We start from the raw sequence: 72,089 nt of genomic DNA, 5'->3' as shown, positions 1-72,089 counted from the left end.
CCCCCAATTATACGGGGTTTGAATAAGATTCGATTTGAAGCTGATCCAGGCTAAAGAAGTCCAGATTAAATTTAAATTATATGGGAAATGAAATATATCAGAATTAAAATAACAGAAGATGACACCAGGAATACTTGATTAGAAGGATGCCACACTTGTTTTGAATCTACAAACTTATTTTTCTCCAAAGTGTCTTCTATATTTTTAAATTATGGATCTATAATTTATTATTCTTATTAGCTATTTCTTTATTTTGCTATATCTTTGTGGCATGCTGAATGAAAAATGAGGTTAAAAGGAGAACATTTCCTAAAATTCTACTTTTACCTTGTTTGATTTTCTCATTGGTATGGTATTATCTAGTCAGAAAGACTTCCTCCAGCAGCCTTTTGGGAAGTATTCTTTGTTAAAGGAAGTCTTTTATTTCATTCTGCCAAAGAAATGAACCAATTTGATATGATCCTTTTATCTCAGAGAAAGGGCACAACTTCTTTATTTTCAAGGTTGTGCATTTTTTTCAACTATAAAACATACTCCGCTATTGAAGCCATAATTATATGCACTTGTCAATCAATCTTAACCTACTACAGTATGGTTATGGCATTTTATTTAAAAAGAGAAGGATTAAAGGCTTTGAAAGAAATGAAAGGTACACATAGTAAGGAAAGTATAATGCATGTTATTAGATTTCTGGAGAGGTAGAGGAAGGGAGAGAAGAGGGAGATATTACCAATATTTGATTTTTTTCCAGACATTAAAGAATTTATTTAAGGATATCTGCAGGAACATTTAAGGGAGTGACAGTTTGCTTTCCTGGTTTTTCTCCTTGTATATACTTGAATGATACAGTTTATGCAGTAGGTACACAGAATATGCATTAAATCAGGTTTGGAAATAATTAGATGAAAAAATCATTAAGAAGAAATTAATGAAATAAGAGGGGGGAAATATACCAATACAGGATATATACTTGATCCATAATACAGAAAGCTTTTCAAACTCTGCACTGTTTTTGTGTTATCAATTTCTCTTGTTATTCCAGAATTTGAAAATTTAAACCAAAAATAGCCACTAGTTAGCATGTCCCTGTGACAGAATAAAATGTGAAGATATATTCAACAAGGACTAAAATCCTGTATTTCTTTTGTCTTCATTTCTTCTACCTTTTGTATGCTATTACTTAAGTTGGTCAAGTCCTGAAGTCCGTATTTAATTTTTCATGAATATTTACTTGGGTAAAAATTCTTATCATTAGAATTCCTTGGGCACATACACATGCTCTGGGGAGGGGGCTGAGGGGGTGCACTTTAATTGGAGGAGCTCTGAGATCTTCTCTACTCAAAGCGCCCAAAGCGTCATGTGTATCAGCATCCATGCACTGAAAAATATTAGTGTGGGCTCTTTAACTACAGCTTGTTCAATGAGCTTTAGTTAAAGTGCCCCACCACCATGTTTTCAGCCAGGGGTGCTGATGCACATGACACTGGAGTCTGCTGGAGCACGGTAACTACCGTGCTTCAGCAGACTCAATTAATTGAATCTGCTCTGACTTGCTGTAATTACAGAGTGTCAAAGCAGCCTCCCTGCATGTGTATAGGCATCCATTGTTACTGCCCATGAGTATATGTTATGAAGCTTTGAAGAATTCAGATCTGCAAGTATTATACAGTATTACACAGTTTTGTAACAATCCGAATAATTTTGCCTTTCTTTACAGCCTCCAACCATGCATCCACAGAACTTTAGGATTATAATGCATCTACTGGACTGCACAGACTCTTCTGCAGTTTCTCCCCTGAGCTGTGATGGTACAGGTACAGAGAGCTAGATATATTCTCACTGCTGCCTTAAGGGGTCAATGTGGTGGTAAGTGAGGAGAAAAAGTCAGTAGCTGCCAATCACTTTGCTACAGTGTGGGAGATTGTGGGTGGGGTCGGTAGGGCTAAAAGTAGAATAATGGACGTCATGGGTAGAATAATAGAGGTATTTCAAGGATCCATCACAGAGTTTCTAGATTCCCACTGCTCTCTAATAATCTTAGGTACTTATATGGCTCTCACTGCTGTAGTTAGTGGGCACCTCATAATTTTGGTGTGCTTACCATCATTTGCTTTGTGTCATCATTATGCTGCTATTATCTCCATATTATCCTAAGAACATAAGAAGTGCCAAACTGGGTCAGACCAACAGTCCATTTAGCTCCCTGTGGTAGAAGTGGGTGCTATACAGGGAAAGCATGAAACTAGAATTATTTACAGTAAGAAATCCCCTATTCAGTAACTTCTCTGGCATTAAATAACAATTTATTGAGTTAGAGATGCCAGAGGAACCATCTCCAAACATTCTGTTCAATAGCCATTAATAGATCTATCATCCATTAATTTGTGTAGTCCCTTTTTTGAACCTGGCTATGCTATCTGCCTCTACCACCTCCTGTAGCAAAGAATTCCAAAAAATAACTATGCATTGTGCAAAAAAAGTATTTTTTTGTTAGTTTTAAACCCGTCACCTACTAATTTCAGTGAGTGCCTGCTAGTTCTAGTATTCTGAGACTTGGTGAACAACAATTCCCTGTTCACTTGCTCCAAACCCTTCATGATTTTATAGACTTCTATCATATCCTGCTTCCGCCTTCTTTCTGAACTGAAGAGCCCTAGCCTTTTTAGTCTTTCCTGGTATGACAGCTGCTCCAGGCCCCTGATCATTTTGGTTGCCCTTCTCTGTACTTTTTCTAATTTTACTGCTTCCTTTTCGAGATGTGGGGACCAGAACTGCACATAGTTTTCAAGGTGTGGGCACACCATGGATTTGTATAATAGTATGTTGATGTTCTCTGTTTTGGTTTCAATTCCTTTTTTAATGATACTCAACATTTCATTGATTTTGTTGGTCGCTACTGCATACGTAGATTATGTTTAAAAGGTTTAATTCAGCCAAAAGTGGCATGCCCAATCTTAGTTGAGCTGAGGCGGCACTGACTTAGATGGAGAAATGGATAACCTGATCTAGGAAGAGGTTCACTTTATCTCACAAATGTCTTCAGGTATTTACAGCACAGCCCTAGGGTTGGGAAAGCCCAGCCTCTCACCCCAGGCCTGGGGCTGTGCTTTTTCCATACCCCTGACCTGCTCTTATGGGGCATCGCCCGCCCCCCATGGACCCACCATCCCTTTACCCAAGTTACTTACCTCAGGTCCATATGCTGCTTCTGGCAGTGGAAAACAACTGCATGCACTGTTCCTAGCAGCCGCAAAGGGCTGTATGCACTCCTCCCAGTTTAGGTTTAGGCAACTTAAAATAAGTTGCCTAAATCTAGACTGAGGTCAGTGAATGCTTGTTCACATCCTTTGAAGTCCAGTTTCCACCACAAAAACTTATGGGAGATGTAAACAAGGAGACACAATTTAAATATCTCCTTTATATAAAACACACCAAGCCGTCAAACGGGTGCTGCTAGAACCAGAAATAGAGTCTTTGAGTATATATTTTACATTTCTGTAAAGGGACAAGTTGAACAGTGTTTTATATTTTCTTTTAATTAATATGCATATAAAATGTGTCACTAATGGTAATGGTCTTCCTTTACTGTTTACAACTTTCTCACCCTCTAATGAAAAGGAATTTATTTTAATGTAGTATTACAAGAGGTTTTAGGAATCATGGCTAAATACCTTTCATGTCAAAGATCTGCCCACTTTTTAACTTGCTGAAAGCACAAAATAGGTATACATTATACATGTGAGAACATATACTTGGACATTTGACATTCTCAGAAAAGAATATGATCTAAAAAGCTAACACTGGAAAATAACAATACTTGGACATAGGTTTTTGAGTTCAAGTCATAGGTGGAGAGTTCAGGAGAGAAGAGATACACTTGTTACATTAACATTGTGAACATATCTCTTTATTCCTTTATTCTGGCCAGTCATTAAATACAGTATTAGAATTATTTGAGGCAAGCTGTCCTAAGCAGTGAGATAAAATGAGTCTTCTAATTAAACACTCTCTGAGGCTAGTTTTATAAAGGTCTGTGGCTTGTAGCTTAGCTGAAAAATATATTAATATTTTCTTCATTTTGCCCAAATTCCCTTGTTCTTAGAATAGCTTTATACACATATACACATACTTTCATGCAACTGATATTCTTGTAGTGAACGCTAAAACAATATTAAAATAAATTAACAAGCTTCTTAGAGTAGCTTGCTACCTATTTGAATAAAATGTACATATTCTTCCTAAAATGGGAAAACACTGAACTTTCCTAGGTAGGACTCAGTCTTGCTCCTATTGAAAAGAATAGCAAAGTGCCCATTAGCTTCAGTGGCCAAGGTATTGACTCCTAATTAAAAATAAATAAACAAAAATAAATACAATTATTTTAAAAAATGAGAGGACTAAATTTTATCCTGAATGCCTCCCTCCCTCCCCCCCGTAATGAAACTTGCTACCTTCTGCATTTGTGAAACATTCTTCACTCATATCCAGAATGCAACTCTTAGTGCCGTCACTGATGCAGTGGATTATATGTGGTTTGCAACGGCCAGTCCTTTCCTTTTCATGTTCTTGTGACAAGGTATGTAGTAGAATTAGCAGATTTGTTAGGGCAGCACCATGAGCACTTCTGCTATAGCCTTAAACTTGTTACTTCAGGGCTTTTAACCATGTGCCTTAGGGCATTTATATATGACATGTGGAATGAGAGTAGGGCATTTATACATGTGGAGTACAGACCGGGAGTGGAGGGGGATAGGAACTTTAATTAGAACGGCTCCAAGAGCCGTTCAAATTAAAGCACCCAGAGTGTCACTTGTCTTAGTGTCCTCACACTGAAAAATGGTGGTGGGCCTGTCAAACAAACTTTAGTTAAAATGCCCCCAACACTATTCTTCAGCAGGGGACCCTGATACATGTAATGCTGGAGCCTGTTGGAGTGCAGTAATTACTATGCTCCAGAAAACTTGATTAATCAGGTCTTGATTAATCAGACTTGATTAATCACGTCTCCTCTGGTGTGCTGTGATTATAGTACATAGGAGCAGCCTCCCTGCATATGAATAGGCACCCTTAGTGTCCATGCCATGCCACCTCAGCCTTCTACAATAGCTTGTGGTCATATGGTTCTAACACAGTGAAATTTTACAGATGCTGAAATTTTTCAGTTTCGATAGGTATCACGAAACACGAAGGTTTTTTTCCTTAGTGAGTGAAAAATGGTCTTTGATTCATGAAGAGATTTTGAAATCTCAAGAATGATTGTAGTAGGGTTCTAGCTGGGATGGTCCAGGCAATATGTTAGAAGTGATAGGTTTTTAAGCAGTGACTTTTTGAACCAACTACGTGATTGAGATGTTAGACAAGCTTTTGAGTACAAAGTGTTCTTCCACAGAATGAATGAACATGGATGTCCTAGGCTGTCAGAGACTAGGTTTAAATCCTGCTCTGCCTCACTGGCAAAACAGCTTTTCATTTCACATTATTATAGTTCAGGCAGAAAAGGAGCTTGAACCTGGATCACCCTTATCTTGGGCTCTGTATGCTAACTATCAGATATTTTGATATCTCTTTCTGAATAAAAAAGATCCCTACCTCAATCTTATGCACCTAATGGTATGAGAAGTAGATTGGAATAGAGTAGAAATAGAAAAAAAAAACCCTTAGGCCATTTCAAGACAGTTTCTTTCAAAATTGTATTAAAGGTTTTGTTTTGTTTGACTATAGAAAGAAAGCAAGCTTGAAAGTTATCACAAAAGAGAACTGTTAGCATCTGGTCAGCTCTTCATGCAGTGATGTCACTGAATGATATTCTGAAAGAACAAGAAAACATCAGGAATTGGAGTTGGAAAATAAACCAAATACAGTTAGTTAAAAATGAATTTTGTGCAGATATTCATCAATAACTTGGTTAGAGCTAGTCTTTGGTATGTGTACCTGCGCTTATGCTTACTTTAATTTTAGTTCAGCTATTTATCATTAATGATATTAACATTTAAGAAAACAAATCACGTGTGTCCAGAATTGCCAAACTAAGGGGAAAAAAAATTACTGATCATCTGCAAAATCTTCACTGACAACCAAATGTATGTTATATATCATATAAATATAAACCTTTTTTTTGTGGATATATGTTATATATCATATAAATATAAACCTTCTGCCAGGCCTTGGACAGCAGTAATGAGGGCCTTGTTCAAACTTAGGGGTTTAACACCAAGAGTCTGGTTGTCAGTAAAAAAGGTTGCAGATTGTCAATAAAAAAATAAAATTCTTGGGTTGGAAGCCCTACTGAACTGTGCCAGTAGTTTTATACTATGCTGCCTCTAATCCAGGGATCCCCTACTCATTCTCACATCCTGATACCCCTGACTGAACCCTGCACCGTGTTGCCCTTCCAGCTAGCTCCCCCTGCTCCTCCACATCTTAGCATGGCCCCTCACCTGTGACTTCTTCTCCCCTCCCAGCCCTGCAGCTCCAACTGAGCCACACCACCCCCTTCCTGTCTTGCTCAGGGCTGTTCAGCCCTACCTACCTTTGAGGTGAGTGAGCAGTGTTATAAGCAGGTGATGGGATGCAGCAGCAGCACCAAGATGGAAGTTAGGAGGGCATATGGAAGCACCCGTGAACCATAATGCCCAGAGGGAGATGTCCCTGAAGGGTGCTGAGCGGTGCTTCCTCTCAAACACCAGGTGGCATTACTCTGATCTGTCTGTCCTTCAACATCCAGCCTTTGTTCAGACAATGGATCTTCAATCAAGCTCTAGTTACTTAGTTTTTTTTTTTTTTTTTTTTACTGATGACTCATTTTTAAGGACTAAAGAGGTGCTTTTCGTCTTTTTTTCTTATGTACTGTCCAGTCCTGTATCGGATAACATTCTGTCATGCCTGGCAACTGAACTAGATTAAACTCAGTGATGATGTATAGATGTAACTGAGCAGAAACTGGCTTCTTTTTATCTTGAAACCTCTCTCTTAGTACACCATCTTTACCGTGTTTGTGTTCAGTAAAATGTTTATTTATCCTTTAAGTGTGTTTAAAGTGCCTTGCTAATGTTTATTCAGTTTAGCTGAACATGCAGTGAACAGTATAGTTTTTCAATCTCTGTTACATTAAAGAAAGCCTTGGTTGATCCTTGCATGCAGTGTGGTTTGTCTGTTTTGAGCTCCCAGGCAACAATAACCTCTCATCATGATTACAGAGCCTCCTGCAGAAAGATGGGCCTAATCCCAGTGCTCCGTCAACTCAGTAATCTATTCCAATCAGGACTTGATGGATTTGACAGACCATCTGTAGCCAACTGAGACCGACTCAAGGCAGGTCAAAAATTGAAAGGCTTTCAAAATATTTCAGAAAAGCTGTATACTGTTACAACTTTTACATGGACAATTATGAAGGCAGGAGAAAAAAGGACCCACCAAAACAAACAAATAACTACCTCCTCACACACATTTCACACATGACAGCCTAAATGAAGACATAGTTAAAAACAATCCTAAATTGTCTTGTTAGAGAAGCAGACAGGAAAAGCTTTCCGATGCATAATTAATTCACTGACCAATGAGATTTCAGGTTGACTCAAGCTAAATTGTTTTAGCCAAAAATAAGGGGGAAAAAGTGATGTTTGGTTATGGCACTATTTAAATTAATTTTCATTTCTAACTTGTGCTCTCTAATATTTTTAAAAGGAAATGAGAAACTCCCCTACCAAAACGAAACATTTCATTTTTGCTTAAACATATTATTTTGCTTCACTTTAATATTTATTCTTTTCTGTTTGACAACTGAATTAAAACAAAGAAACTAACAATTATTCAGCTACCTCTTTTCATGACAATCACACTGAATGCCTCAGTTCTAATCTATATTCCTTTTTGAGGGATGTCTTTTCATCTATGGTCCCATTTGGGTATATTCTTGCCTCTCATGGAGCTCTACAGATTTTGCTTGGGTGTATGCATCTGTTTCTAGGGCAGGAAGGGTTGAATGTGTCTCACGCTTACATAAAACAATACTACAGAGTTACTTTAAACAAGGACAATAAAAAATAAAAATACTTTTTTAGCTCACCTATTGATGGAGAAAGGAAATTTTTAAAAAATCATAAGCACTAATTATTATCTAATTGAATACTAGCAAATATAGCAACCTCCCTCCCCCTTTCTAATTCTCAGTTGGGAGATAAATTAAAGCTATACATCAAAGTATGTTTTTCACATGATAGAGAAGTAATCTTTTACAATATTTAAACATTTTCAATTTTCAAATATTTTTGTAATAGAACCCCTAGTGGCTTACTTTGTATATGTCTGATTTAATTTCTGTTGGGAAGGTTTAGATGTTCACTAAATAAGTTAAGTAAAACAAGTCACTAGCTGATTTTAATGAATGGCTGAAGTGGTGTTAGTACAAAAAATGAAGTGGTATAATTTTGAAATGATTACTTCTACACATCTTTAGATGTTTCCTGACTTTCAACAGCTCAGCTGCTTACTCACTGAAGAGTAAGATTTCTTTTTAAAAATCCTTAATCTTTCTAGTCTACTTAGCCTTAGGGATATATTGTACACTGTTGCTGTTAATCTAAAAGTGTTCTTTAGGATTTCAAAAAACAGATTCACAAATTATTTTGGAATAATGTTAAACACTGGGCACAGAAAGTACATGCTTCCTATTCTCTTTCATAGAATGTAAATCTAGAGAATACTCTTACTTTAGAAAAGAGACAGTTGGCATGATCTTTAAATGAATAATGTTTTTCAATTTGTGTGTGCATCCGCGTGTACATGTGCATATTTTTGGCATAATCAAGGAAGTGAGCCTATGTTCCCATTCAACTCCCAGGCGCCTAATGAATGTAATCTGGAGAGCTTTCAGTAAGCATTTAAAACAAACAATGGTAACAATATTGAAATGCAACTCATATTAGTACCTCACTTCTAAGCATTTCCTCTCAAATCCCTTGCAACATGACCACATCAAACTACAATCCCGTCTTCCTTGGGTTGCTTCTTAGCCTGAAGCTTTTTGAGCATGTTCTTTGGTTCAATTCAGGTTTTGCAATCTAATCACTACTCTGTATGGTTGAATTCCCCATTGAGCACTAATAGCATGTTAGAACAGTGTGCGAAAAAAGTCAAAGGAAATGACTGTCTTTAATAAATATAAAAGACATTTTCTCTTTCTCTAATTTTAAATTCAAGGATACCTTCACATTAATAGATTCAAAGCCGCAGAAACACACAATAACAGGTCTGGTTATACGGTTTGTTAAACACAAAATAGAGCTGTACAGCACAACCTCTGTTTCTGTCATGACTGGAAAAGTAATAACATGTTTAGAAAAGAACACATTTTAATGAAGATGCATCTGATACAAGAAAGAAAAAGAGGAAAGAAATTCTTCTATCTAACCTGTCATAAGTGCCTACATGAACATATTCTTGCTTATATTATGCAGACAGCATAGAGAAATAGTCAAGATCTAATTAATTTTACAAGTCTACAGTGACTGGAAATTTCTCCTCTATTAGACCCTGGCCATTGTATTCAATGCCCTTCATTCCACTAATTCTCACAAAGCCCCACTATCTCCTTCCCCCCTCCTTCCTACTCCCCGCCCCAATGCTACAGTCTGTGGAAATTGTAATTGGTATTTTGTTGGGTAAGATGACACTCTAGATAACTTATTCTTATCTTGGGTCTAACTTAGTGGACAAAGGGTGAAGCATTTTTGAGAGAGAGAGACAATCCTTTAGAAAGGAAATTTAGTTTAAAAACTCAGACTTATGCATTAACACAGTCATCCTCAGTTGCAGGTCAGCCAGCAGAAACTATTAAATGTTGTAGGAGGATTAAGGCTAGGTCCCACAACCTGCTCACTTTTCCATGATTTTTTTTGTAGATTATGTATAAGAAGAAAAGGTATTTAAAAATCTATTCTGTTAAGTTGCATATACTTTCTTATATAATATTAATATATATTTAATACATTCTCAGTGACCTTATTAAAAAAATCATATTCAAGCAATTTCACTGAGGACATAAAAATAAGCTTCCTCTAGTGCTAAATATTGTATTAGTGTTGTCTACTTTTCTATTAATATTTGAAATTAGAAATTATAACAGGAGAAAAAGAGTGGATTGAGAGAGGACTGCTAGTAACAAACATATCTTGATAACATTAAATGCTTATACCAGAGAGAAGATATGCCTACTGTCTTTTTCTTTGTTGTGTTCACTCCTTCCTCACTCCCAGGCACAAAAACTGATGTGAATTCAAATCTTTTGGGAAGTTCCACAAATACTTTAAAAAATTGGCTTGAAAACATTTTTTTTCTTTCTGAACATTGTGAAAGAGTAACATAAGGAGGGAAATATTTCACTTCTGAAAAAGTAACTGAGAACAAGGAAAAAACAGGGCAATTGTATAGTTGTCAAGTGTGTGCAATGTTTTTCTTTGGTGCTATCTGAGCAGTTTCACAATTGTTTGAATTATGATAGTTAATACAGTTTTTAAAAATAAACCACATGAAGATCATTATTTCCTATTTTTACCATATAAAGCAGTTTGAATTACATTTACTTTTTTATTTGTATTTTTACTTTTTTTTGCAATTGTAGATTTTTTTTTCAAATGGGCCTTGAGTAAAGTTTTTACTTTTACTTCTAACATGAAATTTAACTTTTACAGTTAAAATGTTATGTCCTGTCTAGTAAGAGCTCTGTGGCCTTTTAGTATCATCTTTCTTATTCCCCTTGGTGCACCACTTATGGCACTGAATAGAGAGAAGTTTCCTATTTTTAGCCTTGTAGCACTGAATTGATTCGAAGACTTGTCTGTGATTTATGTCAGGAAGGAAAGAAAGAAGTGAATGTTATAGGAGGCCACCATGTGTGGTTGAAAGAAAAGGGAAGACAAGGAGGAAATGAGCTAAGAAAGAGGAGAGCAAAAGTCCAGAAAGAATGTTTTTGGTTCTCTTTGGTGTATGTGTTAATTTGCTGATTGTCACAAAAGATCAAAAAAAGGAAGAAAAATCTGTAATGGATTCTGATACTTAATGACTGGTTGTCAAATCATTATACTTTAGGCTGTATTAGTTTCAGTGGAGATGGTGGCGCAATCCATCTGCCCTACCTTTCAGCTGGCTGGGCAAACCATGGACCAACCTCCCTCCCTCCCTTCCCTTCCCTTCCCTTCCTCTCTTGTATTCTGAAGACAGCCCTGGAGCTGGGAAGAGGGAGTGCGGGAGGGGCAGGGCTAGGAAAAAGTGGCTGCAGACATGCAGCTTCTCTAAACTGGAGCTGGATCCCCCAACCCCCTAGACCAAATAGTGAACATGTTGGGTCCAGGGTAATACTGCAACTCATAGACTTTCTGCAAAGCACCATGAGTTACAGCAGGGAGCTGCACGTTTGTCAGCGCCCTGAGTGTCTAAACAAAAGTGATGGAAAGGGGCACATAAACAGCATTCATTCAAATGAGACAGATGTACAAAGCCTTAATTATGGATAGGAATTGTTCCTGAAGCAATAGTAGGCTTCTGGCACACATTTATATAAAGGTACCATAGTATCTGATCCATGATTCCAACAATTGTGCCTCTTGCCGTGCCACATGTACATGGCACAGTTTTGGGATCATGATCCTAGGCTTCTCCTGCATTGGCAAGTTGAAAACTGGGTGGTTGTAGCACAGAGTGACCCAGAGTTGTCCTGCGGCCAGTGCTGACAATCAAATGATTGTTGCCTCCAACCCCAGAACCATACTAAATCCAGGTCAAGACCCCAGGACTGCACCAGGGCTGGGTTAACAATCAGCTGATTGTGAGCATTGGCTATGGGGCACCCCTGAACCTGCCAGACATTCATTTTAAGGTGCCATAAAAAAAATAGCCATAAATACGTTGTACATTAAATGTGGAACTTTTTTATGGATGGTTTGCCATTTTCTGGCACCTTAACTTGGATGCAAATCTAGCATCCTTGCCATTTATGCCACAATTAACTCATTAATTGTGGCATAAATGTGCCACCTGGAGGAGTCCATAAAGATTTCAATTTCCAAAACATGATCAACAAGATTGCAATACAGAAGATGAAACTTTTTTATGTTTAGCAAAGATTTCTGAGTACTTGGACATTAATCATTTTCTGATTACTACTTTTCAACTATCAGATGTTGAAGGAAAAAGTAAAAAAGAACCCCTGAATACCTAAAGTTTCATGCATGAAAAATTGCATTGGTAAATTCTAATTAGAAACTTAGATGTGGGTGGTCACTTCTTGTCTGGAAAGCACCCTAAAACAAATTCTGCTATAAAACAGTATAGTGCTATAAAGGAATAAAGAAGAAATAAGTAGAGGATTTAAGAAACAGTTTTGTTTTGAAAACCTAGTCATCTGGCAGTAGGTTTGAATTATCTCTTGGATGAAGCTTTGAAGTCTAGGGACCTGATGATCCCCAAGGGACTCAGAAATGGGTGTTGAAGACCACTTTGCACTTCCTACATTGCTAAATTGGTGAGGTCTTATAGATCTCACCTCAATGGAAAAGGAATACCATGGTATCCCTGTCTGGAAAAAAATGGAAAGCCATTGTCTTAAGCAATTGTTTAATCATAGTCTGTGGAAGACAATGAAAAATATACTTAGATAAAATTCAGAACATGTAATTAAATGGAGTAATGGGGCATGTACATTATGTAGTTTCCAAATAATCAATTATTTATACTTAAAACTTGTGATAAAATAGCTGTGCAATGTGAAATGAGAAATAAAAGGAGGCTAAGCCATGTTCCTACTTGAGTTAACTCCTTAGAAATAGTCATACTGCAAAATGATTGCTGATATATTATTACTTCAGTTTCCTTGATCATTGTGAAAACCATGAACCAAAATGTGGTTCTAAAGACTGTACTTTAGGAGAAGGGCATATATATCTGAAGGGGCACTTTTGTGTTGTGTTTAAAATGCTCTTGCTCTATACTTCATAAAATCTAGTGAATATATTATTTGAGAAGAGAAGTTCAAAGACAGAGAATCCCTGTTTTCACATAGCAAGGAACCTAGCCAGCTAAAAAATATTTAAACCATGGCTTCTGAAATGGTATTTATGGTTTGTACTAGCAGTTTTAATAATAGTATGGTGGAAACCTTAATGAGGTTCACACGTATTTTATTTTTCTTTTATAAGAACTTCTAAAACCCACTAGTAAGGCAGTTACATTTTCTCTAAATCTGTTTCTTTTCAAAATAAAAAGCTAATTTTCTGTACAAAGTTTAATGTAGGATTCATAAATGTAGTAATGCCAGAATGATTTCTTAGATGTGGTTGACCTATGAAATGTTCCTGGCAAGCAGGAGTATTCATTAACTATAGTCATTAAATCTATACTAAATAATCTTTTTCTTATATTTTTTAACAAATATTTTAAACATGCCAATAAAATCTGGGAAGGACTTGCTCTGTATTTATCTGGCATCAGAATGAGATACACAATTAAAATCAGCAATAACGTTTTCATGGACATGGCTTTGTAAGTAAATTAGGCTAAAATACTTACTTGAACAGCATTCCATTTGTTGACGTGACATCTTTTAGAAACACTTTGCTTGTAAAAACAGGAAACAATGTGAGGGACAGATTCTGCCTTTTTGAAAATACATGTATAGCTGCGAATACTGCGTCAGGTTATGTAAATTGTATTGTGTGTCCTCACTTTTTCTTGCAGTGGGTAGGTCAGGTTTAGAGTCTCTCCATACTTCTACGTAGACCAGTCGTGGTTAAAAATCATACTTCAAAATTTTGTAAAAGTCCTAATTTTCCAATTTCCTTTTATTTCCAATACCTTGACTTGGAGCCTTAACCCAGAAGATGTTTAGTTGCAATTATGTTTGCCTGTTTTTGCAACAAAGACCACATTTTTGCGAAATGAGTTTGTATATAAAAATATGTTCTCTAAGTATACTGAGCTAATTACAATAGTTCTATCCAGCAAAGTATACTAGTATAAAAATGCTTATAATGGGGCACATTATCACGAATTGTTTACTATGGAGTGGCCTAATTAACTCCACAGTAAATGTCTTGTCTACGCGTGTGGCCCTGTTAGGTTTCAGGAAAATAATAAACTCCACAGCAGGTTAGTACTTGTAAATGCAAGTACTGTCCTGCTGCAGAATGGTTTAATGCACAGCAACACACATGTAGACACTGGTCTGGCTGGTTGGGGCATGAGGGTGATTCAGTACAGGGGCTGTTTGCTGGCTAGCCCTGCACTGGAGCATACTTGTGCCCCAACCAGCCCCTTCACAACACATTGAGCTGGGTAGGAGCAGCCCCAGGCTGGCAGGCTGACCCCATGAACTCCCTACCACATGGGGCTGTTCTGACCAGATTTAACATGCTGCAGTCCTGGGCACATGTATAGATGGGAATCCCAGGAGCAATAAACTCTGGCTCGATATATGCCAGATTTTATTGCTTCACATTAATATGCACTTGTAAACATGCCCATGGAGCGGTTATCTCCATATGGGAAGGAAAATTGGATAGACTGGTAGAGGGAATGTTTATACTAGTAGAAGACACCCTTATTCTGGTAAAACTGCCTATGCACTATGGGCTGTACTGGTGTAATTATGCTGTTTAAAAAAAACTACCCCAAAACCCTAGTTATACTAGTCCAAAAATCTGTGTGCCCCAGATTCTGATTGTATGTAGGTTTGTGTAGGAATACCTCTGTTTTGGCATGAATCTCTGTTGAAAGGGAATTTAAGATTTATGTGGTTTGTAAGATGGATCTTATGTGTATGTACCTTAATGTTAACTTCTACTCACTTATGCCTATCCCTTTCTCTCTCATCTGTTGACTTGTGACCCTAATCTTCAGCATCTCCTATATAAAACTGGGAACTTCCCTTGCTGGGAAAGTGAAATAGTGATGATGATCACTGTTGTCTTAAGATCTCAGTGGGCATGTCTACACAAGATGTTTACTATGCAGTTGACTAATTAACTGTGCAGTAAATGTCTTGGTGTCTATGCATGTGCCTCTATTAGGGCTCACAAAACTAATAAACTCTGCAACAGGGTAATACTTGTAAAATACAAGCACTATCCTGCTGTGGATTTTTTTGTGTGTGTGCAGCAGCACACACACAGAGGCTGCCCCAGCTGGCTGGGGTACAGTGCACTTCAGCTCAGCCTAGCTGGCAGGCAGCCCCCACGCTGAAGAGACCTGTGCTCCAACCAGCCCCTCTGTAGCATGTGGAGCCCTGTTGGAGTAGCCCTGGGCTGTTAGCCTGACATCCCAGGTCTTTTGCCAGCCTAAGTTGCTCCTGTTAGGCTCCACATGCTGTGCACAAATAAACTTTGGAGCAATATGCTCCAGAGTTTTTTGTTCCTGGGTCAGTGCTGGATGTAGCCTTAAGCTACTTAAGGTACAGCATAAGACTTCACAATATGAAGGGCCTCTAAATAAGTAAAAAAAAAACCCTGACTCAATATTAAGTTTTATAATAATCAGTTGGTAAATGAAGGAGATATGGGAAAATGACTCTCTAAATATGGACATTTTCATTCTAATGACAAAAATATACATCCATTGCATTCTTTTGTTCATATGGGGCCTCTTAAGCTGGACATAGTTTAGGGTAGTGGTCTCCAATCTTTTTAAGTAGGAGATCACCTTTGGTATTTAAGAGCAACCCAAAATCTACCATGCACCACTGCTACCCTGCAGGTAAATCTGTGGGGAGGGAAGGCTGGGGGAGCAGATTAAGAAAAAATTATTTGCGAGCATACCTCCCCAGCATGTAAGTCCCACCCGGCTGAGGCCCCACTCAATTTAGCCCTGCTCCTGCCTCTGCGGCACTGTCCCTCACCACGGGGGCCTCGATCTAGCCCCTGCCCCTTCCCTCCCCCACAGACTAACCTGCTGGGCTGGGGCGCACACATGCATGTATGCGGGCACTCAGCCCCCCACCCAAACCTCGGATGGACTCCAAGAGGCTCTGAGACCTACTGCAAAAGTTTTTCTGAAATCTAATGGTGGATAGAGATCCACTGGTTTAGTGCATGTCATAATCCGGCACTGTCCTGGGTGCCTGTTCAAATGGTGCACCCGAGAGCAGAAAACTCTGGAGCAATAAGCTCATGTGTAGATGTGCCCATTAAGATTCAACTTAGAACTCTTGAATTTGGCCTGAATTATATTTGTGTATTAATGTGCTCACAAATGTGTCGGCTGAGCTGCCTTGTCAGTTTAAATTGTATTTTAAAAGAAAATAAACATACATTATTATACATATTACCTATCTAAAGATATAAGTTGTAATACATTGTTCCTCTTGCTCTTCATACTTCCAATCTGAGACAAACCAGGAGCCCATTAAAACTGATCTCTTTGTGGGAGGGGAAAAAGATTTACAGGTGAGTAATTCCCTTTGCTTGTTTTGTAGTTTAGTTTTTGCATAAGGTTCTCATCATTCATGACCATTAACAACAAGCAAGTGCTCTTTAATCACATTTAACATCTGCTGTGCATTTACTTCCATATAGAATTTATCAGCTGTAGAGGAACAGAGGATGTTAGGTTGTTTTTTTTCCTCCCCTCATACGCTCATTATTGACATTTGGTTTGAGCTACATTATGAAATCAGTGCTGAGTATGAGTCTGTTGGTCTTAGCTCAATCTCTAATGAACTGTAGGCATGACTGGAATAATAAGAGGAACTACAGTATGTTTTCCATTTTGTATTTGTAACCGAATTACATAATATCTATCTAATACAGCGACAGTCTCACACAGGCAAGCACAAGAGAAACAGCAGTGTGCATCTTAGACCTCTATACTTATTGTTATTATGAAATGCTTGTAATTAACTGAGAGGAATTTTGACCCTACTAGATGAGTCAGCATAATAAGACAGTGGCTGCTGCACATGAATGAACTCATGTGCACAATATATTGCAGCATAATGTTCCTTTTGTCAGATTGTAAAATCAAGGGAAATGACATTAATTATGAAAACTTTATAGTAGAAAGCACTGCTGAATAACCTTGTCTAGGCTAAAAGAAGAAAGAAAACACTTCCCCACATACTTAAGGCTCCATAATAGCATATTCAGGATAATAGTTCTATGGAAAAATTACAAAAAAAATTGACAGAGTTTTCTTTGTTAGCTCACTTTTCTCCTTACATACCTACACCTTATATATTTCATTGAGATATTGGCAGCCACTGTGTAGTTAAGCTGGGTTGAGGTTTGCATCTAAATAGGAATAAAAGTCAGGTTTCATAGTTTAATGATTGATTTTTAGTCTTTAGATTTGGCACAGCAACTCTTCCAAGGATATCGCGCGTGTGTTTATATGTGTAGAAAGGTTGGCATGCACACCATTTTGAATCGCAGGCAAAGGCAGGGAGGAAGAAAGCAAGCAAGAAAGCAGACAATTATTATTTGTGGTTGTCTGTGCCTGGAATTTAAATTGAACAAAGAGGTGGAATCATGTTTTAACAATTTCATTAGGGCCATTTAAAAAAAAAATCAATAGGCTATTTTTTCAGGTATGAAAATGCTAGAAAAAATATTTTAACCCAAGTCTATCACTACACTATGCAAAGCTGAATGAGTAAGTATATGTATTAAAGGTGACAGAGATAGATGAGATTAGTTTAGCTTTTTTGCTTGACAGCATTTTCCCACAACATATGTTCAGTGCTATCAGGGCTATTACAGAGAGCACTGACTAATCAGGTAGACAGATTCACAAACAGTGACTGGAACACATGGTGGCCTCTCAGTGTTAAAAGGACCATCACAGTCATTTGTAAACATGGTCAGATAATGCGAGTATTTATCATTTTGATTGTTTCAGGCGCAGACGTAAAAACCAGCAATCTTGTTTCAGTGAGTTCATGAGAAAGGAAGAAACTTAGTTTTGCTTTCCGGTACATACAAGAACTGAAGAAAAAGTCAGAGCTCTTTTTAACGGGTCATATTGATCAAATGTATTAAGAGCCTTACCTTTGAAAATAATTAGTGACCATGGTTTTAAAGGCAGGCCAACATTAATTATGAGTGGAGGCAGTAACAGTATCTCTGCTATTCTAAAATATATTAATACCAAACATTTTATTTATCAAATACTGGATATGTGTGAAAAGGTTAAGTAAATCTGATTGCAGGGAGAAGCAGTTCAAGTTCTACATGACTAATTTAGCTAGTGGTAAGTGGTTTGCTGACCTAATTTTATAGCTCCTCACAGGATATATTTGTAAACGAATCTGTAGCTACAGCAGTCACATGCAGCAACCAGTATGATACATGTTATTGCAAAAGACTTTTGTGGTATTTGCACAAGCTGTTAGAGAGCATCCTTAACACCATGTAGTGGATGAGCTGAAGACTTGTATCTGTTGGGGTAGAAAGAATATTTTGAAAATCATACACCTTGCCTGTATTTACTAGCAGTGGAGTGAAATCTTTGCTAGAGATTCAGATGGAAGATAGCGTTGTCCTTCAGGTTTGTAAGGGGCAAACTTCAGTGCCCCATTACACTGGTGATAAAGACTGATTCTTCCTAAAACTTTCAACCAGAAATTCCACTTTGTAAACTCTCATAATATAGATGTTAGATTTAAGAAGGAACTCTTACTTCCTCTAGTACAAGTCCTTGCTAGAGCAAAATCAGACCCTATAGTACATTTACTAGGGTTCTGTGTATTCCAGTTCTAAATATCCCAAATGATGGGATCTATATCATTTCTTTTGCAGGGAGGAGAAGCCCTGCTTTGTTCCCAGCTTCTTTTGTTGAAGGGGGAATTAAGAAAAATGAGTGTTTGCACAATTTTTAAGCCTGAATCCATGTTTTCCCATTTTCTTGGCAATACAGAAACGCATAAAATAATCATTCTGGTTTCAGCCCATAGCAGATTTTTTCAAAATGCTTAGTAAATAGAAAAGTTGAGAAAATAATTCAGTGAAATTAAACACTTAAGTTTTGAACATTTTAAATAATGTTTAAGGCTTAAAAAATAAAGGTAATAAAGAGACAAAATATTTGTTTGCATTCCCCCCATGGATCTTTGGGGAGTCTCATGGGCTGGATGACATGGCACCAGGGGCCAGATCTGGCTCACAGGCCAGAGAGTGAGCAGCCATGCTCCAATTTTTAAGAAAATTTCACTTCATTAACCATTTTAGGGGTAGAAGACATGTAAATAGTTTTTTAGTATATGTTGTGACCAGTGTTACAGCCCAACCCATAAGACTTTTAAACAACAAACCTGAGTAAATCAAATGTGTTCTTCTAGTGCTAACTATGAAATAAGAAGTATCTGCCATGATTGCATTGAACTTAGAGAACATCTAAGAGTATCTCATGGAAATACATTATGCATGAGATAATTATATCCATTATAGGTAGATCTGCCTGATCCAATTAGCAAAAGAGTGCTTGGAATATAACCTGCAACACTTGGTGAAACCTGGTCTGTAGCTTCGGCTTCAGGTCATGTTGAAGAAGTATGCATAGGATGCTTCAGAATGCATTGCTTTTGATACCGTGTATTCAACGCAGCATTAGAATTCATGTGAGATAAGTTGCCGACAACCAGAAGTACTTGTATAACTAAACTGAAGAATTACTTTTTCTTATGTTTTCATAAAATGGGAGAGAAGCCAAAATCTGACCATTTCTCTTGACAGTGAAGTTTTTAACACAGCTCTAATTGAAACCAGAGCTGCCTTTTTAATGTACTCTAGAAAAGTATTTTTGCAGTGAAGTTAGATAGGCATTTTTAAAAAGCCAGACCTGGTGATGAAAAGAGGGTGCTTCCCCCTCCCCCTCCTCCCCCCAGTGTACTGGAGAAGAAGCAGTTCCTGGTGGATTGGCCTATTAGGCTAGTCATGGTATATTGTGAGGTGCAGAGGAATGCTCTTTCTAATACAAAATCGTTTTTACTCCCCTGGCCTGTAGAAATTGAGCATGTACTCATGATCTTTGTTTTATCTAGCAAATGACCTTGAAAGAGTGTGTTCAGACACTGCCTGAGCTGTTTCTATAATAAATGAACTGTAACTCCATATGCCCAGTTCTGGAGTCTTTCTGCACACTTCAGTGGAAGTCCGTGGAGCGACTGCAGGTATGTTAATATTTGAAGGGTTCTATGTTTTGTCATCTTGAGATGGACCTTTATTATTTCATTCATGCAATTTTTTGTGCAAGTGTGTGATAAGATGCTAGATTTTTAATTAGTTATAATGCTTACACCCATGTTTGTCAAATCCAGGTTTATTTGTTTTGCCCTTATTTGGTGTATATGCTGAAAAGTTGTACTGCATAACTGGTTTAAACAACAGAACCTTTGTTCTAATTTTGGCTGCAGGCAGATCTTAATACTAATGTAAATTATGTTGGACCAAAAGTACTTTTGATGCAGATTCAGAGTTGAATGTTGATTTGCCTTGATTCTGAGAAACTGCATACCTGTCAGCAGTTGAAGAGTAAAATAGGGATAATGAGAAAAAACAACTTCTCTTGAAGAAATTGGGCTATGCATGCTTGTGAAGGGTAAAGTAGAGAAAGTATAAGTGTTTTGCTAAAGAGAAGGGATTCTTCCTTCTGAATAAGGAGAATATTTGGCGGTGTGGACCAATACACTTTTTAATCCTAAAACAACTTTTCCTCATGTTGGGGCCCACTGATCCGAGGTTTATGAAAGGGGGGTGTGGTACAGGGTTGAGGCATGGATGGACCCCCTGGGCTGACAGAAGGCACTAGGGAGTGGGGCAGGAAGTTGGTGTACATAAGGGGAGGAGGGGGTGTTGCCTGTTGCCACCCCCTGTGTTACTCTCCCTGAGCTGATCTGAGGGCAGTGGGGTGCTGCACTTGGCCAGGAATAGCAGCAGTGGTCCACAGATTCCTCCTTCCACCACCTGCTTCCTGCCCACCCTTACCCTGAAGGTCTCCCCCACTGGCCAGGAGAGTAGGTACGGTAAGGAGGAATCTGCACAACGCCACTGTTGTCGCCATCCAAGACCAGTTCTCTATGCAGCTGCTCCCTGCCTTTTGTAGCTGCAGCAAGGCAGAAGTATCTCTGGGACTCCACTCACGCCTGTCTCCACTGGGGACAGCAACAGCAGCAGCAATGGGACGAGCAGGGGTGCAGAACGGGGTCCCCCAACCTCCCCAGTACATACTATAGCAGTTATCCCTTATCTGTCAGTTCTGGAGTTGCTCAGACCATTCACATAGCTGTTATAAAGGAAAACCTTTTATGGTTTCCCTGGGAGTTCTACCTATGTAGTAACTGCAGAAGCACCTTGTCATTAGAGATACTGATATACCAAAGCAGCTAACTACAGGGGCCTATGTTAATTTCAAACACCATTTGAAACTATCTGGAAAAAATCTGATCAAATCTTGTTTGATGTAATGAAATGATGCAAAGCAAGTGGCAACTAGTCCCTTATTTGCTCAGTGAGGGAAGTCAGTCATTGGGGAGAGTTTTCATTTCCAGACTTCCAGTTTGTTTGTTGTAAACAGTTTGTACATATTTGTGTATAGATGTCACTAGATGCATTGAAAAACTTCTGCTGTTAACAATACAAGTTTCTGAATATATGTACGCGTAGGAAACAATGAGCTCTTTCATCTGACACAAAATTACATAGTTTTGAATAGGGCACTCCCATAAATTTGTATCATTTTGCACACATGGAGGTCTGCTTCATATAATCAGATTCTTGGCATTCATGAATTTTTTTTTTTTTTTTTTTTTTTAAATAAGGGCGTCCCTGAATCATTTTTACCTTGTCTAATCTCCTCAGGGGATCTACTCCATTGTGAGCCCTTAAGTTTATGCCAGTGAGAGAGTTGTGGAGTAATTTTGTACATTTTCCCACAGTCACCTTAAGGTGGTTGGCCATTTAAGTTACCTTCCTTCATCTTATGCCACATCAATGGAGAATCTTTATAACCAAGAGAACTGAGCTGCCCATGAGATATTGTATGTGATTTGGCACATTGCCTATCAGTCCTTCCGTAGGTTCTTGTGAGGACATCTTTCCTGTTTTATAACTGCATCTCCACAGCCCTAAAGACACCCAAATCAGTGTGTTCCTGCTGCAGTTCCATGGGTAGTTGAAGAGGGATGTCTCTGTAGCATATGGCTAATTCCCTCTCAGATACGTTTAAAAATTCTTAATGTATTGTCTCTCATTTAACTGGATACAATAGAAATAATTTGAATACAATAGTCTATCCTTATTTACTTAGAATTAGAATAAAAGAATGTATATATAATTTCTTAAGAGCTTCAGCATATCACACTTTTTGTTCTGATGTGGGCAGCACCAACTAATGAAATCTCTAATGCTTCTATATTTTCTTTACAGTTATTGTGTATGTGCTAAAAAGGGTCAACCCTGAAAGCTATTCATGTTAAGATTTTAACTAAAATTAAATTGCCCAATGTATTTGTTGTATTTGTCTTTTGGTTTTGAATGATAAAAGGTTGCAAAAACAGCATAACAAACAAACCTAAGAAAAGTGGCGGGAGGGGGGCAGTCTCTGTTTTATTTTGTATTTTTAAAACTAACTATATACTCTTGTCGTTGTTTATTCATTACATAACAGCAAAATGGGTCACATGAAACTTGCTGCAAGATATCCATCAAATTAAATGGGCTATTATATCCTAAAGTGATATTAATTTTAACCTCATTTATTAATGTAAAGCAAATCATCAAGGCAGAAATAAAAATGGGAGAAACATTTGTTAGTAAATTCAACCTAATGCTCTGGCAGTGTTATAGACGTACCATTAATTACACTGCACTAGTCACAGCACTAAATTATGCAGGGTAAATTTGCTTCTTAATGTTGACCTTAATTTGGCTACTATCAAAAGAATGCTTCATCTTAAAGACCTATCAAAATATTGATTTGAAACCCCATGTATAATTGGGTATTCCACAATTTTAGTGTCTAGCAGAAAAGAATGTTTTGCACCATACTTTGTCATTTTTTGACAATTATTCTTTCAAGAATAAAGAGGATAAAACTGCAGATCAGTTACCTGTTGGCTATGACCAGACCACTACTGAGTGATTACCTGTTTTATCAATGATTTATTTCCCCCTCAGTAATGGTGTAAAGCAAATTCTTATGCCATATGCATTTGATTGCAATTGATAAGGGATTTATGATGTTGAGCATAAATCCATTTTTTGTACTTGCCCTAGTCAGCAGATACTGTGCAACATAAAGCATTATTTGTAATATATTTCATGTATGTGAAGTCTAGGTATGGTGCAGTGTTTTATTGTTCCATTTGGTATGTTAAAAATTATGTGCTGATTTTCTGCCTAGTATTGACTATGGTTTTTCTTTCATCTAGCACTCAGTGTGGGGGATGGGAGCATTTTATGTTCATACATTTTGCTATTATAAGCAAAGTTAAAATTCAAAGAAGAAGACTTTTGTGGGATAATTAAAGTATCTTTTTAATGCATACACACATAAGTGTACATGGACTTGCCCGTGATATTCATAACAAAGGTAAAATTAAATACCACAAAACATTGCACATTTATATGGTATACTGACTGCAAACAGTTATACCGATAAAAGAAACAGAGTAGATATACTAAAATGAAAATAAGATGAAATAATGAACAGGCAATATTGTAGAGAGGTCAGGACACCAGATGGAGAGCCAGAAACTCCCTTTGCAGTTCTGCCCCTGTATAGCAGTATGAATTTGGAAAAGTAATCTGATCAGTCTTTTCTTCTGTGTTCACTTGCATCTTTTTTCTCTCATGTCTGTAAGCTCTTCCAATCAAAGATAGTTCTCCCTATTATATTTGTATAGTGCAGATCACGATGGAGCCACAGTCTTGACCAGGGCTAAATACAACCATAATAAAAAAAATATACATATTAAATGCAAAAAGCTTGTACAAACTCATGTTAGTCTCATTAAAGGTGTGATTGAATCATTAAATACAGAATTAACTAAAATCAATAAATACAAAAACTAAAGTGTTTTTGCTGTATCAAACTGGCTAAGAGTCTCACCTTGTGTATATTTTCTAATAGGTGAAATAGGGACAATATTCTGCTTTTGCCTTATGTGAGTGATCACACTAACTGCATTACTACTCAGCTAAGTAAGGTGAACAGGAATTGGCTCTAAATCAGAAATATATTCAATGCCAATTCATAGAGTCATAGGGTTTAAGGACAGAAGGGGTCATTACATCATTTAGTTTTTCTTCTAGGACATCACAGACCATGACATCTCAGCAAGTTACCTTCATATTGGGCCCAGTAATTTTGGTTAGACTAAAACAGGACTGAAGATATGGCTAAAGCATATCTTACGGATACGTGCTGCTGCAAGAATCTTGGCTTGCAGATTTCACTTTCTCTGAGCCAAATTCAACATTGCATCAACACAGATAACTCTTTAAGTTTTGTTGGTGATTTCCTGTGTTTAACTGGGCAAGTGTTACCTTGGCTTCATTTGGCTTTTGTCTTGTTCCAGACCCTGGCTGAAGTGGCTGTCAGAATAGGGCACGCTTTAGGAGTTCTTTCTGAGTTAATGGTACTGTGCCTGAGAATGGTTAGAACCAAGGTGGGAGGAGGAGATGTAGTCATTTCTGACATCCATCTTGGGGAGAAGTAGACTGTGAGACGCTGGGAACCAGGAGGTAGGCGTACTCTCAATAGGATAATGAACTTCTTGTCTTATAGGACCAGTGGTGTCCCCCAATGCTCCATCCTTGGACCTATACTCTTTAGCATCTTTATTAACAATGTGGACATTGATGACTTTCAATATGGAAAAATGAAAGGTACTCCACCCTGGGAGAAAAAACCCACATCATGCTTATAGGCTCGGCAATGCTACACTTGCTAGCACCACGGCTGAAAGTGACTTTGGGGGTCATGATTGACCACAAGGTGAACATGAGCCACCAATGCAAGGTAGCAGCTGGTAAAGCGAGCAAAACTCTGGCTTCCATCCATGGATGGTTCTCAAGCAGATCTCAGGATGTACTCAGCCTTGGTGAGGCTGCAGCTGGAGTACTGCATCCAATTCTGGGCTCCACAATTTAAAAAGGATGTGGAAAAGCTTGAGAGAGTCCAGAGGAGAGCCACGCACATGATCAGATGGCATGAGAACAGGCCTTATGATGGGATGCTGAGAGCCACAGGACTCTTCAGCCTGGAAAAGTGCAGGCCCAGAGGTGACTTAGTGGCTGCCTATAAGTATATAAGGGGTGTACATCGGGATCTGGGGGAATGCCTGTTCACCAGGGCACCCCAAGGGATAACAAGGTCACAAATTCCTCCAAGACTATTTTAGGCTGGACATAAGGAAAAACTTCTTTACTGTCCGAGCTCCCAAGGCCTAGAATAGACTGCTTCCAGAGGTGTTGCAAGCACCTACTCCAGGCTCTTTTAAGAAACATTTGGATGTCTATCCTGCTGGAATCCTTTGACCCGAGCTGACTTCTTGCCCTAGGACAGGGGGGCTGAACTCGATGATCTTCTGAGGTCCCTTCCAGCCCTAGTATCTGTGAAAAGTCTGTGAAATGTAATGGAAAAAGTTTCCTTTTTATGTATTGTTTTAAAGTTTTGTCTCATTTAAAGGTTCTGCCACTTCTCCCTCAGTCACCAGTGAGTGTATCCATTATTGGGTTTTTCTATTGGCTTTCTGATTCTGAGAACAATGAGTCTATACAGCACCTCTTTCAGCCTTTAGGAGAGAACTGTCTGAGTGGGGGTGATCAGGTCCATTCATCTCTATTCTGTATGCAGCTGAACACTTTCTTATTCCCTGAAAGGTGTCCTCAAACTCTTCCTCACTTGTTTTGGTCTCCTGCCCCTGAATAAATTGCTGCTGAATTCTGACATTGATTTCTACATTCTTGGTCACAGAGAGCAGACATGATTTAGTGTTGTTATTTAGCCAGGAGGCTTTTCCTATGCCTCTCCTGCCTCTCAGCACTCATTTATCTGCTTTCTGAACTCTGTTGTATTTCTGTATTTAATTCTCTGATGGTGGCAAATAGTTTAAAACTGTTAAGTGCAACTGTGACTTTGAGGCCATTGTGTTTAGTTATTTACACTTTGCTGTGGGCACTGGCAATATGTTGCCTTCTTTTCATCCTGCTGCTGCATCAGATTATTGTGTTAAGTTGTGTTTATGTGCATTTTGGGGTATATTTTCATATTAGTGTATAGCTATGGCAAATATCTTGTTAATGTAAAATCAATGTGTAGACTTTAACCTCATTAAATTCCATTTTTTTATGTGTTAATGCAAGAATATTATATGTAAATCATGCAGAGAGTTTACTGCATTAATGGAACTGATGACAGTAATGCATGTGAAATGTGCCTTCAAGACCCACTTAAATAGTTAATCTGATTTAGGTTATTTTAACCAATTGTATGTTTATTAAACAACTGAAAATGAAGTGCAATCTAGAAAAAACAAATTTAAATTTGTAAGTATATTACATATGAAATACTTCATAATTATTATAATAAAGTATCATTTGTAGAATTAATTGAATGAGTACTAAGAACTGGAGGGGATTAGGAAGTAAATATTAACAGGAAAAAAATTGAAATTCATGTTTGACCTCCTACAGCACTCAATACTTCATCACAATTTGGCACTGGCCCTTTTCATCAGCTTTCAGTGAGAAATTTGAGCTGTAGTCCCCATCAGAGGTTAACCTAGGGACTGTTTGTTCCAGGATTTCCTATGTGTTTTTTACTATTTGCCTAGACAGTTTTTAAAAACATTACTTTATCTGCACCCTCCAGTAGCTCCTTGAACTTTTGCATGGATTTCTTACCTTGTTAAAACTAGGTTTATTTTTCGTATAACATATACTCAGCCGGCTTGTCTACACATGCATTTGATCCAAGATCAGTTTACTTGCAGGTAAACTACATGCAAATAACTGCTTCTGGAAAGGCATCTACATGTGCACAGATGTGGCAGCACATTTGCTGCTCTTAGCACCAAACTGCTGCCACTTCCTCCAGCCCTGCAATGAGCCTCTGCAGCCACCAGGGGGCACTTGAAGCTCTGACTACAGCTGCCAGCAGCAGACAGCTATCTTGAAAAGCCATCCTTGCTCTCTGCCCTGTGGTCAACCACTTCACTGGCCAGGAGTAGCATGCACAGTGCAGGGGCAGTATGTGGCAGCTCTCTCCTCACTGCCACTGGCTCATAGCTGTCTGGGCTCTACCAGCTCCTTGACATGCAGTAACTGCCTGCTTGGCTGCAGCACATCATCCCAGGGCTGCTGCTGCCTTGCGCCTGCAGCCTGGACCTCAGCCAGCTGGATGGACTCTGGCAGGAGGCCAACAACAGGCTGCTGGATGCCACCACTGGGGCTGCCCTCGCCCTCCTAGGCCTGCAGCCCCACTGCCTCTGGGCCCACTAGGCCAGCCAGGATGGGTGGCTGCACAGCATTCAGCAGATCTGGGATGACAAGCAGTGACTGGAGGTGTTCTGGATGACCCAGGCCACCTTCTGGGATCTCCTGGGGCTACTCTGGCCACACCTGGAGTGGCAGGACACCAACATACAGCAGGCCTTGTCCATGGACATCCAGCTGGCCCTTGCGCTGCTCCAGTTGGCCATGCCCACCAGCCTCTGCTATGTGGGCCATCTCTTTGGGGTGGGCAAGGCCACAGCTGGGGATGTCATCCTTGAGATGTGCAGCACCCTCCAGGATGTGTTGGGGCACATGGTGCTCCAGATGCATGACTCCCTAGTGGTGCTGATAGGGTTCCATGCCTGGGGCTTCTCCCAGTGCATTGGGGCCCTGGACAAGACCCACATCCCTATTACTTTCCTGCCCCATTATGACCACCCCTACTACAGCCAGAGACACTTTCACTCAGTTGGGCTCCAAGCCATCATTGACCACTGCAGCACCTTCATGAATGTGCTGACTGTGTGGACAATGTTCACAATGTACACATGTTCTGCAACTCTGGCCTGCAAGCCCTGGTGGAGAGCAGCTGCTTTGTGCTAGGGGTGCTGGGCACCATGGTGGTCCCACCCTTTCTCACTGGGGACCCTCCTACCTGCTTCTGCCCTGGCTCATGTGGCCCTACACCAGCCATCTGGACTTCCAGAAGGCTCATTTCAACTGGTACCTGGGCTAGACTTGTGCCCTGGTGGAGTGTGCCTTTGTCTGCCTCAAGGGAAGCTGGTGCACCCTCACCTCCTGCCTCAGGTTTGCTGAGAACATCCTCCCCTGGATCATCATTGTAATCTGTGTGCTGTATAACATTTGTAAGGCCCAGGGAGAACTCTTCCATGAAGCCTGGGTGGAGGAGGTATGGCGGGTGGAGGACGCCTCACAGCAGGAGCACCATTTGTGGCAGTGACAGCTGTGGGCTCCCCCACTCCCACCCGTGCCAAGGCTCCAGGCAAGCAGCATACCTGCCACCAGGGGCCAGGGCACTGGGTGTGTGAGGCACTGGTCAACCTACTTTTACCTGCACTCTCTGCTGTTGCCCACCTAGACAGCTTCCCATGGACCCCCACTCCTCCTGCCAACCCCCTTCCTTCCTTGAGTTACTCTCAATATGAGGATGATGTCTGCTGGGAGCGGGGCAGGAGGGAGGGTCAACCACTTCACTGGCCAGGAGTAGCCCTCCCAGGGAGTACTTCAAGGCAGACATTGGGGTGCAGGCAGGTTTCCAGGACAACAGAGAAAACAAGACAGTTAGCAGACACCTGCAAGTGATCAGCTGACTGGACGTAGGCAGGATCCTGGGAGCATTTAAGTCTAAGGCTGCAGCTGGCAGGGGAGTCTGTCTCTGGCAGTTGCTGGGGAGGGAGCTCCTGCCTAGAAAGGACACCCAGGCATGCTTGACTGTCTGTTTCACTGCCTACAGATGTAGTGAGGCTCTGGGAGCTCACAAAGTACCCTGGCAGGGAGGCATGCTATACTAGTTGTATATAGTTGCCCTCTTAAAGGGGCAGAGGGTATACTATACCCTGCATGGAGGAATGCTATACTAGAGGGCAAATATTTGCCCTCTTAAAGGGGCAGAGGGATGTTTCTATTGTCATTATTATGCTGTAGCCCAGGGGCTTGTGTTTATGTTGCTTTTTGAGCCGGTAGCTTGGGCTGGGACTATAACGGGCAGTTTTGGAGGTCTCATTAGTAACTGTGAAGCATGTGATTGCCTTGATCTCTTACCAGGGGTGGGCTCAAAGCCTAAAGATAAAGATACAGCCCAGTGAGGGGCAGTAAAAGGCTACAGAGCTTATAGGAGCCAGGGACCCGGTGCATGAGAGGGGCACAATGAGACGGTGTTTAGAGACCTGATGCCTGAGACGGGCACACAGAGATGGAGGCCAAAAGTATGCTTCCTGGGAGGGGCCCAGTGATATAGGGGCTAAGGCCGGTACCAGAAGAGTGTGGTCCTCATGGTCCGACAGAGGTCAGGGACCCTGAGGGTGAAGGCAATAGATTGAAGTTAGTGCCCCCAAAGCCAGGTCTGGCATGGTGGGCCTAGGCAAACTGACCTAGTGAGATTGAAAGGGGTGGAGGCTGGGGAAACCAAGGCCCCAACAGAGGGAACAACATTGGTGTAACACGCTTGGGGCAAGGTATAAGGGAGGACAAGGAGCCATACAATTTTCCCCTAAGGCTACAGGTGCCCTACAGGGGCCTAGTCATGCTGGGAGTGATCTTTTAAGATGGAGGATGGGAATGAGACCTTGGTGGGGAGAACTAATAGGACTGAGACTCACTCTGAGGCCTATTGGTAGCCTCCCTTAAACACTCTTTAATAGTAAGATCAAGACATAGTGGATGACTGAACTAGAGAAAAGAGGCCATAGAATATGAGTCAGACAGGAGTCTCAGTTTCACTGAAAGATGTCATGGCTGCCCCAGTGGTTGTGACTTGTTACAATGGGTTTTAATATGGCTGAAGAGTCCAATCCATGCTTTGCAAGTTTTTCCACAGGTATGACAGGTGGTGCCTTGTGGGGGGAGGGGGAAGAGTACAACTGTAGGCCAGGATGTTCTGCACTTTGCTTCCTCCTCTGTCATTTCTCAGCTTCCTGAGTAAGATGGTTCTCTTCAAAGTGGGCTGTAGCTTGATGTATGGTACAGTGCCATTAAGACCTGTTACCAGCTAGTATTTCCCAGTTGATGCCATCCTTCTTAAGGTATGCTTTCAGGGTGTTCTTATAGCAGTTCTGTCCTCTGTGGGTCCTCTTACCATGATTCAGTTGAGACGACTTGCTTTGGGAGACAAGTATCGGCCATCTGAACACAGTGGCCAGCCCAGTGGAGTTGATGTTTCACAATTTTTGCCTCATTGCTGGTTATGTTAGCTGCAGAAAGGATGCTGGCATTGGTGTGGTGGTCTTCCATCTAATGTGAGGGATCTTCCTGAGGCAGCACTGGTGGAACCATTCCAGGCACTAAGATGGCTTTGATATGTCAGCCATATCTCACATCCATGGAAGAGTGTGGGGATAACCCGTGCATTGTAGACAAGGATCTTAATTTCCACCTGCAGATCTTGGATGGCAAAGACACAGTGAAGCAGCTTTCCAAAGGATATGCTGGCACAGCATATGGGGTAGGAGAGTGTGGGGTAGACCATGCAGTGTTGGGGGGGTCCATGAAGGAGACCTATGGTGTGCAGCTTGTAAGGAACACAGGGCAGGCCACACGTTTTGCCTCCCCTGCCTGCCCACGCCCAGCCACTGCCCTCACCCCACCCTACTTAACTTTAGCTTTAGCTTTAGCTCTTGCTCCAGCCCCTGTGGCCCTGACCTAGCTGTGCCTGAGGCTGCTGCCTCTGCTTCTGCCTGGCCAGGTTAGGACTGGGGCTGAGGTGGGGCTGCCACTGCTGCTGACTATCCTGGAGTTGGAACCATAGCCACCCAGAAGTTAAGCAGAGAGGGGGTCAGGCACTGGGGGAAGGTGACAGAGGTCAAGAGGTCAGGCACAGGGGGTAGCAAAGGATGGGGAAGCAGGCAGGATCAGGGCACTCACCAAGGACAGGTAGAAGCAGGGCAGGCACACACACACACAGGGAACAAGGGCCTTGGAGAAGGAGGCACATGTTTTGGGGGTGGCACTGTGGGGGGAAAGTGGCAGGAGGGACAGGCACTTGGCAGAGAAAAATGGGCGGGTGGACAGGAGGCAGGGGGCACAATGGGGTCAAAGGGTAGGGGCAGCCAGGAAAAGCAAAGGGTGGGGATACATGGGACAGGGGACATGCCCCCCACTGCTGCTTTGTGGGGATGAATTTAAGATGCACCCATCCCATAATTTGATTCTATACAAGAAAAATTATAATAAATTTAGAATTTTTCACATATAGAATCTAATTATTGAGGGGTCATCTTAAATTCGAGGTTGTCTTGGATATGATTAAAATACATCTTTTGTATAATTGGTATCCTGTCAATAATTTTTTTAAAAATCTATTTTTTAATCTGGAGAAACAGGGTTTGTTTGGGTTTTTTTTAAATTACTTCAGAGGAATTACATTTATCAGGTGAAATTAAATAAGCCAGCTGAGTAGCTAAGTTGAAAACTGTTGGTTTGATTTATCTACAGTTGATGGATAGGATTCATATGAGTTTGTCACTCACCACAGAAAATTCTCAATTAGCATCATGAATGTGTTGATGAACTAATCAATCAGCCTTTCACATATCCTTAAGAACTACAGCAACAATATCAAGAATTTAATTGTTAAAAATGATTAAACCATATCAGTTCCTCAAACTACACGCTTAAAGAAAAGAAGTCATCTCAGAAACCTATTAAATCATGTTTGTCATCTTTAAATACATTCAATTTAAATCATGAAAATATTAGCATTTTTGTTTCAAAATCAAGATGTTCAGCATGCTATATACCACAGCTCAGGGATAGCTATTTAGGCCAGTCATAGGTATTCCTCACTTATAATTTAAGATAAATGTTACTGATGAGGAAAAGTACTGGAGCAAGCAAAAATAAAGTTAGGCCATAATAAGGAGCATAAGTAAAGGCCGAAAAACAAAGGGACCTTGAGATAAACTTAGCAGGAGACAGCTGGAGAAAACACGTTTAGTTTAGCAAGACTCCAGGGTGATTTATTGTCAGACTGCCAAGAATGTATTCAGGGGGAGGCTTCTGTGTGTCTTTTTCTCACAAGCATATAACAGAGCCTGTGCTCTGCAGCTACAGAGAATTAGCCGCCCTTGCTGCTTCTCCTGTGGCCATGAAAAATAAAGCACTCTGTTAGCCAAGCAGTGATCCTGTCGTGATTTCCACATCATCTTGGGGGCTCATCTGGGATGTGTCCTTACACAGACCGCCTCGAGTAGGACCCTCGTCTCGGCGCTTCGACTCCATTGCTCTGAGAAGGCTCTCCTCGACCCAGTTCTTTGGCTCTGCGGCTTTGACACCCTGGACCCTGGTCTGTCATCTGCCTGCTTGGCTCTGAAGGAAAAGTCCCTGGCCAGGGTGAGTACCTGTCTGTTTTGGTGTCTGTAAGTCCTAGGCGTGACAATGGGTAGTGGGACCTCTAAGGTCCCACAGCAGGATCCTGCCTGGTTCATGCATCTAAAATATGGGCCCCGGTAAACTCAATACTTAGCAAAATGGAATCAGTATACCAATGATGACCCTAAGTTACACTGGCCCTTAGATGGGTCCTGGGATCAGCAAATTCTCAAATACCTCTGGGGAAATTTGGAAAGCAAGCACCCCGTTCAAATGGAAGCCTGGTACCTATGGGAAGACGAATCCAAAAAGCTACATAAGTAGCTTATGGCTTCCTACAAGGAGAGTGAGGAAAAATTTAAGAAACAGATTGATCACCTTCAGAACCAAGTTAAGGATTTCCAATGCCAGGGGCCAACCCCACCTGCCCCTTGTTCACCACATCTGGCTAGGCTATACCCTGTCGTGCCTCCACCACCAGATGATCCACCTCAAGATGACCTGTTGGATCATTGGTTTCTGCCCCCACTGCTGCCTCTGGCCCCTGTCCCGCCACAGCTCACTCCGGCCTTTGCTACGCTGCCGGTTGCTGGTCCTGCGGCCTCAGGCGCTGCTGCATCCTCACTGATTTTTCCGATAACTCTGCCGACGCTTGCTTCTGGCTCATTGCCTCCTGTTACTACTCTCACCTTTAATTCTCCCAAGGGGGACCAATTTGAGTTTACTGTCCCCCTAGACCCTGTAGATGGGTGGACCATAGATTCGGCTGCCCTAGACCAACATGACTCCCCGATTAGATTGACTCTGTGGAATTGCCGCAATGCTACCACTGACATAGACACAAAGGGAGCCACTGTAAAAAAGATTACTACTCATCGGGGTGGAAACCTTGCTGTGGCACAGTATCCTCTCCAAGAATCCTCTCCAAGAATACCCTGTGCTGGGGAGGGGGGGAGCAATCCGTGGTAATCCATGTCCCCTTCTCACCCTCAGAAATCATCTTCTGGTCAATTACTTTCCCTAAGCTTTGTGAAGACCCTACAGGGTTTGCTCAAAAGCTTAAAACCCTTTTTAAGGTCTATAAGCCAACTTATGGTGACATTCAGATGCTCCTCAGTGGTCTTCTCTCTGGAGACAAAAGGGATACACTCCTAAAAGAGGCCCATTGGCCTGCTCAGGACCCTGGCAATGCCAGTCTGCAGGACCTCTATAAACAGGTCCTAGACGCTGTCCCTGAGGTTCCCCCTCAAAAGACAGACTGGTCCAAAATTTCTATGTGTAAACAGAAGCTAGAAGAACACCCTGCTGATTACTATTCTTGCCTGATCCAAGCCTTTAAGGCACATTCCGGCAATGAAGACCCAGAAGCTAACCTTTCTGCTGTGATCATCCAGACCTTTGTTTTAGGGTTGTTACCAAAGATTTCTGAGCCCCTGCAGACAGCTGTAATCGGATGGGGAGCTAAACCCATCACCAAAATTCTGGCTGCTGCCACTCATTTCTATACTAAAGCTCAGCAGGAAAAATCAAAGGCTCAGGAAAAATTGATGGCTCTGCAAATCAGAGACCTTCAAGGTGATACCGGACTGTTTTGCTTAACCTAGCCACCTGGTCCCTTTGACATTCCTAATGATGTGTGTTGCTACTGCAAGCAGAAAGGCCACTGGAAGAATGAGTGCCCAAATAAACCCCAGGAGCCCCCGCTCTCAGCTAGTGCCCCTCCGTTTCAGCCAGGTGCCCACCGAGCTCCACCGCCCAGACCAGCTCCTTCCCAGTCCTTTGAAGGTGAAGATCAGTGTTAGGACAGCTGAGAAAACCCAGAGATTCTAGCCCCTTTGCTTTCTACTCTTTCTGATGTTACAATACCTGTTACTGTGCTCTCTCCACCCTGATTGCTTGTAGCAACACCCCTCTGGTTGCCTTTTAGCCCTTCAGGCCCTGTTGTCCCTCTTAGCCCAAATGGCCCACTCAGTGGCTCACTTGGCCAAAGGGGGGATGATGGCCGAGGTAGATAGTCATTGGTATGCTCCGGGTTTTTCTGCTGTGGTAGCAGTTTTTTGTTGCCAGTGCCTGCAGTGTCAATGACACAACCCTGGCCAACCACCCCGCCAGCCACACACATTACACAGGACTTTGGGCCATTATTCCTTCTCCCACCTCCAGATGGACTTTATTGAGCTGCCCAGGTCAGGACCCTGGAAATATGTGCTGGTCATTGTCTACCTTTTCAGTGGCTGGCCTGAGACTTACCCTTGCCGACGAGCTGATGCTCTCACTGTGGTCAAGAAACTTCTTTTTGACCCGGTGCCCTGCTTTGGTCTACCCCTTTCCCTGGACTCAGATCGAGGCCCTCATTTCATTGGCCAGGTGGTCCAACATGTTTTCAAGGCCCTTTCCATCTGATTCCAACTCCACAACCCAAATCATCCTCATGTTATGATTTCCACATCATTACACTCTTATAATATACATTTTTCTGCATTACAGATTTACATATAGATTTATGTATATATATTCGTTATATATATTACATAATATATGCTGTGGACATATACCATTTTTATATATGCAATTCAACCCAGACTTCCAAAATTGCATAGAAACCAGTTCAAATGGTAAACATTTAAATAAGTTGCTATATTTCAAGTTAACATCTAGCACCATCCATGGAGTGATGTTCAGAGAAGAACAGTATGGCTAAGGACAGACGGTCAAAAATCCTGAGGCTGAATCAATTCAATCTTTGCTACCCTATGCTGCTCATTCATGTGGACACTGATGATACTGCCAGGGGAGACCCTGAGGAGATCAAAAATGACTAGAGGGTTCTGGGTGCAAGGGTGAAGGGGATGGAGGCTCACATGGTGTTCTCCTTAATCCTTCCAGTTAAGGGAAAGGGCATGGGCAGGAGCGGGCACATCCTGCAGATCAATGCATGGCTTCTTGTGACTAGTAGGGCTTTGGCTTTTTTGACCACAGGATGATGTTCCAAAATGAATTGCTAGGAAGAGATGAAATTCACTTGATAAAGAGAGGGAAGAGCATCTTTGCACACAGACTCACTAATCTAGTGAGCAGAACTTTAAACTAGTTTCACCGGGAGATGGAGACCAAAGCCCTCAGGTAAGTGGGGAAGTGGGTAATCTAGAGAAAGTGCAAGTGAGAGTGGTCAACAAGGGAGGTGCTCTCATCCTTCCTGAGAAATCAGGGCAATCGACTTACCTTAAGTGCCTGTACACAACTGAATTACCTTAGGTGCCTGTACACAAATGTACAGAGCCTGGGAAACGAGCATGAAGAATTTGGAAATCCTCTCATAGTCACAGAACTATAGTTTCATAGTTAGTAGGGTTGGAAGGGACCTGAGCAGGTCATCAAGTCCAGTCCCCTGCCATGACAGGTGTCAGGGAACAGGGCCCCAAGGTCACAGTGGGCCGAGCAGTTCGGAACGAAACAGGCGGGATTAGCGGCGAGGAGCATGAGCGGTATGGGACTTGTGCGGTTTCAAATAAAGTTGATTTATTTACTTACGCTTTTGAAGCGTAGGCAGAGGAACTTGCTTGTTCAGTTACAGTAAAATAATAACGTACGAACAAGGGAGTCTGTTGGTCCATGGGGTTCCCGAGCCGAGCCCTTGCTTTCTACCCCGAAGGATAGGTGTGGCTGCCTGACTCAATAGTCCCAGGACTGGTCAACAGCTTATTGACTGGGATAACAAACAACAGAACTGTAACACGAAGAATGATGTGACGCCAGTCCAATGTGGACGAACGAGTAGTTGATGGTGATGCCGATGCCGAGGTCTATGCTGAAGGATGTAGTGATGTCGTAGCCATTGATCGAGCGGGTTAATCAGGATCATGGTCTGTCAGATGCCAGAAGTCAGTAGCCGGAGGATCAATACACGAAATCAGATCGAAAAATCGATGAAGAACAAATTGCAGGAAACAGCACGGTGAGGGGACCGGTGGGCCTAAAGCCCTCCCGAGGAGCAGTCCCTGCAGCCGCAGCCTCTGCTCTCAGGATCGGGTCAATCTCTCCCTGCGAGACAGTCCCTGCCAAGACAGCCTCTGTTCTCAGGTTGAGTCTCTTCCCTGTCATCTGGTCTCTCTTTTCCTGGGCGGGGGCTCACAAATCTTTTATAGCAACCAGTTAGCCAATCAGGTTGCATTTTTCATAGAATTTTCTGGTCTAATTACATCATCTGCTGAGCAGAGCTGAGCATGCTCGCAATAGTAAAGTAGGTCAGGTTTGACAGACAAGCCCTGGGGTCCTACAGGCGACACATGCTGGGCATGCTGTGGAATTTTCCGCTACTAGGCTTGTCTGCGCATGCTCAGAGCTAACTCTCTGTGTTATCAGCATTTATCCAAAATTTGGCTCTGACAACAGGAAAGAGTACTGGGGTCAAACGACCCCAGCAAGGTGATTGTCTAGCCTTGTCTTAAAGACCCCCAGGGTAGGAGCCAGCACCTCTTCGCTTGGAAGTTGGTTCCAGATCCTAGCTGCCCTGACAGTGAAGTAGTGCCTCCTGATGTTTAATCTGAATTTACCCTCTGCCAGTTTGTGACCGTTATTTCTAGTCACTTCTGGTAGTGCTCAGGGAAAGAGGGACTTCCCCCAATGCCTGCTGGTCCCCTCTGACTAGTTTGTAACAGGCCACTAGATCCCCCCTCAGCCTTCTCTTGTGGAGGCTGAACAGGTTCAGGTCCCGTAGCCTCTCCACATAGGGCCTGCCCTGCTGCCTCCTGATCATGCGAGTGGCTTTCCTCTGGACCCTCTCCATGTTGTCCACATCCCTCTTGAAGTGCGGCGCCCAGAACTGGACACAGTACTCTAGCTGCAGCCTGATCAGTGCCACATAGAGGGCGAGGATCACCTCCTTAGATCTGCTTAATGGATCTGTGGATGCATGACAAGGTGTAGTTGGCCTTCCTGACTGCATCCCCACACTGCCGGCAGATGTTCATCTTGGCATCAATGATGACTCCAGGATCCTTTTCTGCCTCTGTACTGACGAGAAGGGAGTTCCCCAGCCTGTAGGAATGGTGCTTGTTCTTCCTCCCCAGGTGCAGCACCTTGCACATGTCAGTGTTGAATCCTATCCTATTCTCATCCTCCCACCCCTGTAACCTGTCTAGGTCCGATTGTAGCCTATTCCTCCCTTCTAGGTTTCCCACATCCCCCCACATCTTAGTGTCATCAGAAAATTTGAACACGGTGCTTTTTACGCCCTTGTCCAAGTCACTGATGAAGATGTTGAACAGTGCAGGCCCAAGGACTGAGCCCTGTGGAACCCACTGCCCACATCGCTCCATGCTGAAAATGACCCATCCGCTACCACTCTCTGGGTGTGGCCCTCCAGCCAGTTGGTGACCCGTTTGACTGTGCAGGTGTCGACACCACAGTCCCCCAGTTTCTTAATGAGAAAGGAGTGAGAGAGAGTGTTGAAGGCCTTCCAAAAGTCCAGGAAGACTATGTCCACAGCTACCCCTGCATCTAAGGATTTGGTGACCTAGTTATAGAAAGCAACCAGGCTGGTTTGACAGGACCCGCCTCTAATGAACCCTTGGTGGTTGCCCCTAAGCATAATCTCCCCTGTTGGCCCCTCATGGACATGTGCCAGAATAATTCTCTCAAAAAGCTTGCCCAGGATTGAGGTAAGACTAACTGGCCTATAGTTTCCTGGGTCCTCCTCCTCCCCTTTTTGAAGATGAGAACCACATTGGCTCTCTTCCAGTCCTCTGGCACCACACCAGAGCACCACAAGTGCTCATACAGCTGTGCCAGGGGTCCCGCAATGACCGCAGCTAATTCCCTCAGCACTCTGGGGTGGAGATAATCCAGACCAGCTGATTTAAATACGTCCAGTTCCTTCGGAAATTTCCTGACTAGATCCTCCCTGACCCTTGGCCTAGGTGTGCCTCCCCTGGGGCCTGAGAGGGGCACAGTGGGGGGGATGATCTGGTCCCTGCTCAGGAAAATGGAGGCAAAGAAGTTGTTAAATAGGTTAGTTTTGTCATCTGGTGTGACAACCAAATTTCCTAGCATGTCCTGCAGAGGGACCCACGTTACCTGGAACCTTCTTTTTGCCCCCTATGTATTTAAAAAAAGACTTCTTGTTGTCCTTTATCCAGGAAGCTAGTCCCTGTTCCATCTCCACCTTGGCCTTCCTGACCACCCCCTTGCATTGCCAAGCAACTGCAGTATAATTCTCCCTGGTGATGGCCCCTCCCTTCCACTGGGTGTGTGCCTCCCTTTTAGCTAGGAGACATTCCTGGATGCTTTTGGTGAGCCATGGGGGCTTTTGCACCCTCTTGCTCCCTTTGATCCATGTTGGGATTACCTCCTTTTGGGCTTGGAGGATCGTCTCCTTAAGGAGCGAGCACTCTTCTTGGACACATGGCTCCCCCCCCGTCCAGGACCTCAGTGCTTGCCTGACTATTCTCCTTAGCTCATTGAAGTCCACCCTCCTGAAATCTAGGGCTGCTGCCTTGCTGTAGGCCTTTGCCACCTTGTGCTAGATAGTGAATTCCAGGAGGCGATGATTGCTGTCGCCCAGATGGTCAAGCACCTGTAGCCCCTCACCAGGTTGTTGCCAGTGGCCAGTATCAGGTCCAACAAGACTTCTCCCCTGGTGGGATTGTGCACCTCCTGGGTTAGATGGAGGTTCTGCATTCTGGCTAGAAACCAACGTGAGCGGTCAGACCTGGCTGACTGCTTTTCCCAGCAGATGTCTGAAAGGTTCAGGTCACCCATGATGACCTTTGTCCTTTGACCTAACTACCTCTGTGATCTGACTTAAGAATTCCTGGTCTAGCTCTTCCCCTTTGGCTAGGTGGTCTGTAGTAGACCCCGACTGTTAAATCTCTTTCCCCTCAACTGCCCTGTATTCTAACCCAGAGCATTTCAGAGTGTGCCTCCTCTGATTCTTTGCTAATTGATGAGGATGTTTGTTCCTCCTTAATGTAGACCCCCACCTTTCCTCCCTGTCCTATCCCTCCTGTACAGCCTTTAGCCCTTGATATTCACTGCCCAGTCATGCATTGGGTCCCACCACATTTCGGTGAGCCCTATGATGTGATTGGAATAACAGACTTGGTGGGATAGCTCATATAACTGAATCATTGTCATGGATGGGTATAAACTGTTCAGAAAGGACTGGCAGGGGAGAAGAGGAGGAGTTATTGCACTTTATATAAAAAGAGTCATGTGATTGCTCAGAGCTCCAGTATGAAACTGGAGATAGGCCTGTTGAAAGTCTCTGGTTTAGGGCCAGAGGGGAGAGCAACAAGGGTGATGTTGTGGCAGGGGTCTGAGATAGACCAGGAGGATGTGGTGGATGAGGCTTTCTTCAAACAGCTAGTGGAAGTTTCTCAATCACACACCCTGGTTCTCAGGGGGGACTTCAATCACCCTGACATCTGCTAGGAGGACAATACCATAGGTGGCAGAAGGGGAGGGGGCTAGAGAGGCTTAACCCACACAAATGCAGGGCAGTGGTAGGACTGCAAGGCAGTCCAGCTGCAGACTTCTGGCAGCTGCAGCAGGAGTGGGGAGAGGTGTGCATGCAGCGGTGGAGGGAGGGACTGGGGCTGAGGCTGGGGTAGGTGTTGCACAGCAGTGAGTGGTTCATCCAGGGGGCATGGCTCCTGCTGCTATGTACACCCCAGGAGGGCATGGGGGGCATGTGCTTCCAGATCTGCATGGGGTGAGGGCAGGCTGCCACTGCAGGCTGGGACTGGGGCTATGCTGGGATCTTCCTGGTGGGAAGGGGTTGGGCTGCGCTGCACTCAGGGTAGCTGGCAGTGACACTGGGTAGGGACTGGGTAGGGCCTGCCTTGGTAGGGGCTGCCTCAAGCACAGTGCAGTGGAAATCCTCCCCTACCGGGAAGAGCCAGTGTGCAGTAGCAGCTGCCTCTCTCCCTCACACAGAATGGTGGGCATTTCCCGCCCCCCCCCGGCCTATTTGTCCCACCACCCAGTCTGGTCAGGGCCCCACTCAACTCAGTTCCTGCTTCTGCCTGTGCTCCACTTCTTCCCTCACTGCTGAAGCCTCAATCTTCTCCCCCACCATGGCTCTTTCCCCTCCCCTGCCCCTTCCCCGACATAGTTGCGTGCACATGCACACACACGCTCAGCCCCTCCAAATAATCTTTTCTCCCTCTGCCTATAGACAATACAGCAGTATGCAGGAAGTTTTTGGAGAGTGTTGGGCACAACTTCCTGGTGCAAGTGCTGGAGTGGCCAACTAGGGGCTGTGCTCTTCTTGACCTACTGCCCACAAACAGGGAAGAATTGTTGGGAATGTAATAGTGGATGACAACTTGGGGCAGCAGTGGCCATGAGATGATTTAGTTTGGGATCCTGAGGAAAGCAAGGATGGAGAGCAGCACAGTAAAGACCCTGGACTTCAGAAAAACAGATTTTCACTCCTGCATCCCCCAACAAATTCCCATTTGGAAATTACCATCTGGAAAACCTGGAGCATTTCCCATACCTTGTCAGGCTCTCCCAGTCAGTCACTCCTGAAGTAGAAATTGAACATAGGATTTGCTGTGCCAGCATATCTTTTGGAAAGCTACTTCAGCTTTCCCTACCACATAAACCACCCTGGCCTGAGCAGCAGCTCAGTCTTGGCTTTGGCCCCAAGCTTGGGGCCAAAGCCAGAGCTCAGCCTCTGCCTGTTCTGGCTGGTACTTGAATCAAATACAGGGGCTAGGGACACAAATTACACATCAATCTGTGTAAGTGATTAGAAACTAGTTCAAATCTGCAAGACAAGAGAAGTTCAGTGCACATAAACCACTTTCAAAATGGCTGAAACTGGTTTACGATAAACCTGGATGGATGTAATATCAGACTTAACTGATTTAGGTTAAATTGGTTTATTGAACTTCTGTTCCAGATCCCCCCTAGATTCAAGTTAACTCAGTCACCGAGCATTCCAGGATGCTTTGCACCTCCTCTGCAAACCTCCCCTCTCAGGTAGGTGGGCTAGTCTTGGCCCAAGCTGTCTGCTCCAGCCAAGCAGGGAGGCATGCTTTAGTGCCCCTCAGCTTCTGGCCTGGGCCACTTCAGGCATGTGGCTGCATTTCCAGAACCAAACGTGAATGTCTGTTCACTTGCTCATTGCATGTACCTTCTAACAAAAACTGTAATCTATTCAGTTTAGTCTAAGCTGCAAAGACTGAATCAATTCAGCCTCAGACTTCTTGACTGTCTGTACTTAGCCAAGGCTTTTTTCCCTTCCATGTTGATTGGGCGGGGGGGGAAGCCTCCCCTTGGCTTTGAGTAAATATCATATATCATAATGATCATTTAATATCTTCATAAACTACATAAACCTGATCTCAGTAATAATATAAACAATGAATTCTTGCATCTAAACTCAACTGGCCCAGGCAAATGCTCCTTCTGTTTTCCCTCTGGTAAGTGTAGGAAGAAGGCATGCATGAGAAGTATTTCAGTCTTAAACCAAATTGTAATGAACCACAAACAGCCTCACTGGAATTTCAGTTGTTTTTGTCTCCAATGTACATTCAGCGATCCACAGCAGCATGTACTTTCTAACTACTTTATACTTCAGAGATTGCCACTGCATGTGTCTGGCTTAGGGCCCTAAGGGGGCCTATGTATGCTTGGTTGCATTCAAGCTTGTCAGTTTGTTTAGTGACAGATATGTTTGGTGTTCCCCTTTTAGTCTTACAGATGAATCCTTGATTTCAGAAATTAACCCAGTTCTTGAAGATACCAAGCAGGCCACATTTAGGAATGTCACTATCATCTTTTTCAGAAAGAAAAAGACTTAAGGGACATATCCAAAGGCCTTTGAGAGGGGGCAAGAGGTACATGAGGGAATGAAAAAATGTTCCCTGTGCTGCAAACTTGCAGCACGGGGAGAAAATTAGAACCCTGGGTATCCAGGGGTCTAAGAAAACCAAAGTTTAAAAAAGTGGAGCAGGGCACGGTCCCTGAGGAAACCGGAGGCTGGGTCCTCCAGGGAAACGCCAGAGCATCTCCATGGTTGACCCCTCACCCTGGTGCTGAAGCAGCGTGCTCCAGAGCCAGTGAGTAAGGGGTCAGGGGGCTGGAGGAGTGGGAAGGGGACTATGAGGGGACCCCCCCAGCCCCATCTACTCCCCCAGCCCCACGATCCCTGCAGTGCCCAGCCCTAACCCCTGACTGCCCCCCCCGATGCTCCTGATCCCTGCGGTGCCTCCCCCAGACCCCCCAATCCCCACAGTGCCTGGACCCAGCCCCTCAGCCCCCCAAGGCCCCCATTCCCTGCCCCCCCCCACCCCAGCATGCTCATTTAAAATAAACCCAAAAAACCCTGGCACTTACTGGCAGCTCCAACTGCCATCAGGATCACTTGGGGCCCCGCCTGCAAAGTGGGACAGCCCCAATGGCACCAGCCCAGGCCCTCCTGCCCTGTTCTGCCTGGGATGGGGCTCTGCCAGGAGTCCCTGGAACTCCCCCACTCCTGCTCCTGGGTTAAGTAGAGGCTTTTTTTCCCCAGTTTTTTTTTTTTTCTGTTTTTTCTGGCTCTTTTTTTTTTTTTTTTTTTTTTTTTTGGAAGTGCTGGTGCCTGGGGTTGGGGGGGCAGCCATGGGGGCCTGGGGGAGTGTGGGGTTGGGGCTGGATGGGGAAGCCATCAGGGGGGCTGCAGCAGCTGGTGGGGGATGGGGCCAGGTGGGGCAACAATTGGGGCCTGGAGTGGGGCATGTGAGCCTTGCGGGGGGTGATGGTAGCCCCTGCAGGGGGCATTTGGCCCCTGTTGGGACCCGTAACCCCCGTGTGGCCATACTGCCCGAACAGTCAGTGCTTTAACACTGTAGTTATATCAATAAAATATTGCCCAACTGATCTCTGTCTCTCACTCTCTCTCTTTATAGTGGTCTTTTGTTTTAATTGTGGAGGAACATGGATTTTGGGGTATTTTACGGAATGACTGTGGGATTTTTTTTATCAGAGATTTTTCAGTTTTCCAATAGGGAACACCAAAATTCCTGCTAGGGAGGCCAGTGGCAGGACCCTGCCTGCTCAGAACTGGCAGCTGGCTGTGGCTGACCTGCTGGCCAAATGGGGCCAGGAGGACATGCTTTGACAGTTCAAAGCACGCCACCACACCCAGAACATCTTTTGGATGATAGCTGCCCAGATGGCTGGGCAGGGGGCAGATGTGGCAGTATTGCCACACAGAGGCCAACCCTGCAGCCAGAACCTACTGGCAACTGGCCCAGAGGGACAGATGCCTCATTCTGGTCTGGCAGGCATGCAGCTGGTCACATCCAGGCAGCAGCCCCCCATTGCCAGACTGCTGCAGTGGGTAAAGAGTGCAGGGAACTCTCTGGGCTGCTTCAGCAGTCCAGCTGGCACAAGGGGTAGTGTATTCAGGCACCAATTGCATGGGCCCCAGAAGCTCCTGAGAGTGAGTAGCCCTGAGCTATTTGGCAGGGCGGCTTTTTGCCCTGTCCTGGCCCCAGCAGTACAGCTTTTTATATTGCTGGGGACAGCATAGGTGCTGGCTCCAGGCTCTAGCTTACCCTGGCTGCAGATCTGGGAGAAGCCAGGGAGGGTTATTTTGCCCCAGGTGCACAATTTTCTCCTCAACAAAGTCCATGTCCAAGCACGTGTGCTGGGGCAAAAAGCCCCAGCTCAAATTTGCACTACTTTTATTTGAGCTGCTGCGAGCACATGTGAGTCCCAATGAGTCCAATGTGGCCTGGAAGAAGCTTTGAATGCTGGACAGACAACAATTTCCTTTGGAAAGCACGTATAGAGCTGGCCATCTCTGTGGACAGAGACAGTAGATCAGCTACAGTTTCCAACCAGTCTCACCTAGTGAGAAGAGACCTATTTTTAAATACAGTTATCTGTATTTAGACAACCATTTTATTTATCTCCCCTTTGTTTTCCCCTTCTGAGAGATGCTCTCTATTCAGTAGGGGAAAATGTCCATGTATTTTCCATTATTTTCTGGAATTTGAAAAAAAAGTCGTCTGTCTAGGGGTTAGTCATACTGGCAGGAATGTGTCTGGTGTTGGTAAATTCTTATTCCCTCATAAATTGCCTTGGTAGGAATGGTGGGCCCCATTATGAGATTCTGCAAAACCAGCCATTTGTTGCAAAGGTCATCTTTATCTGCCATTTTCTCATGGTCATACAGACATCCCCTAGGAGAATGTGCTGTAGAGCTCTGGGCTGTGGCTCAGGACATAGGAATGTTTTGTGTATTTGATCAATATATAGTTCTAGGTCATGCCCAGTCTGGCCTTGTTCTGTACTATGCTATAGAAACTACTCTTTTGGCAAAAGACAGAAACAAAGCAATTCTGGTATTTCTTCATCATACATTTCTTCATCATGTTGGCAAATGTGGGTGAAACACTTACAGAGCAGACAGGTATCAGACTTGATACTGCCTGGTCAAATTGGTATAAACTGTGGGGGTTTTTGCCTTCCTCTATAGTGGGAGCTGGAGGTCCTTGTATTTCTCAAACATATTTTAACAACCTTGCAGCAGCGGGATGTTAGCCACTATAGTCCCCCTGCCTTACCTGTAGCAGGCTAGGGTGTTAAGTCTTGTGGTTTTATCAGGGTTGACTGTAGTTTTTCTAATTTGTTAGACAATGGATTTGTATAACATGTTTTGAATAGGTATGATCCTGCCTCAGGTAGGGGGTTGGATTAGATGATATCTGGAGCCGTACTTCTCTGATTTGCTATGATTCTATGATCAACACAAAGGCACATTTTCCCCCTTAAATTTACCCAAAATATTTTTTTGTTTTTAAATCAACAACTTTAAATATTTTCCCAACCATGAGAATAATTCATCTTCCAACATAAATATATTTGCAGGTCTGCTTGTTGCCCCTGTTTGTGTTCATTAGTTTTTAAAAAGGAAGTCTTTATTATGAAAAATAGAAAAAAAACTCTATAAAAACTTTTGGATCAGGTTGTATTTCACCCTCCATGGAAACAAAGGGAGCAAAAAGCACAAGAAAACTCCCTTCTGAAACTGCTAGGGAAAGGAGAGGCTTCTACACTTTGCCCCTTTCTGTATCAGGGGGATTACTGAATCCTCTTCAGTGATGATTTGGTGCCCATGCATCCTGGACCTCTTAGCATAATTCATCCTTCAGCTCTTTTGGGGTGGTGTGACTCTCACCACCACTAGGTGTGGCTATACTGTAAAAGTATCGCTTTCTGAATTGCGCATTTAGCTTTCTTGTTTGTTTGCTTCTGTTGATTAAGAGGAAGCTTGACAGTGGAGTGAGGAATTCTCTGAAAATATTACATTTACAAGGTCCTGTTTTCTTGAACTCAGGAAGAATACAACAAGAGAGAATTTCTTTGTTCACAGTTCCAAACCTCTTCAGCCCTAAAAGCATTCTTCCTAGGTGCTTACTTTAGTTCTCAGTCTGTCTCCTTGAGTGTTTGCTTCTTTCCTGTAAAGGTTTTGTGGCATTTCTCCTTGCTTCTCTTGCCTACGCCCAGATTCACTATTCAAGCTACTGTATTGTCCAGTTTTATCAATCAGAATGAGCCGCCTCCTCCCCCATCCCCTGCTTTCCTGCTAACTCCAAATCCAGTCTTGCATGTGGCTTTGTTTTAAGCAGATAGCCATATTGTTTCAGTTATCTGGAAATAAAGGAGTTCTAGTGCTTCTTACATGTATCTTGAATGAATCACCACTGTTGGTGTTTCCTCTACCAACATGTAACCCGACTCATAAAAGTACATTCCTCGGGTACCCCATTTCCATGGCAGTTTTCATTCCTGGATGTTGAAATTCTTGTGTAATTAAGAAAATAAATCGCAGAATAACTGCCTGTCACAACATATTATTAGGGATAAGAACTACATATGCACATATGAGGAGGGGGATGTATGACCACCAACAAAAATGCTGCTTTCAAAAGAATGTTACGAAGTCAGCAAAGAGGAGCACACAAAAGCTAGGATTTGCCAGAATTAAGGTTGCCTGTACATCTTTAATTATGTTGGGTGTATTCACAAAGATATCATTTTAATTACTTCATCATATAGTATTTTTTTAACCTAGGAATGTTGCCTCCTACAATCACAGGCCATCCTCACTTAATACACAACTATTCAATACTTCATTTTCTCCTTGTTCAATCAGGCCTTGGGCTGTCTTTAATGCACACTATTCAAATTCCTCTCCAAAGACAGAATTGTCAGTTTTCTCCTGGGCTTTTGTATGGCACTCGTCACTAAAGTATCTGAATGCTTCACAGACATTAATAAATTTATAGTCACAACATCCCTGTAAGAGGACTGGGGGTATTTTAATCCTACGGAGAGGGAATCCGAGGCACAGAGCAAATATGATCAGGAATATCTACTAATTTGTGGGCCCATTTCAAGAAGCCTTAAGGCCTCCTGATTTTTCCAGAACGCTTAGCATTATATAGCTGTTCGTGTGTTCAAAGCACAGTTGCCATTGACTTCAGCCACAGCCATGAGTTCTCAGCACTCCTGCAAATCAGATTCTAGGGTCACAAGGCAGGCAGTCAGGCAGAAAACACGGAGCACATAATTACTGACTGCCTGCAGAAAGTTTAGATTAAGTAGTTTGCTTAGCATCACCTCAGAAGTCTACGGGTAAAGGCATGAATGCAAACCAATTCTCTAGGGCAGCATTCATTTGTCTTAACCATGAAAACCATATCTGCTCCTGCAATAGTCTGTTTTGTTCACTGTGCACTTTTCAGCTTGTGCAACTAAAGAGGCAGGGGTCTTCCAGACAAGAACTACTTTCACAACACAGCCCTCGTTTCTCCTCAAAGTAGGTCTATCCTCTGCATGGAATAAGGCAATGGTTCTGGAAAAAACATAGGGTATGATCTTTTAATCTATGATACTGAGAGCAACCCAAATTGAAACACTTATTTTTCATTCAGATTTTTAAACTCTTTTTATAATCCTTCAATCTAGATACATTTCTAAATAAAACATCTTTTCAAAGCAGAAAAATGTGTTTTATTTACACAGTCCAAATGAAATGTTTTGCCTTTTTCAATTTTTTTTTTTGTCTTTTGATTCAAATTATGTGCAGAAAGTGACACAACTCTGCACCAGAAACTCTGTCACCAAATTATTCATCTGAAAAGTTCCATCCACCTCTAATCAGTATATATGAACCTAAGGAGACCAGAATACAATTTCTCAGACATCCTCAATTTCTTGCATTTCCTATGTTTTTAACGTTTTGAGTTGTTACATATGTTCTTTCAATGTCTGTTGACATCTAGCCATTTTAGTGTTGTGTTTTCTATCTTTGGATGGATCCAAGGTCATAGTATCAGTTTTTATTGTGTATCCATTGAAAAGTTAGTAATGTCCCTCTACGAACTGACATTTGAACCAGATTATAACAATACATACAGTACAGATGTTTCTCAAAACATCAACCACATTACACTGATGCCTCCTTGTTGCACATAGAAATATGAATTTCTTGCTTTATGAACATTAGTTTTCTATTATTTTGTTGCCAGTTATAATATAACACAAATGAAGGGTAGAAAACACAGTAGGAGCCTGGTCTGGTGTACTTGCAAGTGTGCAAAGAAGAAAGACCAGGAAAATGTTTTCTTATCAACTTAAAATCTGTTGCCTTATAAGCCAAATGATTATCCTGTAACAAACTTTTGTACATGGCAAAATTCCTTTTTAGAGAAAGATTCTGTCAGATTCATTTTTATATGATTTTGCTGCATGGCCTTACCTCTTGTACTATAAGTATAGAGCTACATAGTATGGTATACTCAACATCAAGCAAAGCCAAGATATGTAACAAAATATATTTATATCAAAAACCCAAGACAGACATACAGTACTGTATAAAAGCAGATGAGAGCTTTACAGTATGCTTCTTAACTGAAAAGACTACAGTTGACTTCCAAGGATTGAATCAGGGTTTCAGGTCAAAAGAACAAAGATTTACCAGAGTGCTTTTGGCAGAAGGAATGATATACCGGGTTCTACTTGAACTTCCTAAATTATAATTACTAGTCAGGGGAATACACTGCATGCATGAAAAATAGATTTTCAATATATGGATCTGAGACCTCTCCATGTCTCTGAATTTCATCGTGACTTATTTAAATGCATTTACCAGAAGGGGTAAAAGAACCCCCTACAAATAACATGAAAAATTCTTACCTACTTAATTTACCCTTTGTTTTAATTAAGCAAAATGAGCTATGTTATTAATAAAAATTGTATGGCATCCAACTTGACTCTATTACAGACTAATAAAATGATTGATCTATGCCCTGAAGAGGTTACATCTTAAATAGAAACAACCATAAAAACTAAAAATAAAGGGGATTGGAAGGAGAAAGGAGAGTAAGGGCATAAGAAGACTACAAAGTTTTCCATATGCCTTTAAATGTTTCAAGGGGTCGATACATTTCTTTGTTTGTTCTTCTTGAAGGCTCTTTTGTGCATTACAAGATAACTGTGTCTTTGGGAAGGATTTAAATACAAAAAGTGGAAGCAGAGTGGTGAGCTGGAATTGGTGGCATGGAGAAATTATCTGATAAGAATAAGGTATAAACCTACAAAACTAAAATAATTTTAAGTTAAGGATTCCTTTAATAAATCTCAGTATTCCTGGCGACTCCTGGTCACAATGAAGACTTTCATTATGTTTCATAATTCTGTATGATGGCTACCTACTTTGTTGTGCTTTATACAGATTGGAGGGCTACAATCAATACATATATCCCCACCCCCAAAAAATTCTACTGTACTGTCATTTAACTTCCATGTAAGGTTGAGTTACTGTGTTTTCTTGCGTACAACTTAAACGTTTTTCCCTCAGAAATCAGCTGCTGGAAATTGGGGTGTACACTATAATTGAGAAAATATGGTAATAAGTTTGTGTTACTTAAGATTGCCTGGGGGAAAGTGAAAATAACGCTGCACATGCTCCATAGGGAGCAGCACAATGAATGTATTGGCCTCCCTAGTAGCTTGCTATTGCTACTTGCTGCTACTTACTAGTATTTTCAAGGATTTTTCAAAAACAAGGTGCATATCATATTTAGGATGTTTGTGTGGGGGTGTTATATATCAGAAAATTTGGTAAATTTGTACAACTAAATGAAATAAAGAATTGCCATGCCATGGGAACTTCTGACATATCAATATGTGCTTGCATCTCAAAATAAGAGGAAATGTACTAAAGTGTAAGTGGAAATCATTTTAATCTGAAGTGACATATTATTTTGTTTAAGGGGTTTTCATCAAAATGAAATATTTTAAAATTTCTAAAATGAAAAGAAAGTTTACACATTTTGGTTTACTGAAATTACCCAGGATGCTTTATTTCTAGCCCCAGTCTTCATCCATTGGCCAGGTTTCTTTATCAGACTATTATCCATACTGCATCCAAAGTTATGTGATTTTTTGATGTACCACATAGATTGGTCAGAAGGAAATCAGCTTGTTCTCTTCTGGGAAGTGTAGTCCTCTGAAGAACTTGGTCACAGGAGAGAAAGTGGCCAGATGATATTCTCATGATGCATTATGCTCTAGGACAGGGGTTCCCAAAGTTTTTATGTCGCAGCCCAGAAGTGGCCACGGCCTGCCAAACATGGCCCAGCAGTCATAGCTGACCACGGCTAGAATTTCTGGCCAGGAGACAGGTAAGGATACCCCCATGCCTGGGCTCGGGGGGGCCGCAGTTTGCTGGTCCATGGCCACTTCTGGTCTGGCAGCCGACTGTGCTGTGGTCTGGTAGCCAACCAGCTGCAGTCTGGCAGCGGGCCGTGGCCCAGGGATTGAGAACCCCGATTCTAGGGAAATACAATTTAATGTTTCAGGTGTGTCCCAACAAATAAAATATTCAAATTCAATTTAACTGGACCTGCCATTAAATATTTAATTTAAATTTTTGTTTTCATAGTCAAACATTTCAGTTTTCCAGAAACTGAACTTTCTGTTGAAAATGGTTCCAAAGGAAATGATCAGACTAGGTGTAGTAATTAACATGTTTGTTTTAATAATAAGATCATTTGTATTGATTGCATCTGGAGGTGGAAGAGGCACAGGGAATTAGAGAAGAAATAATCTTACATATAAGGTCTAAATGAGGCCTCTGTTAGAACTTTAAATTTATTACCTGCCATGTTTATGCCTCTGCTAAGAACTGGAGGGAAGGGGAGAGTTTTAAAATCTAAGGTGAAATATGTAATTCCAAAATAATTCATGATCATTTCAAAGATATTCTGTATGTAATCTATTAAATACATTTCCTAACAGAACATATATCTACTTCTAAAGACAGATGATACATACCTTCTAGATACTTCAAACTATTTTTTTACCCCCTTGGAACAAGGAAGGCTTGCAGTAAGTCACAGAATGAAATTAATGGAAGGAGTCCTATTTACTTCAGTGGAAACAGTATTTCTCTAATGGAGACCACAGTCACTAATGTCAGGTCTCCCCTAGAAGCTTCCCCTGATGGTTCTGGTCACAGAGGACCTGAACATACCTCATGGAATGGATGTTTTAGGGGCGACAAGAGAATTGAATTTTATTCAGTTTCCCTCTTGGTTGACATTTGGAAGTATACCAATGGTTGGTGGGAGGCCTGAAATGACTTTACTATTAAGTCTCTTGAAGGAGTAAGAGAAAATACAGAAATACATTGGAGGTGAAACCACCAAAATTTTTGTTTATCTTCTTTCTTGCAAATCTCCCATTTCATTTAACAAATTTAAAATACCTTCCTTTCCTTTCTGTTCTTTTTCAGACCCTGTCTTCAAAAAAGAGCTAAGGATAAATAAAGAAGTGTCTCTCACGAAGGTTTTTCATTTAAGCTTCTGTGTCACAGATACATTATGAACAATATTGATTTTTCTGACCTCAGTCAAGCAACATGAAGGCTTAGCTTAGATTCATCTTTACCTTATATTTGTCATAAATCTTAGATGTGCCAATATTCTATATTTGAATGCTTTGTGCACATTAGCAATATTGTAAAATCATATTGTATTAAGTGACAAACCACTAAATTTATTGCACAATGGGTTCATCTTAGCACTACATGCATTATGAATAATAAAACACTTATTGATCCTAATGACAGATTATTACAACATTAATTTTTAGTTGAGGCAGGGCATTTTCCCAATTGATATTGTACAGATATTTGCTAAAACAGCACAGCCACAGGAAGCTTTCCTTATGCTATAATGATGTTGTTCATCATAATTATGTTGTGTCAGCACACACATATAGGTCAACTTAAGTTCAGAAAGATAGGATTATATTTTCTTCTCAGTGTGTGCATGCCGTTTAAATGCTTCACTGCCTCTAAAACTAACACTAGTCACATGTATACAGTAAATAATCCCTGTTCAATGAAATGAGAATATGCTTGTCATCCTTCTGGTTTAGAAAACAGAGTTGCCACAGAAAGTGCTGATGCAATGCTGAACAAATTTGATGATTCCAACACAGGGATTAGCATAGTTAAAATGAAATCACTGCACTATTTGAGTAATTAAATGTATTTGAAATTTTGAGTTACCTCAACTTATTAATATTGGTGGTAAATGTATGGTGAAGACATAAAACAGTTCTTAGGAAAGCTGCAGTCTTTTTGAAATTGTGCAGGAGAAAATGTCTTTTTTTTTACTGTATGTAGACTTGTCTAGTTACTTTTGTAATGAATATGATAGTTGCACTTCCTTTCAAAATACGCCATGAATAATCTGCCTGTTGGCTAAAAGATAAGAGGGTCCATCTTTAATTCAATGGATGTGATATTTGTGCATATAATTGCCACTGGTATTGAATATAAATTGTCTTGCTTCCATGATGTGCAGACAAGTTTCCAGGGTGCATGCACATTGTTATTGAATGCGTGTGTTTAATTTTGCCCTGCATATTCTGAGGTGTGATACTTGGAACTTGGATACTTTTTCTTGGAAATTTCCAGTTTTCACACATATACATTCATCCAAATAATTTATTATTATTATTATTATTGAAAAAGTAAAAAATAGTGATAGGTGAAAAAAAAAAAGGAAAATGAGCCTAAGAACGATTCTCATTTCTGTCATGTATTGCAGTACAATCCGCCTGCTATACAATGATTCACAATAAGAGGGTGTAGAAACAATGTAAGAGGCTTTAAATGTGCTGCAGTGATAATGATGGCAATAGATGCTTTAAACCATGAAACTGTCTTTGCATTGCTTTGAAACAGCCAATTAACTAACATTCCATAGTGGCTTAAGTGAGCTGATCAAATGCCAAATCACTCCATCAATCCTTAGTTTGCACTCTGGTTCTCTAAAGGTGAATGTATTGTCTTCCTTCATTGAACTGAATGGTTTCAGTTGTTGATATGTATAAAAGAAAAAGTATTATCAAACTAGATAAGTAGATTTCAAATTAGTTTTCATTTCTTTAACAAGCGGTAGGCACTACTTTGTTTGGCAAGCAAAACTAATGAATAATTTTTGTGTGATTGGTCACTGTCACTATTCCAAATGAGATTGAATTCTTGAAGAAAAATGATGGACACAAACCACAGTATGGTCTCTGTCTTTTTTTCCTTTGAACTCAGTAAGATTTCATACATTCTTAGCACTCAGCTCATTAGAAAAGATCAGCATTATTTCAAACTATAAAAATCCATGGGGTGGAGATTCAATTTGAATTACTGTCTATATCCCCCACCAATACTGCCTGTAATTCAAAATGACCCTGTTTTTTTTGCCTGGGAAGCTTATTTTGAAGAACAGCATTTACCTTAACTGTAGTCAGTATTTGGGAATTTTATGCATACAGGTTTCAGATAATTGTCTATACTGATGAATATCATTTTGGCTGACTCTCAAGCTGATTGGACGTGTGCCCAAGGGCATAGGTGCCAGGCAAAGATGATTTTACTAGAACAGTTTGCATAACAAGCAACTGTCATCTCATTAGGAAGCATAGGCATTTTTACCACACGCTGTTTAACACATCATCACACCTGTTCACACTCCATTGTCCTAAGGATGCAGTTAGGCAGCTTTTTGTTGACTTTATTTTTTTCATTTCTCACTGATGTTGGTCATCCTGTGCCAAAGATTCAGAAGTGTGAGATAAATGCAATTTACACTTTAGTATGTGGGTGTGAGAGAGATGCTGGGGGCAAAGGTGGGGGTGGTAAAGGGCATGATTATGTTTGCAATAGTGACCAATAGCAGTGGCTTCTTCTATCTTATACCTTCTACCTGCTGGTTACTGTTCTTGCCATTACTGCATTGCCTGCTTCTTTAGCATGTAAGCTACAGCTACAGCTACAGCCACAAAGATTGGGAAAATTACATGTTCACAAATGAATCTGTTATAAAGACACCCAATTGCCCCTTTTGGAGTTGGACTACATAGAAAGAAAGTTAATATGGTAACATCAAGTTCAGCTCAAAGGAGGCAGCTATAGCTAGTTAACCCTTACTCAGAAGAACCAGCAATGGCTAACTGATGTGGTTCAAGTAAAGCATTGCTAAGCTGTTCTGTTAACTTAGGCTTATTATACATCTGGGTTTTCCTGGACATGTCCTCTTTTTGAGTCCTCCCATCTCTGTCCGGGCAGTTTTTTAAAATATCAGTAAATGTCCAGGATTTTACTATGTCTCTGCTTTCCTGGCACTTCCTGGCTTACCCCAGCAACAAGCTGCTTAGGGCTGGGGGAGTGAGGGCATCTGCTCACAAGTCCTGGCAGCTGCAGGTAGGTAAGGCCAGGGCTTGGGGAGTGTGTGTGTGTGGCAGGCACTTGTCAGTGCCCGGGCTGCAGCAGAAGGCAGGTAGTGGGGGATGTACCAGCCACTCCAGCAGGGGAGGGGGTGGGGGCATTTTTCAGGGGCAGCAAGCTGCTGTGTGGACAGCAGGGCTGGGGGCGGGCCAGGGGGCTGTGGGTTGGGAGTGTGGAGCACTAACAGGGCTGGAGGGAGGGCTATAGCTTGGGAGTGAGGGGCACCAGCGGGATGGGGGACTGTGGGTTGGGAGTACAGGGCACAGGCAGGGCTGGGGGCTGCAGGTTGGGAGTGAAGTGTATCAGCAGGGATGGGGAGCTATGGGTTGGGAGTAAGAAGCACCAGCATGGTTTGTGGGGCAGGGTACTGTGGGTTGGGATTGATGGGTAGCAGCAGGGCTGGGGGAGAGGGGGTTGTGGCTTGGGAGTGAGGGGCAGGGCATGGGCATATCACTGCTCCTCTAATCGTATTACACCCCCCCCCCATACCTCAAGTGTCCTCTTTTTGAACCTAGAAATACGGTAACCCTGATTAATTGAACCATTTCTCATTTGTAATTTTGGTCTTTTACATATGCAAAAAAAAGGCAAAATATTTTGTCTTTGTGCTTTGTGGTGTCCCAGGAAACTGCAAACATCATGTTTAAACTTCTTATTCCGTGTTGTAAAATAGATGCTATTTCTACATTTTGTCAGGTATTTATTATTACAATTTCACACCCTACTCTTAAAATAGTTACATATCAAAAGATGATGTCAGTACAATTTGTGTAAGCCCAGATATCCCATTATGCTTCATTATGGCATGGCTTGAACACTGATTTGCGCTTTTAAATTGGTGATGTGGTGGGCATTTCATATTGGAATGGAAAGCAGAACTTTGTTCAAATGGTTAAAATTTTAGAACAGCTAATCTACTTAATATCTTTCCTCTCTAGAACAACTATTAAAATAAAGTTGTTTGCTGATGCAATGGCTGTACATTTCTCAAGATACGTTGTATCCACAATTGGGACTTTTAGGACTTTTAGCCTGTTTCATAGGTATCCACTTTTTCACTTCCAGCTGAGCAAAACTGCACTATGAACTTTTGCAAAGTTGGACCTTCAAGGGAATAACAACATTTGTGTTCTTCCAATGTTAGAGCCATGACCTTTTTCCTTTTTTGGATGTTATAAACATCAAGACTTAACTATAGCTTAGTGTACAACCTTTGAAATGATTTAGATCTTAAACAAGAACCATTATGAAAACAAAAACTCATTTTTTTTACTTCATAATTTCTTTTCAGGGCTTTTTTTCTCCTTGAAAGGGGAATGAAGGCAAAGTACAGCAACAAGTAAACACAAAGTACTTACTATCTGATGTAGAAATGGTGATTCCATAGACTGCAGATTTTGGTGCATCTTTTAAAATAAAGTTTTGTGTGTTTTTACGCTTTAACTCCAGGACAATGAATAACTTTAATCCTCATTTCTTCCACAGCAGCCAAAGGAAACAAAACATTTTAAATGTCACCTTCAATATACTGAGTAGATTCAGCACCCAGGTCGCTTTTCTTGGTTATATCGGACAAACACCATCACTACTGTGATTTCTCTGGGAAATATACCCTGACACTGCAGGAAGGTAGTCATATGTTCCAATGACCCTGAGAACTGTGCTAACACATTTTTGTTTGCTCCTGGTAGGACTACCCAACTTAAATAAGTGAAAGGGTTGGGGCAGGGTGTTGATGAAAAGCAGTCCACTGGTCCTCTAGTTTTCAGATGAGGTTGTAGATCAGCTACCTGTCCTCATAAAAATAGTCAATGCAGCAAACAGCTTGCTACACAAGGAAGCAGAATGTTATTTGTACCCCAAGATAAGTTTGATGGCATGGGAAGTTTGATTTCAAATTGTTGCTCTGAAAACATTCCCAAGAACCTGGGAAACAAGTATTTCAGTTCCATGAATATCTATTTCTCTCTTTGAGGACCTAATGTATGGACATCTAAATCCAAACCATCCTTCCCTTTCATAATGAGGCATTGAGTGAATGAAGGGTAACTCTGGTGTTTAAGAGAGAGGATCCTGGGCTTCAGTCCAGCAGACCTGCCTGTGTGTTTCTAAAAGGAAATATCAGTATCGTCTTCAGCAGTCAAGCAGCATTTTCTGTACAGACAGATGATCATCTTTGCATTTCATTATCCTTCCACCTCCTGCCTGTCCTCACCTTCCTTAGACGTGTCCTAATATTAAATGAATGCCCTTGCTCAGAGGAGATATTTCTGTAGTCCAACTGCAGCTGTCAAAACTGTAACACTTGTTAGGAGTAACACTGCATCATTCTCTAATGTGTTAGGCCATCTATGCCATTGGGAATTGTGCATTTGACTTGATATTCTATATGTCTCCTAAGGCAGTTCTCTTCATTTTTTAATCCTCTACTCTTTCCTTCCAGCCAACCTTCATGTGTCCTCCCAACCCCAAGAAAACCACAGGCACACTTGAAGCTCTGATCAGGAGTCCATAATTCATCATTCAAAAGGCACCAAGCAAATGATACTTGGTTTTGAAAACTCTTTCTTTCTTGAATTTTTTGATTTTTTCTTTTGGTGTTTTAGAGAGATATAAATACAAATGTTCTACATCTCTCTTTCAGAATGGGTGTCTTAGTTGGTCAATTTTGTATAGCAGTCGTGGCAGAAATGGGTCTTGAAAAGAGATTGGAAGGAATTTGCCTTATTCCCTCTCTCTTGCCTTCCTTCAGCATCTTCAGGAAGCACTTTGCTTTCAGTTCATCTGTCCCTAAGCCTAACTGCATCTTCATCCATCTCAGAAGTACAGTTGTATCATAATGCTGCTCTTATGTGGGACAGTTTACCAACTCCTCTGTATTGTCAGGAAACAATATGATGGGGACGTCAACATGAACAGCAAATGAATTAGCTCTAACTTGAAAAACAACTTGAAACTGAAGAAAACTGTGTACTTCTTGATGGGACTAGGATCAAGTATGGAATGAGAAAATAAGTGATAAGGATGGGCCAATTCTGGTGAGAGGGTGTTACAGCTATGGGCATGTGAGAAAAAATATTTTTGAAGAAACAGACTATATAAATAGTGGTAAATAGAGTACAGAATGTAAAATATCACCTGTACAGGAAATTCTATATAAAAAAAAATAAAGTGCACATTAAATAGATTAAAAACTGGCCAACAGCCAGAACTCAAAAAGTAGTCTTCTTGGGGACAATCATCATGGTATTGGGTGTATTTTAGTTTGCCTCTGTGGTAATTGGCATAAAGATGATGTTGTCCAAAATTTTCATCAATGATCTAGAATTAAATACAGATCATTCATACAATTTCTGAACATAACAAAGAATGGAAAAATAGCAAATAATGTTTCAGAAAGGGCAGCCCTGAAGAATGATCTGGATCACCTATCAGACTGGGTCCACATTCGTGGTTCTCAACCTTTTTAGACGCAAGGCAGGGTGCCCCTCCAAAAATGCCAGCTCTAAGCTTTTAGTCATTTTTTGACTGCAGAAAAATAATAGAGCAATTCTTCTCTGGCAAAGAACCGGGAAAGACTGCAGTAGGGCAGAATGTTTCCTATTTGAATAAATTCCTTTGAAATCTCTGGATTTATCTTATAAATCGTTTATAGGTGTTTGCACACCTAACAATAATTACACTGAGCAGCGTCCTGCAGCACCCATAAAAAGATTTCATGCTGTCAGAATACCATGGCACCATGGTCGAGAATCACTGGTCCATGTGAGCAAAATGGGTTTTAATACAATCAAATGCAAAATTACATATGCAATATAAATGGAGACTATAGCTAAAGAATTAGATATAGATAGGGCTGAAGGTCAAAAGTTTATCTACTAAAACCTTCTGGTCAAGGTAGAATCATTTCAGCCAAACTTTTGTCTATTCTGTTCTTTAATATTTCCAGTGATGAAAAATGGGGATCTGTATCTTTGAATGCAGTAACTCTGAAGACGAATCTAGGGATCATAATGGACAAATAATGGAACATAAGATTAGTGTGATGCTCTGCTGAAAAGGGGGTTAATACATCTTTTTGTGCATTAACAGGGGGGAGGAGTGAAGTGATTTTACTTCTGTATGTGGCACTGGTGATACTACTACAGTTCTGGTGTCCGCATTTGAAAAGGATGTTAAGAAGCTGGAGAGGATTTAGAAAAGAGCAACAAAAATTACTTGATAACAGGAAAAAAAAATCCTGTGTTGACAAACTTTAAGAGCTCAATCTGTCCAGTATATCAAAAGAAAGATTTACAGGTGCCTTGATTACAAGATAGAAGCACCTTAGCAGGAAAAAAATACTGGATACTAATGGGCTCTTTAATTTAGCAAGGAAAGGAATAGCAAGAATGGCTGGAAGCCAAAGCCAGAGTAATTCAATTTAGAAATAAGGCAGAGATTTTTTTTTTTTTTAACAGAGATGGTGATTAACCATTGGAACAAACTCTCAAGGGACGTAGTTGATTCTTCATCTATCTTCAGACATACCATCTTCAGACAGGTTAAAGATTGCATATTTCAAGAAGATATAAAGACAAATTCTTCTTTACCCAAACAAGCTTTATTGGTTTCAGTCCAGAGGTAAATGGGTGAAATTTAAGGGTTAGTGGTATACAGGAAGCCAGAACAGATGATCTAAAGGTCCCTTCTGGCCTAAACTCTGTGAACAGTTGTGAATGTTTATTGACTGGACATTTTCTCTGAGTAAGGCATTCAATATTTGGCCCACAGAGTAGTATCTTATATTCCTCCAGTGCATCCTAGGCCAAGAATTTGTCTGCCATGATAGAAGGACAGAAACACTGAATCCCTTCATGCAGCAAAATTTACATAGCCGTTCAACTTACAAAATAATAACATGAGAATATTTCTTTTTCAAGCTACAGAGTGAAAAATGCCTGACACGTGAAAACTGCAAGAACATGATTTGAATGCTATTGGGGACTGTTCCTACACATCTTGTATGACAGCTGTTGTGTGTGTAACCTACAAATGGCACTTGTGCTATGTTTGCATTAGGAAACTGAGTGTGTGTGTGTGTGTATATGTATGTGTGTGTATATATATATATATATATATATATATATATAGCGCTATATGTATCCCTCAGGCTCTGTATTTGCAGGCATTCTCATGTGAGACAGAAACAGCAGGGGAGAAAGTGCAGCAAAGAGAACTATCTGACAGAGGATCTTCAGACAAGATTTTTCAACTGATGGGAGAAATGGGCAATCTCCTTCTAGCTTCAGAGCCAAAATCATATTGCTCAGTTTGGTTGGCTAGGCCATTTTCTTTCCCACTGTGAAACACTCATAAAACTTGTGGTACTTATTTGAAGATTAGTGTGCAAAACATAGAACATCTGTCTCCAATCTTTCTGACAGGCTGTGTAAAGATTGTTTCAACAGAGTGGGTTGCAAAACTCATGATCTCAACTTGAGCTAGTTCATGCTGCTTATGTGTGTGCAGGGAGGTATAAGTCTGAGACATGAGTAATTTTCTTTTTAAGCAATCTTTGTGTTTTCAGTTAGCTTTTAAGAGCCTTGCTCTATGTACTGACATCAGTGCTCTTTCCCACCATGTTGAAATGAGTCACTGCAGAGAAAGGAAGGATTAGGGATTTATGTGAATGGAGGGAATACAGAAACTGGAGTTGGAAAAAAAACCCTTTCATATAGGTGAAATCAAGGAAAACCCATAGAGGCCTCATTGGAAAAACAGCAGAATTTCTCATTTTGAAAGAAATTGTTTTTTCTCAGACATATATCTGAGAAAATATTTATGACTATTTTCATGAAATATTTATATAGAGACACTGTGTAACATTCTGTTTTTCCTTATCCTCACCCTCAGTGTTGTCTGTTTATCCACCTATTGGTTATTGTGTAAATTTAAAACTATGAGGTCAGTTGTCCTAAACCAAAATGTTCAAAAAATGTGAAAAAGGCCTCAAAATATGATTATTTTGGCTTAGAAATCCTGAGATATGAAACTAGTAAATTTGGGCTTCTTTTACATGTCTTTTGGGGTCTGAGCTTTCAGTTTATATTGAAAAACTTTCCCAGAATTTTTCCCTTCACAACCCAGGGGGCTAGAAATATATTTTTATTAAAAGACAAAAAGGGGAGCTTAAATTCTGATAAAAATCTCTTGCCACCAGGAGCTGGGGCTTGCAAAGGAATATAAAATATTGTACCATGAAAGTTGGAACAAGTAGAGCATTCTGGAGTGGGAACTGTCTTTCTATTGTTTTATGTATACAGTACCAAGTGTACTAGGAGCTAATTCCATTTTTGGGGTTGTAGAAGTGCTACTGCAGTTGAAGTAATACATTATAATAATACCACATGCATTATAACACCAGGACAAAGTGTGACATCCTCACTCAGTTTTTACTTTGGCCTTACATGGGGCGCTCTGTCTGAATGAGGACAATGCAAGCACTGCAGCCTATTTATATGTTTTACATGCCAACAGTTGTAAAACTGTATTTTTATTATGAATTCAGTGACTGTTCCGATGATGGATTACTGGCATTGAGGGCTTTAAGAGGAGGTCTTTTTATTCAATGAGCTGCATCTCTTTAGTAGATATTCTCCACCTCTTCACTCCTTGGCTGCCTGTGAGGCAAAATATAGGGTTGTCATCAAGACCCTTGCAAGCACTGTTCTTTAATCGGGCAATAGAAACCAGTAACAACATGGATTCTTCCATGCAAATAGCAGAGTTCTGTTAGATTTTAGGACAGAAGTTCTGGAGCCATTTTTAAAGCACCTTTTCTGCATGCTATCATGTCGTGTGGCTGGAGACCTGGGAATAGTTGGTTGGTCCATGTGTCTTTGCACTATATTTAACAATGTCTCCTCTTTTCACATTGTCAGTTCACTTTTTCTGATGTTTTTTCTACTTATTTAGTCTTTGTTTTTTAAATTACTTGATGAACATGCTCTGGGGATATGTAATCGCACTAGGCCTTGCTGCTGAACTATTTACTGCCATTATTTCTTCTCTAGTAGCTATTTATAATTTACTATTAGTTGTATTAATTTACTATTACCTGTACTAATAGTTGTTGGTGCTATGGTGGTATCATTTCTGCAACATAACTGGATGAGTGAAGAACTGGAGGAGGCCTTCATTTAAGTCACTGAATATGGACATTTTTATAAAAAATGTTTGTGATCACTTATTAGCTCTAGTGGTTGTTAAATCACCAAAGTTGATATTGCAGTTCACTGGTGCATTTTAAGTATGAAATAAGGAATACCGTATTTCATGGTATAACACTCAAGTTTTGAAGCCCAATTTTTGTGTCTTAATAATCAAACTTGACTTATACACTGTGCCATATCAAAAATCAGAGATGGGGCTGGGCTTGGGTGTGATCAGTGCTCGACTGGTGTGGTCCCATCCCCTGCTGGCAGTGAATGCAGGGGATGAGGCTGCAGCAGGCAAACTCTGAGCAAGCCCTATCCCCACCTCTCGTGAGCAGCTCTGGGCTCGCAGGGGATGGAGTTGCACCAGCTCAGTGCTGAGCCTGGTCCTCTCTGCTGTGAGCGGTGTTGTTGAATGTGGAGCCTGATTCTAGTCACAGGGGATGGGGCTTGGCTTGGTGCTCAGCTAGCACAGCCTCATCCCCTGTGAGCAGCACTGCGCTCAGCATTTGACAGCATCTCACACAGCAGACCCATCCTCTGCAAGCCTGGTGCTGTTCTCAGGGGCTGGGGCTGGGCTGGGCTGTGCTGGGCTTGACCAGGCTCAGCGCTTGGCTGGTGAGGCCTCAGCCCCTGTGAGTGGTGCTGCTGGCACTGCTTGCAGAGGATGAGGCTGTACCAGCCATGCACTGAGCCCAGCCCTGTTCTTGTCCCTTGCAATCAGCTCTGGGCTCTCAGGGGATGGGGCTCTGTGCTTGGCTGGTGCAGCCTCATCTCTGTGAGCAGCACTGGGCTCAGCATTTGGCAGCACTGTTCACAGTTTACCCATCCCCTGCAAGCTCAGTGCCACTCGCAGGGGATGGGGATGGGGCTGGGCTAGGCTGACTTTAGCGCTTATCTGGTGTGGCCCCATCCCCTGTGAGCAGCACCAGCAGCACCTCTCGGAGGGGATGGGGCCACGCCAGCCAAATGCTGAGACCAGCCAAGCCCAGCCCCATCCCTGTCCCTGTCTCCATCCCCATCCCCATCCCCTTCCCTGTCCCCTGAGAGCAGTACTGGACTTGGCACTGCCTGCAGGGGACAGGAATGGCGATGGGCTCAGTGCTCAGCTGGTGCAGCCCCGTACGCTGCAAGTGGCACCGACAGTGCCGCTCACAGGGGATGGGGCCATGCCAGCCAAGTGCTGAGCCTGCCCCCACTTATACACCATGCCTATGAAAATCCTTACCTTTCAGATCGGAAAGCCAGGGATCAACCTCTACACTGTGTCGACCTACACACCATAATTTTTGGTAATTTACAGGGACTACCTCATCTGAAGCAAAGCTGTATGCAGTGATTTCCTAAACTCATACACAATTCAAATTACTCTGTGTGTGTGTGTGTGTGTGTGTGTGTGTGTGTGTGTGTATGTGTGTGAGAGAGAGAGAGAGAGACATTCCAATTTATGTATCTACCATATTTTTTTTTACCTTAAAATAATGCCTGGTGAATAGCCTGATCATTTGTGATAGCATACAGCCAGATCCACCTCTAATGGCATAAGCTGTACGTTCTTTAGTTAATTAGATTTAGTTGGTTACTAACTGACTCTAATGGCACCATAAGCTCAACCAAGTGATAGGTGACAGTCTGCTTTGAGGTAAAATGTCTTGCCCTTGAAGCATAAAGGAACAGAGGAAGGGAAACAAGAGGAATCCCGCTTACAGCCTAGTCTCCCCTGCTGAAAAACCTGCAACTTCTGCAGACATGTCTGTGGCTCAATGATTGGACTCTTAAGTCACCTCAAGACCCGTCAGTGAGCCATGGTAGAGATCATCCTTGAATCGGGGGATTGCTGATGATGGATTGCTGTTTCGCACAAGGGCTTCAGGCCCAAGTAGACAGGAGGTGGCATTTTCAAAACTGTAATTAAAACTGGAGAGGTTTTATCAGTTTTATTACCTGTTAGGAGCTCCATGTGTCCTCAGTATTTCTACACAACTTCTATTCCCAGAAACTCTTGCCTCCTTCTGTGTATTTGCTAGCCACCACCCAAACATATGGGAGAAAAGAGGTGTCTTTTTTTCCCACTGGGAGCTCTCAGCTGTCATGAAACTCAGGCTGGGGGTGGGCATATGTGCTTTATTCAGCTCAGACTTGGCTTGTATGGAAGATGATTATTATGCTTGTGAGCTTTTGGACTAGAATGATTATACTAGTTGAAAGGGTACAGAAAATACTTTCTATCCATAATCATGTTGTAGGGATGTTATTGATTTCAGAGGTTGAAAACAATGGCTTTTTGGAAAAAAAGACTGGTTAGTGTATTAACAACAACAACAACAACAACAAAAACTAAAATGTTTGTGAAGGTCTAGAATTTAACTTTCCATTTCCCGTCTGATTTTCCAAGGACCAGGAAAGGAGGATAGAAATGTCAAAGCTGTCTTCATCTCTGCACATTAAAACAGCTGACAATTGACTTTAGCTGTAATTATTAGCTTCTCACCAGTATTTAGAGATGTATTGTAGAGATCAGTGCTTTGAACTTTACTTTTTAGTTCTATCTGTATTGTACCATTATTTCCTAGAGAACTTTTCTTCACTTTTATTTAGATCTTGCATTGGGCTATAACAACTTGAAACTAAAAATTCTCTATGGATTGATTTCCATAAATTACAAATGTGGCATGTGTTATTGTACTAGACAAAAAGGTCAGCAAGTCAATTTGTTACCCTACTAGACTATTTGCCAGAGATTGGACAATGAACCTTTGTAAGAAGCTGGCTGTTGTAATTCTTACCTTTCCCTCTAGCTAGAATCATAGTTAAAGCTGGTCATGGAGTAGAATTCAACATTCTGTAAAACTTTAGATGGTCAAAATATCTGAGCAACTCCACTGCTTGTAATTGCTGAATTAAATTATTACTACCAAAATATTATTACATCAGTCTTTCTATATATTTCTGTATATCTATCTGTATAGATATATCTATATCTGTAACCATATCTATATATATATATAGAGAGAGATGTATGTATATATATACATCTGCTGTACATCTCTGTCCCTCTATACATATACGTGTGTGTGTGTATGTGTGTGTGTGTGTGTATTTATATAAAATACACATACACTCATACATTCATACACATACACACACACACACACACATATATATATATATATATAGAGAGAGAGAGAGATGTACAGCAGGGTGTGTGTGTGTGTGTGTATGTGTTTAGAGCTGTACAACAGCATGTGTTGGTAATATGTTGAATCTATTATACTTATTATCCCAGTGCTGATATCCCAGAAAACTTGGTTCCATTGAAATGAATGGAATCATACATGCACGTGATGATTTCAGGACTGACCTCAAAGGACATAGCTACACCAGTGGTTCCTCAACCTTTTTAGACTCAAGGCACCCCACATTAGAATCAAGGCGCTACTCAGAAAATGCCAGCTCTTAGCTTTTTGAGTTTTTTTGACTATGGAAAAATAATAGAGCAATTGTTTTATGCAAAAAACTCAAAAAGACCAGAACAGGTCAGAATGGTTCTGATGCTATGGATTCCTATATGAAATCTCTGGGTTTATTTCATGAATCATGTGTAGATGTTTCCCCACCTAATAGTGCTAACCCATCACAGCACCCTGCAGCACTATTAGAAGGAACTCTTGGCATCCAAGAGTGATGCGGCACACTGCTATACCAGTGGCACTCAACCTTTTGGCCCCATGGGCCAAGTTAGATCACTAAGAGAGGTCTGCGGGCCAGATTAGATCCTGTGTGCCAGGATCAGGCCTTCATACCTGGATTGGGACCCCTCGTGTCCTCAAGCTGACCTCCACACATGAGGATGGGGTTCTGGGGCCCCACACTGCCTCTGCCCAGCCCTGTATTCTGGCATCAGGCTCTAGGGTCCTGCACACCCTCTGCCTAGACCTGCATGCTGAAATTGGGTCCTGGGACCCTCTGCTGCCCCTACCTGGCCCCATGCACCAAGACTGGGCCTCACATTGCTATGTTTACTTGATCTAGTGCAGGGCCACAGTTTAGCTTCCATTTATTGCACGATAAGAGTGCACACAGGCAGTTACTGAAGAGCAGTGAACTCTTGTCCTCCTTTATCTCACAGTAAATTGTGATACATTCATCCTTTTTGAGTAACTGTCTATCTAGTATTCCTTCTGGTGCAATGTGACCCCATACTGCCTCCTACACTGGGCTGTGACATTAAAGCCACAATCTCTAGTTCTGTACTTTCAGTAGGATAAATATGCTAAACAAAAACATAACTGATCTAACAGATTCACCCTTCTTCTGACATTAGAATGCATTTTAATAAATAAATTACCTATGGAAATACACAGCATTACCTATTGAACAAAAACAAATGGGACTTTTTTCTGTTGCAAACATAGAAATTAAAAGGAAAATTGCTGTATTTATTGTGGGGTAACAGTCTGGTGATGACTGTCTATATAATTGACAGTCTTTTTCTTTGTAGCTTGAATTCTGAGCTCTGGGTCTCTGAGAGCAGATCAAAGGGCCAAAATAGGCGTTGGGATGAAGCTGTTCATAGTCTGAGTGCTTTAAAAGCCTTGCCTTACTCTGAGTGACAACTGATAAAAATGTTTCCTAGTGCCCCAGTACCCTAGTGCTGTCAGAGGGTTAAAGGGCAGTACGGTGTTAGTCATATAGAATTCAGCATTGCCCTAGAATTACTGATGTAACAATCAAGCTGTGAGACTGCTTCAGATGCCTCTTTGTCTTCTCTGCAATTGTGAATCTTTCATGCGCTTTTCTCAGTGATTTTCCTCCCTCCTCTCGCCTTTACTAATTAAAATTCTAATCACTCTGACAGCTAGCACTAGGAAAAAAAATCATTCTTCCATGCTGGAGAAGGTAATTTCAAGGTGTTTTAGCTGCCAAAGAAACAAATGGAAATTAGACAAAAAAGCGAGTTGTCATCAGAGGATGAGCTACCTGCACTATCCCCTTTTTCACTATATTAAGATATTAAAATTTAAGGAAAAAAGATGGTTCTCTCTCTTGCTTTATATTATTGCCAGATATTTGGAGACATTGTAGTCTGATTTACCTTCTGGTATTCATAAAGGTTTTGTTTACATTGGTTAACATCAAAATGATTTACCTTTCTTGTCATGAATTGCAGAGCAATGCAATGTCAAACATTTAACTTGATTTGATATGTGATTGTAGATGATGCATATTGCCTGCTTTTGTGAGCTGTGGTTAGGAACATTCATTTAAATGTACAGGAGCGCACAGACAAGGATTTAAAATAATACATGATTCTTGATGCAATGTTGCAGCTTTGAAACTAGGGATATGAGAATATTTATATCTTATAAAACATAAAACAATGTTCAAATGTCACTAGCTAATTCATTTATGGAAGGGGCACCTAACAGGGAATTTCAAACCTGGGTATTTCTTTAACTGGATATAAAGCTGGGATTCTGTATAATTCAGGATTGCAGGTTAATAGTAACATGCAGATGTGTTACATTAAGCATATAGTAAATATACTGGTACATAGATAACGTTACCATTGGTCTTGCATTTTCAGGAATTGTCCTGAATGTCAGACCTGTGTCCCGGTGTTCACAAAGAAACTCTGAAATAGGCTTTGGTCCTGAGTTTGGAAAATTGGTCTTGAACAGTCCTGTTGTGCAAAGTGTCCTACTGTTTCACTGCATACAGCACAATGCTGCTTGGCACCATGGGAGTATGATTTAACTGCTTCCAATTTTGGGCTACCTCCTGAAGCTGGAGCAGTGTAGCCAGCTTCACTTGTCACTGAAGCCAGTTCATCCATGGTGCTATGTTAATGTTGTACCACAAAAAACTGGAAGTGGTGTTGACTACATTAGATTCTGAAGTTCTGTATGGTGTCTGGGACTGTATCTTGGATTTTGATCCCTAAAGTGAGGTCGTCTTTTATATTATGCATAGATGTATGTCTATTAAATAAATGTGCATAATTAACTAACAAATGCACACATTTACCCAAAGAGAAACAGGCATGCCCACACCTACAGACCTCCAGTTCTGCCCTCAGATCTGCACCATGTATTTCTCATGATTAAAATAAATCACGTGTTTGGAGTATTTTATATATTTAGTTATATTTAGTTATTTTTATTTATTTCTGTATCATTATCTCCAGGCTTCAATTTTAGGGGTGAATGAACCAGTGTGGATCGTACAAAATTGATTTTGACTTTTGCCAGTCTTTCAAACTAAGTCCAACGTTTATTATGATTTTGAAAATCTTTGCTTGGCTTTTATGGTTGATTTGTTACTCTCTGCACCCCTGCACATCCTTAGTTCTGGCCCAGATGAAGAAGAATGAGATTTTTCTGCTGAAAGTGTATTCTTACGAAATCTGCAACCTGCTTTTTCTATAGTGTTTGTGCACTTTTCTCTGACCTCAGGAACTGGAAGGCAGAGAGATGAAATAGAAAGCTATCTATGGGTTGTCCATAGCATTGTGTTGTATTACTTTTGCTATGTTTTGAACAGAATCAAAAGGGGCTGTACAGCTGCAATATTGCAAACAGAATTGTATGCTTTAGTAGTAATACAGCAAGTGCAGGAACCATGCATTTCCTCTCCTTCCCCTCTTTTCCTGTCATCCCTCCCAAATTTGTAATAAACATTTTGCTATGGAATAGCAATACTCATTTAAATTATTTAAGCATTTTTTAACAACTCTACTAGAAGCCATCTTTTATCTGTAACTGACAGAAGAGGAGTGCCATCTACTTAAAGCATTTATCCTTCTCTACTTCTGTATATGGCTCCTATACCACATTTTTCATTAATGTGAGATTCCAACACAACAGGGGTTCCCATCTTAACTTGAAAATGCCAGGCTCCTGGAGCCTTGCTTCCAGGAACAGTTACTAGTTGACTGACGTAACATGCACTTGCTATAGCTGTTTTATAAAGGCTCTTGAAATTCCTGCCCAACTCCAGCAGTTCCACTTCAATAGGTTATTTAGTCAAATTAAATTGTACCTGCTACTACATGACTGTATTCTAAATCGGATATTATTGATCATGCGGCAGCTATCACTGGACATATTTTATTTCAGAGGTGCTCAACCTTTTGGGATTGAAGGCCAGATGAGTGGCTTGGGGCAGGTCTGTGGGCCAGGAAATCCAGGATCAGGTTTTGGGGCCTGGAACCCCGTCCTGCTGCGATGGGGCCCTGGGGTTCCAGTATCACCCCCTCCCATTCTCACATCCTGAGACTGTGGTCTGCATCAACCTCTCCCACTGGGAATGGGCCCTGGGGCCCCAGCCACTGAGATTGGACCCCGTGGACCTTGCCGAGCCCTGACCCCTGGGATCAGCTGCTTGATCCAGTGTGTGGGACCTGGGGGTCTCCATGGGTCTGGAAATGTGGCAGTAGGGGAATGGAGCCACTGTTCCCTCTAACACATTTCTGGACATGTGGGGAGCCCCACAGGTTGGAGGATGCAGCACTGTGAACCAGATTTGGCTTGCAAGCTGGTGGTTGAGCTCCCATGCCTCACTATCTTGCCTATGTTATATACACTTTTTTCCCAAAGAACAGCTGCTGGAAATAGTAGTGGGCATGATAAGCAAGTGAGAGTAGTTTCTGTCACTTACTGGACAAAGATGAAAGTAAAATCTTCCGGGACTCGCAGGGAACAGAACAGTGAACAGGTTCAGATCCCTGGCTGCTGCTACTCAGTTACTTACTTCACGGAAAGATCCTTATTTCTTCATTCTGTCTTTTAGAACAAGGTGAGAATTTTATTCTGGGGTGTGTTGTATGTGACAAAACATAGTATAATGTACAATGGTACTGGAAAGAAAATTGTTTTTTCTGCCAAAATGATTAAAAGAGAAGCATTGTTTATCCCAGTAGGGCAAGGGGGAAAAAACTGGCCCAGACAAGAAGAACTCAGACCTCAACCAGATCTTCCTTTCATAAATTTAGTCTACCGGTCTCCCTTTCTACCTACTAATGGATATTTTTTAGGATTACATTCTTAAAGGCAGGCCAAAAAGATGTTCAAAAGGAGGAGCTGGAAAAACAAACTGTGCACAAAAAATCTATTTATGGTATGAAATCATCCATACTGCCATGAGAACATTATATTTTATCTGTAATGTTTACCTGATTGAGCTTGTAAATATTGTAGAGTTTCTTTTTAAGTACTTACTTTTGAACAAGTCAAATCAATACTATGATGAATATCAAGATGTTTTTAATATCAATGTATTTACTTAGGCATCAGAAGCTGTGGTGGACTGGAGGAGGGCTAAATATTGTAGACATTTGAAAAAAATGTTTGGTCTGCAGAATGAACAATGATTTAGGAAGGTGCTTCATTTGTCTAAATTACTTCATGCATAATGAGTTAAAAGTGCCTTTTGCATCATGATAAAAAGGCAAGTATAAAATAACCAAACGTAATAACCTCTGAATTTTGGTCAGTCTAGTTGCCTTTGCATCAGCATACACAGAACCCACCTCATCAGCTACCAATAAGTGGTACTGTCCATGCGTTGAAATCAAAGATAAAATCCTATTTAAATAGCTTTTGCCACAGTAAATGTTTGAGTTAATAATTCTTACCATAACTGTCTGTTTAATCTCTGCAGCATGTAGAAACCAAGCACCAGTGTCAATACCAAAAGCCAAATTATGTTCAACTCTCCGGTCTCTCAGATGCTGTAAATAAGGACAGACAAATGCCTGTTAATAGCAGTGGAGAAGTAAGAGAATTATAAATCTCTATCAAAGTTGTAAAATAGAATGTATATTGGCTCCGTACGAAGGCCCAGATGTTCAACATGACCAGACTCCAAGTCAGGACAAAACAAGAAAATCCCACGAGAGCTAGTGCCCAGAGGGATCCTCAGTGTTACAGACTGATGGAAAGCCCACCAGTGAGGCTGAAAACCAACCTGAGCTTATGCAGTCCTCACCACTGAAAGAGCTTGGCAAATTTCTCAGGAAAAGATGACTAGAGATAAATAACAGAAGAGAGAGGAAACGTGGGAATGGTTAAAGCAAGTGAAGGCTTGGCATAAACATGATAGTGTGGGCCTGAAATCTGGTTGTTGTACCTGGCCTTACGAGACCCCAGGCTGGAGCTTACAGCAGAAGTTAGAGGCAGCCCCTTTTTCCTTCTCTTATCCACAAGGGCTACACTACTGTTGTTTTAGAAATATTTTCCTCACTTTTCTTGTCAGCAGTCCCTGAAGAACTATTGCTGGTCATTTTTCCTTTTCTGCGTTTGTGACTTTAGCACCGGCTGCTGAGAAAAGAAATGAGAGGGTTCTGCTTTTCTTCTAATTCTGCTTTTCTTCCAACCACTTGGTGCAAGGAAATGTTTTGTTTGGGGTCAAGTGGAATGTGCTGTTTGATTTGAAACAACATTCGGAGGGTTATTATTTTCCCTTTTATTTTTAACTAAAAAAAAAAAAGGCGTTTTGATCCAAAGATCAAATTGATTTCCCCCAAACCCCGGCTTTTCCATTTGGCTGCCAACCTGAAAAATCAGTTATTTGTGTTGCCCTACTCAGGTTTCCTTTTATATCCAGATCCTTATAAAAATATGCAGAATGGCTACCTTAAATTCCTGCTTTTTGTACGTACTCGGCAAGTTCCTCCGAGCATCTGAAGCGATAGAAAAGAAGTGTGCACACTTACGCTGAGTGGAGATTGGAGGTGACGAGACGGGGTTTTGGCAGCGCTTCACGTCGCTGGGTCAGAATTCTCATTCCTCTCGTTTCCTTTCTCAGCAGCCAGCAAAATGGGTTGACATGAGGAAAATGTCTGCCAAGGAACTTTAACAGGAGGCAGTTTTTAATTAACAGAGGCCAAAGAAGGTGATAACCCCAAGGGTAGCGAAGAGAAATTAACATGGAAAAGCAGTTCCACGCTTTTGTGGGTCCCAAAAGGCCAGTCATATTAGTGGTGTCTGTTCTGATTGAACCTTTGCTGTGTCTTTTTATTGATTCACTTGTCAGAATCTGACAAAAACACTGCTGGCCGTCAGTTGTTTGCTCCTGGTGGCAGCTTATGGCTAGAAACAGCTTCGTTGTAAAACATTCAGCATAGCAAGGTCTGTCATTGTGGTTAGCATTTCCCAGAAATGATTAATTTTGTTCGACTTAGAGCAAAAACTAAACTGCACTAAAATAAAAGCCGACTGAAATGAAAGCAAACATGGCCCACGCATTCTCTCCAAGTCACCATTTCATCCCATTAACTGTTTGCCTGGGCTTAGAGTAAAAAATTTAATTACTAAGCTATTTTTAAAGTCAGATTTCAGGGACTATAATCATGTTGCCGAGAGATTGTAGTCATACCTGGCACTTCCGGAAAGTGTTTTAAAAAAATAATATCCTGTGGATAAATATTTCAAGTTTCCATTCCTAGGCTGAAAATGAATAATAAATGGAACTGGTGAGAGCTTGAGGAAAAATCTGCCTTGCCAGCAGTAAATAGATAAATAAATAAACGAAAATGTAAATGTAATAAATAAATTAAGATGATGCAGC

At 41.5% G+C, this 72,089-nt stretch overlaps 2 long non-coding RNA genes across 2 annotated transcripts; one reads left to right on the top strand and one right to left on the bottom strand.

The window, feature by feature from the left end:
- Positions 1–20,028: 20,028 nt before the first annotated feature.
- Positions 20,029–52,968, top strand: LOC149868378 (uncharacterized). The gene is made up of 3 exons (XR_016440983.1): positions 20,029–20,149; positions 32,391–32,543; positions 51,325–52,968. It is a non-coding gene; the product is annotated as an uncharacterized LOC149868378 (long non-coding RNA).
- A 12,989-nt stretch (positions 52,969–65,957) lies between these two features.
- Positions 65,958–71,368, bottom strand: LOC149868377 (uncharacterized). Its single transcript, XR_016440982.1, has 4 exons — positions 71,236–71,368; positions 70,156–70,251; positions 69,180–69,304; positions 65,958–66,439 (listed from the first exon to the last, which is right to left on the bottom strand). It is a non-coding gene; the product is annotated as an uncharacterized LOC149868377 (long non-coding RNA).
- Between the last annotated feature and the right edge of the window lie 721 nt (positions 71,369–72,089).

The sequence above is a fragment of the Crocodylus siamensis genome, chromosome 3 (genome assembly GCF_052110815.1).
Source record: "Crocodylus siamensis isolate JL-2025a chromosome 3, ASM5211081v1, whole genome shotgun sequence".
NCBI classification, from domain to species: Eukaryota; Metazoa; Chordata; order Crocodylia; family Crocodylidae; genus Crocodylus; species Crocodylus siamensis.
Note: the sequence above shows the minus strand (reverse complement) of the source record. Positions and strands in the feature narration are given on the sequence as shown.